The 70,635-nt window shown below is 39.4% G+C and overlaps 1 protein-coding gene across 3 annotated transcripts; it reads right to left on the bottom strand.

Moving 5' to 3' along the window:
• Positions 1–10,118: 10,118 nt before the first annotated feature.
• LOC133641961 (DNA-binding protein RFX7) lies at positions 10,119–48,122 on the bottom strand. 3 transcript variants are annotated; one of them, XM_062036127.1, is made up of 10 exons: positions 47,719–48,122; positions 36,796–36,829; positions 28,644–28,728; positions 28,228–28,315; positions 28,009–28,131; positions 19,884–20,000; positions 18,332–18,416; positions 18,035–18,245; positions 15,892–16,187; positions 10,119–15,806 (listed from the first exon to the last, which is right to left on the bottom strand). In XM_062036127.1, exons 1-10 carry the CDS (start codon positions 47,847–47,849, stop codon positions 12,525–12,527), a joined length of 4,452 nt encoding a protein of 1,483 aa, XP_061892111.1. In that variant the 5' UTR covers positions 47,850–48,122; the 3' UTR covers positions 10,119–12,524. The 3 variants fall into 3 exon arrangements, with proteins under 3 accessions (XP_061892111.1, XP_061892112.1, XP_061892113.1); XM_062036128.1 differs by having other exon boundaries at positions 28,228–28,267; XM_062036129.1 differs by lacking the exon at positions 28,228–28,315 and having other exon boundaries at positions 28,643–28,728.
• Between the last annotated feature and the right edge of the window lie 22,513 nt (positions 48,123–70,635).

Genomic DNA, 70,635 nt, shown 5'->3' with positions numbered 1-70,635 from the left:
TCAATCTATCAAGATAAAAAAATCATATCAAAATCTAATTACAAGATGTACTGATGTACTAACATCATGTGGTTTATTTTTTTATATATATAGCATCATCTACATAGATAGAAAGAATTGCTATAGCGACATCTACTGGAAAAATTTACAACAGCAGTTTCTTTCATTCAAAAAATTCGGCTCAGTTTTATACTTAGCAAAATCATCCCGCGGGCCTTACGTTTGACACATCTGATCTAAACCAAGATGTCAGATATTGATAGCTGTGTCTTATATTTTGGTTATACATTTTGGTAGCGCAATTGACTCATAGACGCATGTTTACTGTAATGCTACTTAAACCCAGACATATATTTGGTGAAAATGTTCATCTGAAACCGAATCATACTAAAACTTCACTAAAGTGAATGGAGATCTCTCCCTCTCCCCCAATCTCTTAGTTTCCTATTTTATCAACCGATTTAAACTGTTCCAACGTCAAAAACTCAAAAAGCGAACTATAAGCATGTTAGCATGTGATCACTGATATCAAATGGCATTGTGTATGAACATTAAAACGTGGCACTTTTGGTATTTCGTCCTATTTGTTTAACATAATAACTTTAGCAAATAACTGACAATATAACCTGGTCCCTACACACCGGAGCTCTTGTAAAAAGAGCTCAGCAGCGCATGCACTTTTTGCGTTGGATGAAAAGAGCACAGCTCCCTCCCCCCATTCTCACCACATTCTACAGAGGCACTATAGAGAGCCTACTGACCAACAGCATCTCTGTCTGGACTGGAGCCTGCAGTGCCTCAGACTGGAAGTCTCTCCAGAGAGTGGTGAGGACGGCGAAAAAGATCATCAGGACTCCTTTTCCTCCTATCCAGGAGATCGCAAAAAGCCGCTGCCTGACCAGGGCTCAGAAAATCCGCAAAGACTCCTCCCACCCCCACCAAGGACTGTTTTCACTGCTGGACTCTTGAAAGAGGTTCCGCAGCCTCCGAAGCAGAACCTCCAGGTTCTATAACAGCTTCTTCCCTCAGGCCGTAAGACTCTTGAACGCATCATAATTATCCTCCCCCCAAAATGGATTAACTCGCTGGAATAAAAAAAGACAATATAACATACATCCATAAACGTGATGCATATGAAAAAGTGCAATATATTTATCTGTACAGTAATCTATTTATTTATTTATATATGCACCTTATTGCTTTTTTATTCTGCACTACCATGAGCTGATGTAACGAAATTTCGTTCTTATCTGTACTGTAAAGTTCAAATTTGAATGACAATAAAAAGGAAGTCTAAGTCTAAGTCTAAAACATTTTGCTAACATTTTAGCATATTTTATTTGTATAAACCTACAAATCTTGAATTTTGCTACTCGACGCCATCTTACAAGTACGCCTTACAGTTTGAACAAATCCAGCTGCGAAGTAACGATGAGCTTCCAGTGATGTGTATGCCTTCATGGCCTGATGAGTGAAAACGCCTGTAATGATAAATATATCATTCAGTGAAAAAAAATAAACAGTAATTCAGCAAATAATAATATATTTACATGATAAATCATAATACTTAACTGAATTTGAATCGGCTTTCTATAGATATGAAATAATATACCTGGTGCGCTTGTGAGGTAGACATAGATTTCCAAATTCCATGTCCGGCCATTGTGTAGGATTATCAGTCCACGCATCTGCTGGAAGGCGGTAAGGGCAGTCGTTTAATCCAACTACAGAATATTTTAACTCGTATCTTAACCTAGCCTCACTGGAAAGACTATTTACATAATTATACGCCATTTAGAACAGTTTAAAATGCAGTGAAACCTCGTTAAATGCTTTTTCTGTCAATGCTGTGTTCGTTGTGAGCTGGTTTGTTTTCAACGAATTCAATATGGCGACCGGTTGCTAGGGGATTGGTAGGCGGAAGTGATGTAGGTCCGCCCTCACCTATACTAACAGTTTGTTCCCATGTTAGCATGGTAATATTAGCATGCTAATGTTTTATGCTAACTATTCACCTAATTGTATATATTTAACAGTGGCGGGCCGTTCGTTTCTCACCTAGGCCTTCAGTGATGTCCTACTTAGTCTGACTTCACCTCTCAAAATACTGTCATTTATGTCACCACATGGACATGGCTGGAGATACTATACAGAGACACAATTGCACACTACTGGGCATTGATCCCCTCAACAGTGTACAAAACTGACTATTTGTCGGCGCATTTAACATTCAATAAACCCGCTTCAGCAATTAAAACATATCTCCAAGGTACTGTCAAAATTCAAATAATTGTATAAAACAAATGAAACATAAAAAAATTAAGAAATAAAATATTTGAACTCACAATTTGTAGCACCCTTTCGGCGCTGTATAAGCCAGTGGTATCGTCGTAGTCGGTAGTCGGTCGATTCGTGTGAAAGTCACGGGCTAACATTTCCCCGCCGGGATAGCTTCCGGTGTTGGCCGACCTCGTCTCACAAGATGTCGTTTCTCTTATGTAGCCTTCTTGAAAATGGCCTTGCAAATATATATCTGCCACCTAATCAACATGTTACTCTCCTTCTTTGTGAGTACCGGTGAGTTTTCTGTGGTTTTCTATGGCTCGTATGGCTCCGATGCCACTTCCTGTTTTTGCAACTTGTGATTGGATACTCACTTGGGGGTCCCAAGTGAGTATCCAATCACAGCGTAAGGCCAGCTAAGAAGGCCTTACTGACAACAACTCGTGATCTGACTGGCTATCGCAACTGTCTATCAACTGTATGTCCCCGTTCACTTACAGTGCACGGACGCCAGCATTGTTGATTCTGAAGGCTTCGAGCAGAAGCTGAATTCTGATTGGATACAAACTCTAACCTAAAAACAACAGCACTCGAGAGAGCATAATATGACATGAAGAGAATATGAAGACTTTTAGATATTTAGGGAAAGTAAATAAAAAATTACTTTTATCTTTAATTATGATCATGATTTCTGGTTATGTTAGGCCAGCAGAGAAGGCCTTGCTGGCCCTGACGGCACACCACTGATATTTAAACCAATCAATCATGGATTTTGATACTTGGTGCCATCTTGCAAATACATTAACTGTCCTCTTGTTAGCATGCTGTTAAGGATGTTTTATGTTAGCATTTTAGCAAATGTAATGTTTAAACATCATGGATTTTGATATTTGGTGCAATCTTGGAAGTTCGTTAACTGTTCCCATGTTAGCAAGCTAACTTCAGCAAGCTAACTTTAGCATGCTAATGTTTTATGCTATTATTTTTAGTAAATGTTCTACTTTTAAACCTACAAATAATATAATTCATTACTTAGGGCCATTTTACAAGTATAATAATTGTTCGTAGCATGCCAGTGTTAGCCTGCTAACTTTTTTTTAGTCTACTATTTTAGCTAAATTATGTTTAAATTAAAAAATCATGGATTTTGATACTAAGCACCATATTGCAAGTATCCTACCAGTTCCCATGTTAGTATTATAATATCAGCATGCAAGCAATTACCTAATTGCATATATTTAAATTAAAAAATCATGGATTTTGATACTTGGCACCATTTTACAAGTATATTAACTGTTTTCATGTCAGCATGCTGTTTTATGCTAGCATTTTAGTTATTTTTAATGTGCAAACCTAAAAATAATGACTTTTGATACTTGGCACTATCTTGCTAGTATACTTACTATTCTTAGCAGACTAAATTCAGCATGATAATGTTTTATGCTATTATTTTAGCTAATTGTATCATTCCCAAATCTACTAATCATGAATTTTATATTGGCACCATCTTACAAGTATAGTAACTGCTCCTATCAAATGTTAGTCTGCTAACATTTTATGCTACCATTCGAGCTCATTCACATGAACCTAAAAATCGTGGATTTTTTTTCGAATATCAATATGCGAACATTTGAATGCTAATTTTTTTTGCAGTTAATTTTGCATTTGCATTTAAAACAACTGCCGAAAAGGCAGCAAGTCGTTGTCAGAGGTTCACAACACAAATAACATTTTTGTGACAACAATTTAATATTGAATAAATACCATTATTCAATACTAATATTAGACCATAACTAACATGTATATCAATTACTATACAAACTGTTTTTAGTCGGATTATTAGTATTTTAACACAACTGTAAAAAAACAGTTTAATATAGCTCTTAAACTGGATTTCATTATATTGTGCAGCATAACACTGTTCAAATGGCTAAATATAAAAATAGCACACTACATTAAAACAAGCTCTTCAGTATTGTTTATTTGGAGCTTATTTTATAGTTTTGGTTCTTTAGTAATCGTGCTTACAGTAAACAGAGCAGTATGTATTAGTGACCTGACTTTCCATGCTTTTAGGCTATTGAATATAGAGGAAAGGTGATGCTAATGTTCAGTTGAAATCTGCCGACTCATGCTACCAATTGTCGTGGTGTGGGGGTGGAGCGCCACATGATTAAGGTCGAGCTGCCCGGTCATCTGTGATCAATAAGGGTTAAGGTCATTAACATGTTATGAATATCACCAGAGCCTGGGAAAGCAGATGAGAGGAACATTGAACTGAGCTCTGATTGGTCGAATTTTGTTTTTTAGGCGGGGCCTGCAGCCAGTTGACCTTAGGACTGATGACCTTTCACCTTGTGCTCACAGGCAGATGGAGAGTTTTTGCTTTCGCAGAGGCTGGATTGTTAAATGTAGACTACGGTCTATCCAGACCCACACCTCCAGCCACCTGAACAGTTTTTTCCCCTCAGCCATCAGGCACATGAACAATAACAAGATCTGATAGCTCAGTTACAGTTCATGTTATTCTATTCTGTGTTATATGTGTTAACGATTACAGTAAAATTCCTAGTTTGTGAACCCGTTCTCAAACAATGGCAATAAAAACTCTTCTGATTCTGATTCTTCTGGTTCTGAAATATCAGATCCAATACAAGAACCTTTGCAAATATAATAGCTTAATAATGCAAGTTTTGTTCGGACAGCTCTTGATTGATTGATTGAGAAGTTTATTGACATCTTAAATAATTGAATCCATGTAATTCTTTAAAAAGGCAAATGGACGGCACAAAAAGCCAAAAGGCTTGTTTCCATTGTGGTCCATTAAATATTCATCACATTTGATACATTCAATAATAAAAGATATATAACCTGTAACATGTGTATACAAAATTACGTTAAAAAAACTGATAAATTATGTACATATATATACACAGTATACATGTCAGGTGATTTGAAAAAATATACTGTATATACAAAAAATAACACGTCAACATGTGCATGATTATGCACATGTTGACTCCAAGAGTGTGCAAAACAGAATGAGAAAATATATATACACTAAAACCACATATATACCTCTTTGATGCTTCGGAAAGTTGCTGGGGATCAATTTTGGTTCAGATCAGGTAGAGGTTGAGCTGAGCCATGATTTTATGGCAGTTTTAAAATTTAGTAGGGAAATTTGAATTTTAAGGTCTGATGGTAGTGCATTCCACTGTGTGGTGGCAAAATAGTAGAATGCATTTTTTCCCATGAGAGTCTTGAATTTGGGGGGGACGAGTTCCGAGGAACTCCCTCTCGTGTAGTACCTGTGAGCGTCACTTACTCTGGTGAAATAGTTTGACAGGTACTTGGGGACAGTTTCTCTGAGTATTTTGAATACCATGCACATTGCAATTTGGTGTACTCTTTCCTCAACTCTAAGCCATCCCAATTCGGTAAAGTGGGCTTGAGTTAGGTGAGTCCTGTATGGGTGGTTGAACAGGAGTCTCACCAGCTTGTTTTGGGAAGTTTGCAGTTTTGTTTTTAGTGGCTTGGGTATACTGGTGAACCATGAGGTGCAGGCGTAGTCAAAATGACACTGTGTGAGGGCACCGGCAAGGATCACTGTCCTCTCCCCTCAAGGTGAGCTGTGGTGTCCCACAGTGGAGCATTCTGGGACCATTAACGACATGAAATCAGCATGTAACAGCAATTTGTTCCTGTTCGCGGACAATTCTGCGATCCTGGCCTCAGACAGGGACAAATTGAAGATTGAAAGTGCACTCAGCACCAAACTAAGTAATCTCTGTCACTACACCTGGGTAAAACATAGTCCATCCTATTTGGGTCCAGGCACAACCTAGGTAAATCCCCGGGCTTTACGATTAAAGCAGGTGATACCATAATCACCAGCAAAGACAAGGTAATTTACCTATGTGCAAGCAGTTACATCATTTATAGAGCAGTGAAATTCATGCATTAATGTGGGTATTATGTAATCATTAAATGGCTGAAGCACTTTCATCTTAAAGTACATGAATGTGGATGAATGATTGTTTCAAGGGTCGGCAACCCAAAATGTTGAAAGAGCCATATTGGACCAAAAATTTAAAAAATTAAAAAATCTGTCTGGAGCCGCAAAAAAGTAAAAGCCTTATATATGTCTTAAAATGAAGGCAACACTTGATGGAAGTGTTTATATTAGCTATATTAGTCTGCAAGCTCTTATATGTGAGGCGAGTGTGGTATTTGGATTTGATGTTGTTCATGTTTGAGAACACTAGATGTTTTTTGTTTTTAGGGACCGATGTCCCTTTGGGACAGAGTACCCTATTGTGTTTCTAGCGTTTTATTATTATACCGCCGCCTATTTGAGCTGTAATTTGACCCCCTTAACATGCTTCAAAACTCACCAAATTGGACACACACATCAGGACTGGCGAAAATTGCGATCTAATCAAAAAACCAAACCCCAAAACTCAAAATTGCGCTCTAGCGCCCCCTAGGAAGAAAACACAGACAAAACTGCCTCTAACTCCCAGTAGGAGTGTGTAGAGACATGAAACAAAAACCTCTATGTAGGTTTCACTTAGACCTATATTTCATACACTGACAACCCCCAGCAAAAATCAACAGGAAGTTTGCAATTCCCCCTTCAAAACAAAAGTTGAGTAAAAACAGTCACCTTTTTCAAAACATTATCTCCTCTGAGCGCGTTTGTCGTGTCGGCTTCAAATTAGCACAGGAGAGAGATTGAACCCTTCTGATTAAAAGTTGATGAAATACTGCTCCGGTTTGGATTTTATGAGCCCTCAAAGTCGGTCCCGTACATCGCTGCTTGCAGCTTAAATTTTTGTGTTGTTTTTTTTGTTCACATGTTAAAGGTATTTAATAAAAATACAAACATGTTTAACACATTAACACATATAGATTCCCTTCTTTCATGAAGACAAGAATATAAGTTGGTGTATTACCTGATTCTGATGACTTGTATTGCTTGGAATCAGACAGGATTCACAGTAGTTGCTTACTGTATAAGCTCCACAACTTCGAATTTACTTTGTGGAGGGGGAAACAGTCCTCTCTTTCCAATACCACATGAAAGTGGTTGTTTTTGGCTTTTTACCATCCATACTTGTTTTTATACCCTTTACAAGAAATACATTGGAGTTAACTCAGTTGCTTGCTAGCTTGTGCGCGCTAGCCTTCTGAGACTCTTATTTTGTTAGCGCAGGCAGGATAGAGCCGCACTTTTACTGTGAAGACAGGAACTGGGCGGGCGGTCTTTATACTTTTGACAGCCGGTACAGGGAGAGAGTTTGTTGGAATAAAAAGTGCTTCTCACATTTCTGACGGTCATTATTTTTGTCTTTGCACTAAGGTCGCAGCAGCCAGCGCCATTGCACAAGATCCTCGAGTGCCGTGAATGTCAACCAAGTGAGGAACGTGACGTCGTAGTGAAGACTGATGATCAGTAATTTTAGGTCTACTTTTGTTAATGCCTCGCGATCGACTGACACACCCTCCCTAATCGACCTAATGGGCACTTCTGATGTAAAGAAAAGTTTGCGTCACAGTCCACACAAGTATGGTGCGTTCAAGGATGCCGAAATTAGTAGGACAAAACGGCGCTCGCCAAATACTCTCATCAGTGAAGCATAAACACAAACATATTAAACAGTGGGCTTTCTAACAATTGGGAATATTTGTGTCATGTTTATCCTCCTACAGAAACCATATTAAAACAAAAAATAAATTTTTTAGAGCCGCGGGTTGCCGATCCCCCATTTAAGTCAACATATGACCCCGGTGACGTGCGGTGTGGTTCAAAGCAGGTGAAGCACTTCAGAGTTGTTGTTTTTCCAATTTAATTGAATACGCTGTCATCAATCTTAATACAGGCTGCTCATTAGGAAGATAACAAGAAAAATAAGAGAATAATTCACAAAAAAAAAATGTTATCAAAGATTTACTTTTATAAAAAAATAAAAAAAGTGTGGTCTTATTTATAGGTAAAGTACATGCATTTAACCTCTATATATAAGCTATCATGCATGTACAGTATTTTTTATTTATTTATAAAAGACACCTTCCGTTTGGTCTAAAGTCCAGCTTTTTTAGCTTGTATATATAATCCTCCATCTTGGTAGTCACATTCATTCATTCAGCAGAAAAATGAATGATGTTTCTTGTACAAAACCCAAAACCATTGAAGTTGGCACGTTGTGTAAATCGTAAATAAAAACAGAATACAATGATTTGCAAACCCTTTTCAACTTATATTCAATTGAATAGACTGCAAAGACAAGATATTTAATGTTCGAACTGAGAAACTTGTTTTTTTTTTTGCAAATAATCATTACCTTAGAATTTAATGGCAGCAACACATTGCAAAAAAGTTGGCACAGGGGCATTTTTACCACTGTGTTACATGGCCTTTTCCTTTTAACAGCACTCAGTAAACGTTTGGGAACTGAGGAGACCAAATTTTGAAGCTTTTCAGGTGGAATTCTTTCCCATTCTTGCTTGATGTACGGGGTCTCCATTGTGGTATTTTATGCTTCATATTGTGCCACACATTTTCAATGGGAGACATGTCTGGACTACAGGCAGGCCAGTCTAGTACCCGCACTCTTTTACTATGAAGCCATGCTGTTGTAACACGCATTGTCTTGCTGAAATAAGCAGTGGCGTCCATGATAAGATTGCTTGGATGGCAACATATGTTGCTCCAAAACCTGTATGGACCTTTCACCATTAATGGTGCCTTCACAGATGTGTAAGTTACCCATGTCTTGGGCACTAATACACCCCCATACCATCACAGATGCTGGCTTTTCAACTTCGCGCCTACAACAATCCGGATGGTTCTCTTACTCTTTGGTCCGGAGGACACAATGTCGTTTCCCAAAAAAATTTGAAATGTGGACTCGTCAGACCACAGAACACTTTTCCACTTTGTATCAGTCCACCCTTCCATCAATGGCTTTCGCTTTGCATAGTAGAGTTTTAACTTGCATTTACAGATGTAGCGACAAACTGTAGTTACTGACAGTGGTTTTCTGAAGTGTTCCTGAGCCCATGTGGTGATATCCTTTACACACAAATGTCGGTTTTTAATGCAGTACCGCCTGAGGGATCGAAGGTCACGGGCATTCAATGTTGGTTTTCAGCCTTGCTGCTTACGTGCAGTGATTTCTCCAGATTCTCTGAACCTTTTGATGATATTACGGACCATAGATGGTGAAGTCCCAAATTTACTTGCAATAGCTGGTTGAGAAATGTTGTTCTTAAACAATTTGCTCACACATTTGTTCACAAAGTGGTGACTCCTTACCCCATCCTTGTTTGTGAATGACTGAGCATTTCATGGAAGCTGCTTTTATACCCAATCATGGCACCCACCTGTTCCCAATTAGCCTGTTTACCTGTGGGATGTTCCAAATAAGGGTTTGATGAGCATCCCTTAGTCTTTTTTGCCACTTTTGACAGATTTTTGAAACATGTTGCAGGCATCAAATTCCAAATGAGCTAATATTTGCAAAAAATAAAGTTTTCCAGTTCGAACGTTAAGTATCTTGTCTTTGCAGACTATTCAATTGAATATAGGTTGAAAAGGATTTGCAAATCATTGTATTCTGTTTTTATTTACGATTTACACAACGTGCCAACTTCACTGGTTTTGGGTTTTGTACATTTAGTAATAAAAAATTAAGTACTTTATTAACGCATATTATTTCCAGGCTTTCACAGGCTACGTAAAATTATGTGGCAGGCCAGATCTCGCCCCTGGGCCCTGACTTTCACACCATGACTTAACCCAATAACAAAGACCAATTAAAACAAATCAGTGCATTCTTTAAAAAAAGTTTATTGGCTTTTAAAACCACTTTAAAAATCTCACCAGTGAGTACTTTCCATTGAAAAAAAAAAGAAAAAAGAAACGACGCGTTTGCAATATTAACAAGCTACTGTACATTAAGCAGTACACTAGACAACATCACAGAGGAGGGTATTTTTTTCTCTTCCACTGGTAGAAATGAATAAAATAGTCAAACAGAGTTGGTTCTGGGTCAGTCAAAGGGGAAATTACTGCTTGATGGAGCTCAAAAGAGGTGCGTTTCCTTCATTAGAATTCAAACATCAGTGCCTTTATATGTAAAAAAAACACACAAGAAAATGTCTTTCAGGAAGTAAAATCAACATAAAACGAGAGAACAAAGTTAACTTAGTAAACAGCAAACAACAGAAGTAGCTGACAAAACTGGCACTGCCCGTCTGGTTAACAGAACCTGCCCACATCACAGCAGACAGTGGTCACCGAGAATATATATAAAGTACAACAGAAGACATCACACATGCGTGCGTACAATCATTTATAACACAAGGAGCATGTAGGTTTTTAAAGGTTACTCTTGAACTTTTTTACCTACTATACCCAACGCTTCATATTCTCATGTATGAGAACGTGTAAGAAATGTGTATCTCACTGAGATTAATGCACATTTTGCTACAAGACAATTAGTCATTTTCTGACACTTTATTTTCCTTACTCCCCTTGTCATAAAAAATATTTTTTTTTTATGTTGCGGGCGTCCATCATTACATTTGTCCATTAAGACGTGGCAAAAGGCGTGTCGTAAAAATTTAGTGCAATAATGTTGAACCTCCAAAGTTTGTTGTTTTTAAATCCAGTGTCTGCTGAAAGGCTTTGTCACAAAAACAAAAGAGTTGGCAACAAGCTATCAGTATTGTGTTTTTTTTTTGTCCTGCTCAAAGCACCCTCTGTTTCTCCTCGAAAAAGTCAAATAAAATCAGCAAGCGAAGACCAGACAGCATTACTTTTACGACACGCTAAGCCAGAAATGTAACACACAACATACAGTATCTTGCTGACTACGACTGTTAAGCTTTTTTTTTTTAATGTCTCTTTTAAATGACACATACTTAGCTATAATAATGGCCATAATATACTGTAGTGTCCGGATACATCAAATCTCTATGTAGCTATCCTATTTACAAATGGAGCATGAACATGACTTGTACAACATTGACAATTGCCAAAAATGCAAGTAAGCCTCCTACTGTGTCACATGATAGTTTCAACATGCTTTTTGCAGGTCCGTGGTTACCTAATGGACTGTGACCACTTCCCTAATATACATACTGTACATAGAATTGATGTAGCTTAATCATTTTACTTATTGGGAGTGACAATGTGTAATAATAACAAAATCATTTTTCTAAGTCTTTGGCATGGAAATAAGGCTGGATCGCACATTTCATTCAAGTTGACGTCAATGAACGCTGATTAAGTAGCTAAGCCTTCTCCACACCATTTTTTTTCCCCAACGTGCCAAAATAAAATAACAAAAAAAAAAGCTCTCGTGACGTAAAGCGTGCCTGCCATGGGTTCTGTCGTGAAACAACCGTATAGCAAATTGCTCTAAGCCTGTACAAAATAGATGCATCTCTACTGCAGCCGAACCAGATGACAGAACAGCTGCCATGATAAGACGCTTTTATTTGAACATTTCGCTATATACAGTCTCTCCAGAGATGGTGTAAGGCCTTGGACTGAAGGAATAAGGCAGCCAGTTGTTGATTCCTTTCAATGTTTAGTTCGACAAGTGGCCTGAAATAAATCCTATTCCAAGATATTCAACAGTACAAGTTTAAGAAAGAAATGCTCAGGCGTCAATCAGTTCTCCACTGATTTTGTGATAAAGTAGAAAGAAAACGTCATAAATTCAGCACCTGGCAGCCCCGTTTGCTACCCTTTTTAATAATTTGATATGGCAGGCCAACGTCCAGCAACCTACACTTCCGCCTTGTGGTTATCTACATTTGGTTAAGTGCACGCACTGAAAGTATTTGTTTTCCTGTTGTGCACAACCTTGACGTGTTTGTTCAATATTGCATTATTGACTGCTTCTAACATGGAAGATTCGTGTTTCTCCTAATGGCTCACACATCTTGGTAACTGCATGCTGACACAGCAAATTCTCCCCGCTATCATGTCTTGATTGTACACAAGGAGGGAGTCATGACGGAGGGGGGAAAAAGGAGAGAAGGTTAACATCAGCGGGAGGGGGGAGAGATTTTCTGGTAAGCCTGGCACTTTTAAAAACAGAACAAACGGCAAAGTCCAGACAAATCCCGACAAACTGTCGTTGTCAAAACGGATATACTAGTTAAGTTACGCACCAAACCAACAAACGACAAAGAGCAGAAGTGGTAGAGAATACATGTTCAGATCAGCCGAGCATCTCTACTGTGGTGGGCTGGTCTTTGCTCTCCAGCCAGTCAAAGCCGGAGTTCACAGTATCACTGCATATCTGCTGAAAAAGAGGGTCGTTCTTCAGTTCTTCCAGTGTTGAGTCTTCATATTGTTCCTGCTGCTGGTTGGGGTCAAACAGCAGATTGTGGTCCAACGTGTTAAAGTCAGTGATGCTACTGGACAGATCTGTGGTCAGTCGGATGTCGTTTGAAAAGTCGGACGCCACGGCGTTGAGTTCTGAGGCCACCTGGCCCACCAATTGAGAGCTGGGGTTGAGGGTGTCGTCCCCCAGCAAGTCCTTGACAGTGTTGTTGAAGTCCAGCTGCTGCTGCTCGTCCTCCGCTTCCTGCTGCTGTGTGCTCTGGAGGAGGAGCGGCGTCTGCGTCTGCACAGGGAGCTCCTGGAGCTGCTGCTGCTGTTGCTGGTCTGGCTCACCGGCGCCCTCTTGTGCTTGGCTGTCCGCAGTGGAGAAGCTCACGTGGTCCCCACTGGCGGTGGTGAGGTAGCCGTGCTGCTGTAGCTGGAAGGCGGCTGGGCTGGAGCTGACCGGCAGCGGCGTCTGGTGCTGGGTTCCCACGGTGAAGGCCGGGGTTGTCTCCAGAATCTGTGTGAGGTTCATGCGTGCCGTGTAGTTAGAGGGAAGGTTGTTTATCCCCAGGCCTCGGACAGAATCGTCCCCGTCCGCCTCCATCTTGCTGAGAAGGACGTTGCTGATTTTGGCGGTGTTAGTCTGACCCTGCACAGGCAGCATCTCGCTCTGCATCATGATGTTCAGAGGCACAGACTGGCTGCGTTGGACCATGCTGTGAACAGTGCTGACCGTCTGGCTGCTGGACAGGATGCTGAGCACTTCGGAGGTGATGGGCGAGTTAAAAGGTGAGGCGACCGTCTGTGTGGTGGTGGAGGTATCAGTGGTGGTCGCCTGAGGCCCGGTGTTTCCGCTGAAATGCCTCTGGCGCACGGCGGGGCTGACACTGCGGCAACGGAAAGTACTGGATGCCGATGACGTTGACGCCTTGTTGTCTAACGGTGCGGGCACAGCAAAGCTCTCCTGTTTAGTAGGTGTGGTCACGCCAGTTACTTGCTGCTGCACAGGGGAGATAGGCGTCAAACGACCAAAATGTGCTGAGTCTGACCTCGACTGGGGTTGAAAGGACTGGCCAGGAATTGCAAATGCATGCGGTTTACGAAACTGGTCATCAACCAGATCTTGGTAGCTGGGCAGGATACCGATGCTGTGGTTGGACAACGGACCTCCTGAATTGCTGTTGTAACGGTTGTTGATCCACTCCAGTTTGGCCTTGTCAGGGTGAGTCGCCATTGGCCTTTGCATTGGCTTGACGGGGCTGCTGGAGACAATACTGGCGTCATGGTAACCGGTGATGCTGGAGTTGATGGGCGTGAACGCAAAAGGGTTTCTGCACTCCACCGGGCTCGGGGGGACGCTGCTGCTGCAGTTGGACAGAGGAGTGCTGATGGGCGTGTGGCGTCCCAACGCTCCGTCCACAGGAGTGATGGGAGCCATGCGGGAGCAGGGGCTCTCTCTCGTCAGGCTGTGGCCAAGGGTCATCTCAGAAGTAGGGGTCGGCGTCGGGGTTGGCGTGGGAGTCGGGGTGGGAGTTTGGACTGGCGTGGTGCTGCTGTGGGCAGAGTGGTAAAAAGAAGAGCCTGCTTGCTGAGCATTGAGCACGGATGTTTGGTTGCCGGCCGGCTGGCTTTGAAGAGAAGCGTCCACGCAGCTGCCAAACAAAACTTTCAGCTTCATCTGCTCCTCCATCTGAACGAGCTCCTCCACGATGCTGTCCTGTGTCATGTCGTCGTCGTTGAACGGGAAGTAGTCCATGCTCGGCTGAGACCCGGAAAAGTCGACCATCTCCTGTGCGAGAGCAAGTTGTCCCGGGGTTTCAGAGGGTTGGGCAATGATCGAAATCTGGTCTGTTGTGGCTTGCTTGTGTTCTGCTGGTATCTGCTGAGCGAACGCCTGCTTGCGAAGCTCATCAAGCTGACCTTCCTCCCATATTGTGCTCTTCAGTTCACTCATCACAGAGGCAACTTGTGGTCCTGAGTTGGCTCGTGTGTCCACCGTGATCTGCTGCATCAAGACCTGGTCGGACGTTCTGGCGACTGCGCTGCTAGTGTCGGCACTGAGCGAACGTGCTTCCCGTTTCACCAACAAGGCCTGCGGTTTGACAAGAGTCAGGGCGCCCTCGGTGTGCGTGATGGGTGAATCGGAGAGCGCCAGGATCTGCGTGGGGCCGACAGAAGTGTGTTTCACAGTCACTTTGCAGGGTGCGCTCTCAGGTCTGGCTGGAGTTCCTGGTCGTGGGATCCTCTTTACTGCTGTACTCATTCCAGGTGGGGGATTGTCAGATGCAGCCATTGACTGCTGAGATATAAAAACTCTCTTCACAGGAATTATATGGGACTCAGCGCTAGGGCCTGTGCGCTTCCTGGGACTTTTGACATCTGAACAAGGGTCCTTTGAAGCAGAAATACTGATAGATGACATGTTGCCATGCGATTTGTGATTATCAACAGTCAAGTAAAAGGTGCTGTCATGGCAATTACTGTTATTGCTGTCCTGGATTCCAGCTGCAGTTACAGAGGAGGGCGGGGATGTGGAGTCGCTCTTTAACCTTGAGATCTTGTTGTTCAGTCCTGGCGAACACTTAACAGAGAAGCTGGGCTCACTAATTGCCCGTAACTTTGTCAATCGGTCCTCAGCGGCCCCAGCGCCAGTTTTCTCCACACCGTTGTCGTTATGATCACCCACACCCTTGGTGGCCTCATTGGATGATGTCAAACTGAAGGCGCCGGCTCTGACTGCAGTAGTCATCGTCACACTGAGTGACTGCTGGGACTCATCTAAGGCGGATAGCGTGCCCATCCCGGCAGAGGTGGGGCGCATGGCGGTGCTGCTGCTGTTACTGCTGCTGCTGGGGGCCAAGGCAATGGCCATCTTGACCACATTGACCGAGCTGACGTGGGGAGTGGGCATCACAGTTTTTATGGGGCTGTTGGTGATGAGCAGAGTGGGAGGGGAACGAAGTGTGATGGCACTCGTGGCGGAGGGCTTGGGCAGGATTTGAGCGTACCGGGTGCCGTGCCGTACTGCCACAGGACTAGCTGGGATATTCTGTGGGGTTTTGGGGGACTGCTTGAGTGATTGTGTGACCACTTGGAAGTTGACAGGCAACACTTTCCCCTCAGTTGTCCCGACAGGGCTCGGCGAGGTCATTAGCTGCCTGCTTCTCTGAACCTGGGTGAACAGCAAACAGAAACACAGTCAGTCACATTCGTGTGCACAGGTAGAATATGTAAGCTTTCTTCTTAATGGTACATACCGTGACAGGGCTGGGAACAGCTGCTACTACAATGCCTATAGTGGGCTGGGGGGACAACAGAGCTGGGCTGCCGCAGGGGATGGTTGGGCCAGGGGTGCTGACCTCCGTTCGCTTGACTTGGGCATCGCTGGGTAAAGGAGAGTGGAGCTTCTGCTCTTGCTGCTTCTTCTGGATCTTCCGCTGCAGTTGCTGCTTTGCATCGACAGAGGGGGAGGGGAGGGTCTTTACCTGGGGATGGAAGGAGTTGGCTTCGGCTGTGGGCACAAATGCTGAGGAAGGAGTTGGTGTCTTCATGCCTGGGAAAGAGAGACAATATTGAAAAATTAATGGCTAACAAAGCAGGTTTTCATGTCTGAATTGGGACAAAGTACAGTTAAAATTACTCAACCCTTTATACATATTACATTTATTTCAAAATCTGCGACATTTTGATATTTTGTCAATTGAAAGGGGAACTGCACATTTTGGAATTCTGCCATTCACAATCCTTATGTGAGACAAGCACACATATGTCTCTCTTTAGTTTGTGCATTAATACTAGTAAATAAACACTAGCAAAAGTCAGCCAGCCATAGAGGTAATGGGATTTGCTCTATCCCACCTATAAAGCCCTCTAAAAAACATCCCAATACATTTTATATACACACTGTAAGTATGTATGTAACGCAGTAACACGCACATTCATAATAATGTGTAATATTTACACAATTTACTCATTTTAAGCATACGGCAGCGCACTAATTTCACAGACGCATAACAACGTTCACTATTTCCTTCAACAACAACAACTACTAATCATGGCAGACTTCATGAGAGCCAACAACGACTACTTTGGGACAAATGATGATGCAGAATTTGAGCCTGAATATATATGGGGGATGAGCTACAAGTTTTGGAAAGTGGATGCTAGGCAGATGCAGAAAGTAACACTATTACTAAGTGCAAAACAATAAATAACAAACATAATAAAACAATCACTTACTGTACAATGTCTGCTCTCCCTGGGATGCCTACTGAATGGATGTTTAAACCTTTCCATTTAGATGAAGAACTAATCCTAATCCTCATGCAGGTAAAAAAAAAAAAAAAAAGTGGGCGCAAACAAGTGTCTTTTCGCGCCTTTCTCGCAATCTCCGGGTCTAAGTTAAATGTCAAAGTTGACCAACTTTTTGGTATATGGCCACTACGTTCTAACATACAAGTGAGAGGCATGCTTTATAATCTAGAAATAACTTTTACCAACTCAGAGGCTTTGCAGCAGCTCACGAGCTCAGTCTCTCAATAGCTGCATGAGCTCAGTGTTAGTGCTCATAACGATATCACTAATACTTGGTTCAGGTCATGACATGTATGTAAATGGAGTATTTTTGGTGATTTTTGGATGTTTTTTAGAGGCCTTTATACGGTGTGTGGAATAGATTATTTCCATTAGCTGCATTGTGAGCCACCTCTTATTTGCCAAATTATACAAATTAGAATGCATAAAAAAAGACATATGTGTTCTTGTCTTGCATAAAAATTGTGAATGATAGGCAAAATTCCCCAAAAGAGCAGCTCCCCTTTTAAAGATAAAAAGTGATTGTTGATGTTGATGTATTGGACTATTTAAATGTTTTTATTCCTTTTTTCTGGTTTCTTATAAACTATTGAAGGTTTATAAACTGTATGTAAGGACGCCCCTCCTAATAGTTTAGCGTGAACAAACGCATGTAAAATATTAATGAATGAATGACAGGGTGCTTCATATGGAATTTTACTGCACACATATGCCTAGCCCATTCCTGCTCTGTCAATTACATTTCTCTAAAGAATTTTGTTGTCTCCCGTGGCAAACAGTGTTAGTGCTGGTAAGTTGACATAAAGGGTTCAAATCCAAGTCGGGGCTGTGCCAGGAACGTGTGTAACTTTGTTTTCATTATGCCAAATGTGTTATTTTGCACTAAAAACATACATTGTTGAATAATTTCCTTCCCATTAATTTGTTCTAGTGCACAACATTGAATATGTTGATTAAAATTACATTTATAATCTATTAAAAAAGAATTAAAAATGTTTGACAAATAAAAAAAGAGCATTTTAGGGTCCCTGAAATGTAGTTATGCTTAGGGCCCCCATTCTCACCAGCAGGTGCCATCATCTTTACCTGTCGTAGGTGTTCCCGTCATAACCGTGAGCGCAGCCACGGACTTGGTGCCGATGTAGTGGCTGTTCAGCAGGAAGCGTGCAAGATCCTCCACGTTGTCAAACTGACGACTCAGGACCTTTTGAGCCCACTCACACACCAGACCGCAGGCTGCGGACCTCATTTCATCCTCTGCGTTCGGGGACTGGCCAGCCGGCTCCATCAGTTCACACTGAGATGGGCAAAGAGCAAATTAGTGAGAAGGTACAGTATGCATTATCTGTGTTGAGTTTTACGCTTCATACAGCAAAAACGTACCCCATCACCTGACTTCTGCAGATCCAGGTTAGGTAATGATGGCATGTGAACAAAAGCTTTCTTTCTTAACCCGCTATAACAATATGTAGGAAGGAGTTAAGGCTAGTACAACATTTTGTGTGTTCAAACTTCAAACAGTGTCAGGCTTTGAATCGTGTTACATCCTTTTGTGAAATAGTCTCTACTCCATTCTTTGTCTCCTTACTGCAAGCATGCTGTGACGTACAAAAAAACGGACCCTGAGATACACCAGGTAAAATAGAAAGCGCTCTATTCTTGCAATAAAACTAAACAATAGATATATATTTTAACTTTTGGCTTTATTTCAGCTCCAGTAGAGCATTAATATTGGTAAGTAGTCAGTGCCCTCTAGTGGTAAAACTAGGTAATAGTAATTGTTTGACTACACAACCACTCTTACTTATCGCTCCTAACCAAATATTAAGTTAAAGTTAAAGTACCAATGATTGTCACACACACACTAGGTGTGGCGAAACTATTCTCTGCACTTGACCCATTACCCTTGATCACCCCCTGGGAGGTGAGGGGAGCAGTGAGCAGCAGCGGTGGCCGTTATTTGTTAATCTGAAACATATTTGATTAATTGTGTGAATGATTCACAGATATGGTATTCTAATTATTTTTCCACCCTTTTTAGTGCACCTTCCACTTCCACATTTTTAGTCTGATTCAAACTATACTCCATCCATCAATCCATCCATTTTCTATACGCCACTTTCAAAATGTTCATGACGCATGCACTACCATTTTTTTTTTCATTTTCCAAACATTCCCACATTTCCAGGAATTCTACATTTTGTGGGTCATTTTTTTCCATTTAAAATGAAGGAAAAAATGTTCAAACAAACAAAATCAAACCGTTATAAAGCTGCTAATGCTGAGTCCTAATACTTCTTGCCAATGTTAGCATGCATGCTAGCTTTTTTTATAGCTATTTTGGCAGGTATAAACCTCAGTCATAGATTCTGATAATTGACACACGCCGTAGCAAGCTATTTTTTAAACTTTTTTTATAGCTATTTTGGCAGGTATAAACCTCAGTCATATATTTTGATACTTGACGCATGCTAACAGACATTAAATAATAAATGATAAATGGGTTATACTTGTACAGCGCTTTTCTACCTTCAAGGTACTCAAAGCGCTTTGACAGTATTTCAATAACCATGCTATCTTTTTTTTTTTTAGCTATTTTTGCAGGTATTAATCTAAGAGTCATATATTTTGGTATTTGACACATGCTAACAGGTGAGTCATTTTTTCTAACGCTGTCTGGATATCATGCTAACTGTTAGCATTTCAGTTTCAGCTTTTCTGCATTCACACGCAATTTTGGTACAAATTGCATTCTCTAGTTTATGAAACGATTTTATCTTGCGCTCATTCAACAAAATTAATAGGAATCAGCACTCGAACACATATACATTCAATCAGGATGTCAATTTCGTTGATAGTTATTGATGCAATGTTAATCTAATAACTAGACAGAGCAAGTTAAAAAAATGTTGAAAAGTTTTGTTTTAAAGGATATTTGGATTTTCCTCGCATTCCAAGTCGACGTGCCTTCATGTTGGGAAATACATTCTTCATGATCTTCCCAAAGTCTGCTGCACTGAGTGGATTGTAGCAGAGATTGTCACAATAGCTCCTGCAAAACAGAAAAATAACCCATTAGACAATGGTGCTGAAGAAATACAATTCACCTGGCCTGACAACTTATCTTAAAAATCTCAAATTTAAAGGTGCCATATGTAGGAAAGTGGCCAGAAATGGAACTGCAATTACGGTCAAAATTCTGTAGTCCTCTCCCACTCTCCATGACTGAGGTTGCCAGATATGCAGCCGAATCCGAATCCTACTCCAAGGAACGTCAAAAGGCAATCGACAAGTCTTACGCTGTAGGTTTCTCTTGTTTATGCTTCTTGCAAGATGGTTTACTAAGTAATTATGCCACATTTTACTGATTTTGATGAGCCAAATGTATTTGTAAAGTTACGCAGCAATATTTTAATCGGGAGTCGAGACAGATTGTTGGCATTACTCTGCTAAAATGTTTAGATTGACCGCACGGACTACCATCGAAATATATTATATATAATAATATATAATATATTATATGTTGCATAGGCCTACTTTGTTGCATCCAACCTGACGTATGAGCCAACCCACGTTACGCAAAAATCATATAGCCTACTACCATGTCAATAATAATAATAATAATAATAATAATAGATGAGATTTTATATCGCACTTTTTCTATTGTTAGATACTCAAAGCGCTCACAGAGAAGTGGGAACCCATCATTCATTCACACCTGGTGGTGGTAAGCTACATTTGTAGCCACAGCTGCCCTGGGGTAGACTGACGGAAGCGAGGCTACCAGTTTGCGCCTACGGCCCCTCTGACCACCACCTACCATTCATTCATCATTCATTCACCAGTGTGAGCGGCACCGGGGGCAAGGGTGAAGTGTCCTGCCCAAGGACACAACGGCAGCGATTTTAGATGTCAATACACAAAGTAGAAAATCATTACATGTAATGCATTATATTGTGCCAAGCATATACCACCCCATATGTGCCTGATGCACATACAGTACCAGAAACCGCAATTAGCCGTGCTAATGTTGGAACGCATTTCCTCAGCGTATCAGCATATTGAGAACGAAATAGGCACTGACCCTACCCTTGTCCTCATAGGTTTTATTTGTCGAAAATATATTTTACCCTGTCAGTTGGATGACACATCGACATACAGGCTAACGGGCAGATATTTCCCCCATTAGCCTATATGTCGATGTGTCATTGACCGGGCTAGCATGCTAAGCATTCGTTGCTCGAACATACTAGCTTTGTTAGACAATATCATAGACTGTATTGGACAGTATAGTTTACATACAAATGTCCATTTCCATTTATTACAAGTAATAAGAAAACGTAATTGCCCGACTTACCTATCAAGGAGGAAATTAACAAGCGGAGAAAATGATAAAATCTTCAATCATCTCCATCTTTCAAAGGCATCCCCGATACAAATCCTCGTTTTGTTCCTGGCTTTGTCATGAATAAGTTGAGAATCGTAACAAGGCCTTTTAGATTTACTAAGGTCTGACATGTTTAGTAACTTTACCTGTGGCAGTAGCTCGACTAAGAGGGTGGTGCGTAACTGTCAACCTGGATGTGACAACAGGTTGACTTTCTAATTGGTCAAACGGTGGAGGGCGGGGCATCGAAATGAAAACAATAACAATATTTTGGGGCTGTAAATCAAATTTTGAAATGAACATATCCCGGCTGAACTACTGTTACCAGTTATAAAGGTATTCGAAAAGAACATGATTTATTAATGCCTTTTTACATATCAGGGCCATTTAATGATGACTTGACATGAAATTATTACATATGGCACCTTTAAATGTAGCATATATTAGTGTATATATTTTTTTAAATAATTCTTCCCCAGGTATTGGATGAATGTACCTCAATATCCAAATAGCTGATGTCATGTTATCTTTCTTTGAAGTGCAAACAGGGTAATACTGAAGCAACAGTGCCTCTGCTGGCGACAACCAAAAATTGCCTAAATTGCTTCCAAAAAATTATTAATCAACCAGAAAATTGACAAAATCGACTCATTCTTAACTATCGATTATTATTTTATTACGCAAAAAGTCTTGATTCCTTTTCACCTGTTGAATTATGTGCCATTAGCTAGCGAGCAGTTAAATACCCACTGAGGCAGTGGTCACTAGACAAAGCTTTGTATTATTATTATTTGCAGATTTTTTTTTTGTTAAATTTTGTATCTGCAATGTGCCTAGAGCCTATGACAAAAACTATCGCAAAACTATGATCAATAGCCGCAATTTGATAAACTCACGGACTTGTGATATTGCTAATTTTCCTGGAGAAAAAAGCTAACGTACTGATTGCTAGCTAGCACCACTAATCACTAGCTAATGCCATTAATCGCTAGGTAGCTTAAATGCTTACATGAATACAAGCCCATTTAACATTTTTCCCAATTACTTTTTGAGCACATTCTATCTATCTATCTATCTATCTATCTATCTATCTATCTATCTATCTATCTATCTATCTATCTATCTATCTATCTATCTATCTATCTATCTATCTATCTATCTATCTATCTATCTATCTATCTATCTATCTATCTATCTATCTATCTATCTATCTATCTATCTATCTATCTATCTATCTATCTATCTATCTATCTATCTATCTATCTATAATTCTTGTCAGAGTAATCGTGATATAACATGTTCATACTGTTACATCCCTAACGTATGAGGAGCGTAGTTCTGGACCTATTCCATATGTAAAGCGCTTTCTGTTGTGATCTGGCGCTATACACTGTAAACAAAATTAAATTGATAGCATGTTAATTATTTAAGTTTATTTCGAACATGCATACAATTACAATACGTAACATCACATGTTTCCTATTTCTCACTACAACATGTCCGAAAAGGAGTAGGAAGAAACAGAGTTGATTTAATACTACCCATTTTCCATTTCACGGCAATTACGAACACATTCACTTCCTGCTCTCAATTTGTACACAATTTAAATCCATAAAATAATATATAATAAAACTTCTCAGTAAATAGTTAAATAAGTTGTAAATCACATGATGAGATGAATAAGATTATCTAATTTTTCAATAAAGTTTAAAATCTTTTTTCAGGATTCTTCTTCTATGTTTTTTGAAAACACTCTGAGTTTGAACAGTTTCTTAAACTGGATCATATAGTACTTTGTTTGACTTCTTTGCGTAATCCATTCCATAAATGAATTGCACATACTGATATACTAAAGGTTGTAAATGTTGTACGTGCATACAAATGTTTTACACTACATTTTTCTTTGAGGTTATATTTCTCCTATTTTGTTGAGAAGAATTTACAGTTTGCTTTGTACATAATTTTAGCAGTTTGCAAACACAACAAATCATTGCATTTTAATATTTTTGATTCAATAAATAAAAAAGAGTTTGAATGTTCTCTATATCTAACATTATGTATTATTCTAACTGATATTTTTGTAACACGGTTAGAGGATGCAGTGTACTTTTGTAGTTATTTCCCCATATTTCTACACGATAACTCAGAACGCTGGCAAGCAGCAGAAAATATGGAATGGATATTTTTGCTTTATTCAATATTGACATAGTTCTTGCCATCTCTTGTGTATATTTTTATATGAAATTTCCAGTTAGTTTTATTGCGTATTGTTACACCCAAAACTTGTGTTTCTTTTACTCAGTCAAGTCAACATCACACAACAACTGTATATTTTGTATTTGTGTTTGACTTTCTCTTGTACTGTTACCGAATAGCAATGTTTTAGTTTTCCTACTTAAGGTCGGCAATAAAGTTTAAAAAGAGCGTCAGATTTTGCGTGCCTCTGTCGGGATCCTACATTACTCACAAGCAGTGGCGGGCCATGCGTTTCTCACCTAGGCCTTTAGTGATGTCCGACTTCAATGATTACCTCTCAAAATACCATAATTGATGTCACCACATGACCATGGCTGGAGAAATACTATACAGGAACACATTTACGCACTACTGGGCATTGAAGGGCCTCAACAGTGTACAAAATGGGTTATTTTCTGGCACATTTAAAAATCAATAAACCCGTATCAGCAATTAAAACATATATTATGTGGTACTGTCAAAATTAAAATTGCAAAAAACATATTAAACGTGTTTAATAACTGTGAAACGTCACCTCGCTGGGGGGGGGGGGGGGGGAGAGCCTGATATAGTGCGCGAGGTGGAGAAGTTCCGGCTAGACATAGTCGGACTCACTTCGACGCACAGCAAGGGCTCTGGAACCAGTTCTCTCGAGAGGGGCTGGACTCTCTTCCACTCTGGCGTTGCCGGCAGTGAGAGGCGACGGGCTGGGGTGGCAATTCTTGTTGCCCCCCGGCTCAGAGCCTGCATGTTGGAGTTCAACCCGGTGGACGAGAGGGTAGCTTCCCTCCGCCTTCGGGTGGGGGAACGGGTCCTGACTGGGGTTTGCTCTTACGCGCCAAACCGCAGCTCAGAGTACCCAGCCTTTTTGGATTCACTCGAGGGAGTACTTGAGAGTGCTCCCCCGGGTGATTCCCTCGTTCTACTGGGGGACTTCAACGCTCATGTTGGCAGCGACAGTGAAACCTGGAGAGGTGTGATTGGGAAGAATGACTGCCCGGATCTGAACCCGAGCGGTGTTTTGTTATTGGACTTTTGTGCCCGTCACAGATTGTCCATAACGAACACCACGTTCAAACATAAGGGTGTCCATATGTGCACTTGGCACCAGGACACCCTAGGCCGCAGTTCCATGATCGACTTTGTAGTTGTGTCGTGGGATTTGCGGCCTCATGTTTTGGACACTCGGGTGAAGAGAGGGGCGGAGCTTTCTACCGATCACCACCTGGTGGTGAGTTGGCTGCGATGGTGGGGGAGGATGCCGGACAGACCTGGCAGGCCCAAACGCATTGTGAGGGTTTGCTGGGAACGTCTGGCAGAGTCTCCAGTCAGAGAGAGTTTCAATTCCCACATTCGGAAGAACTTTGAACATGTCACGAGGGAGGTGCTGGACATTGAGTCCGAATGGACCATGTTCCGCGCCTCTATTGTCGAGGCGGCTGATTGGAGCTGTGGCCGCAAGGTAGTTGGTGCCTGTCGTGGCGGTAATCCTAGAACCCGTTGGTGGACAACGGCGGTGAGGGATGCCGTCAAGCTGAAGAAGGAGTCATATCGGGTTCTTTTGGCTCATAGGACTCCTGAGGCAGCGGATAGGTACCGACAGGCCAAGCGGTGTGCGGCTTTGGCGGTCGCGGAAGCAAAAACTCAGACATGGGAGGAGTTCGGGGAAGCCATGGAAAATGACTTCCCGACGGCTTCGAAGCGATTCTGGACCACCATCCGCCGCCTCAGGAAGGGGAAGCAGTGCACTATCAACACCGTGTATGGTGAGGATGGTGTTCTGCTGACCTCGACTGCGGATGTTGTGGATCGGTGGAGGGAATACTTCGAAGACCTCCTCAATCCCACCAACACGTCTTCCTATGAGGAAGCAGTGCCTGGGGAATCTGTGCTGGGCTCTCCTATTTCTGGGGCTGAGGTTGCTGAGGTAGTTAAAAAGCTCCTCGGTGGCAAGGCCCCGGTGGATGAGATCCGCCCAGAGTTCCTTAAGGCTCTGGATGCTGTGGGGCTGTCTTGGTTGACAAGACTCTGCAGCATCGCGTGGACATCGGGGGAAGTACCTCTGGATTGGCAGACCGGGGTGGTGGTTCCTCTCTTTAAGAAGGGGAACCGGAGGGTGTGTTCTAACTATCGTGGGATCACACTCCTCAGCCTTCCCGGTAAGGTCTATTCAGGTGTGCTGGAGAGGAGGCTACGCCGGATAGTCGAACCTCGGATTCAGGAGGAACAGTGTGGTTTTCGTCCTGGTCGTGGAACTGTGGACCAGCTCTATACTCTCGGCAGGGTCCTTGAGGGTGCATGGGAGTTTGCCCAACCAGTCTACATGTGTTTTGTGGACTTGGAGAAGGCATTCGACCGTGTCCCTCGGGAAGTCCTGTGGGGAGTGCTCAGAGAGTATGGGGTATCTGACCGTCTGATTGTGGCGGTCCGCTCCCTGTATGATCAGTGCCAGAGTTTGGTTCGCATTTCCGGCAGTAAGTCGGACACGTTTCCAGTGAGGGTTGGACTCTGCCAAGGCTGCCCTTTGTCACCGATTCTGTTCATAACTTTTATGGACAGAATTTCTAGGCGCAGTCAAGGCTTTGAGGGGATCTGGTTTGATGGCTGCAGGATTAGGTCTCTGCTTTTTGCAGATGATGTGGTCCTGATGGCTTCATCTGGCCAGGATCTTCAGCTCTCACTGGATCGGTTTGCAGCTGAGTGTGAAGCGACTGGGATGAGAATCAGCACCTCCAAGTCCGAGTCCATGGTTCTCGCCCGGAAAAGGGTGGAGTGCCATCTCCGGGTTGCGGAGGAGACCCTGCCCCAAGTGGAGGAGTTCAAGTACCTCGGAGTCTTGTTCACGAGTGAGGGAAGAGTGGATCGTGAGATCGACAGGCGGATCGGTGCGGCGTCTTCAGTAATGCGGACGCTGTATCGATCCGTTGTGGTGAAGAAGGAGCTGAGCCGGAAGGCAAAGCTCTCAATTTACCGGTCGATCTACGTTCCCATCCTCACTTATGGTCATGAGCTTTGGGTTATGACCGAAAGGACAAGATTACGGGTACAAGCGGCCGAAATGAGTTTCCTCCGCCGGGTGGCGGGGCTCTCCCTTAGAGATAGGGTGAGAAGCTCTGGGAGCTCAAAGTAAAGCCGCTGCTCCTCCACATCGAGAGGAGCCAGATGAGGTGGTTCAGGCATCTGGTCAGGATGCCACCCGAACACCTCCCTAGGGAGGTGTTTAGGGCACGTCCGACCGGTAGGAGGCCACGGGGAAGACCCAGGACACGTTGGGAAGACTATGTCTCTCGGCTGGCCTGGGAACGCCTCGGGATCCCCCGGGAGGAGCTGGACGAAGTGGCTGGGGAGAGGGAAGTCTGGGTTTCCCTGCTTAGGCTGCTTCCCCCGCGACCCGACCTCGGATAAGCGGAAGAAGATGGATGGATGGATATTAAACGTGAAAAAATAAAGAAATAAAATATTTGAACTCAGAATTTGTAGCACCCATTCGACCCCGTATAACTCCTCGTAGTCGGTTGATTCGAGTGGAAATGGCGGGCATTTCCCCATTTCATCGCCGACATCGTCTCACAAGATGTAGTTTCTCTTCAAATATCCTTCTTGAAAATGGCCTTGCAAATATATATCTGCCACCTAATCAACGTTTTGTTCTCCTTCTTTGTGGGTCAACACTACCCGCTTCCTGCTAAATTGCAATTTGTGATTGGATACTCACTTTGGAATGACAAGTAAGTATCCAATCACAGTCTTGTTAACATCAGGCTACCTACATAGGATACTGTCAACAACTTGTAATCTGATTGGCTATCGCAACTGTTTATCAACTGTATGTGTTCTCAAATTCATCCGCTGACGGTACCGGTAAATATTCAATCACAGGACGCGTAAATGTCACGTTCAACGTGAGGCCATCTAGAAGGCCTTACTGACAACTCGTGATCTGATTGGCTATCCCAATTGTCTATCAACTGTATGTGTCCGTTCACTTACAGTGCATAGACGCCTGCATTGTTGATTCTGAAGGCCCCCGGCAGATTTCGTACAGCATGGCAACATAAGCTAGCTGATATCTGATTTGGTAACAACTCTAAACTAAAAACAACAGCACTGGAAGGAGCATAATTGTCCATGAAGAGAATATGAATACTTTTAGATATTCAGGGAAAGTAAATTAAAAATGATTTTTCTCTTTAATTATGATCATGATTTCTGCTTATGTTAGGCCAGCAGAGAAGGCCTTGCTGGCCCTGACGGCACACCACTGCTCACAAGATATTACTTGCTCAATATAACCATCCAGCACTTGTTGCAGGTGGCTGAGTCTGTGTTCATTCAGCACGGAAATGAGGCACAGATAGCAACTTTTTTCTGATCTGGTTACTAACCGTTTACTAGTGCCTTCATGAAACCGTGTTTCAGTGCCAACCCAAATACTCACTTGTATTCATCGTAAACCTCCTGCTTTGGGAGGGACGTCTCCGGGTGCTCTTCTAGGTGATTCCGTATCCAATTGAACGCATACATTTGTTGAGTGCGACTCGATGACATGGAACTCTGATCGCTGTCGTGGTGCGAGAGGAGAAAGCAAAGTGTGAGGCATTGTCCTCTATGGGGAGTGGGTACGCATCATTTCTTGTGAAGACAGAAACTTGAATACCATAATCCAGGAGTGGAGGACCCCCTCTCATTCTCAGTCCAATTGGGCACAATTTGGGGGTTGGGATGATGAATAGATATGGGGAAACAAATGAAACACAGACAGCTAGGTATAGCAAAAATCTACATATAATCAATGTTTTGCGTCATAATGAGAGTCAGTAACAGCTGGCATGAACGAGTGATCACCAGCACACATCACAAAGCAGATCAGACAAAATACATTTCTCTTTGAGAACTTTACAGACCTAAAGAGTGTCTGTGATGTAGCAGTGGATCATTTTGTTGACAAGGAATGAGACAGCGATGCCAGAAATGTAATGAGCAAAGCAGTCATGTGCGAGACAAGGAGGCATCAGCAAGGAAAATGGAGGGCTTAACTAAAATTTGTGTGTGAAACAGAAATTGTCGTGTACCTTTTATCATTGCCACTGCTGGGACCAGAAGGCAACTTAAGGTAGAGGTAGAGCTTTTCGATGTCTGTAAACTTCTCAACATCTTGCTGCAAAAAACAAAGAAGACATGATGGTCAGAACCGTCAGAATATTTACTTCCAAATACATCAACAGATTTATGCTTCATGACATTATTTACTGAATGCCCGTGAAGGTATATAAAGGAAAATTAGCCTCTGAAGTTGCACAAAAAACTATGGTGTTCCATGATGTCATGCAAGACCTCATATCAGTGCAGTGTTTCCTCTACATTCGTTTACGTAAAAAATATATATATATATTTTCTTATGTTGTTATGATAATTATTTTTTATTCACAAATATTTTGTGATACAAATAGATTGGTAATCTCTCGTAAACGCTGCAGTGACGATCTAAACGAGCCCTCGTCAAAGTCCGAACTCCATATCCGTATATTCTTCTAGCTTTGTTACCTTGTTTTTGCCATTTTATATGTATATTTATTATCATACAACTGATTGTTTGGGTAAATTTTAAACACTAAGTGATTTAGTTGCCTTAATTTCCCTCCCATGATTAATGATCTGTAAATAATGTCAATAGATTACCACTACTAAGAATAATCAAAAAAGGATTCAACAAAAGTAAATCTATATTTTAGAACATCACTTGACAATGAGTGGCTATGAATGGACATACTACACACTCATCAAGTAAAATGGTCTGAATAGGTTACATTCAACAGTATATCTTGTTCACATGTACTGTATGTATCTGCTTACTGAAGAGGATATGGGTTCAAAAGACATCAGAAGTGAGACACAGCTGTCGTCCAATCAACTCCACCTTGATCGCGTTTCGATTGGTTTCTAAGAATGGATCCATCTTACCTCTTCCTTCACTATTAGCCTCATTGTTGCTAGGGGAAACAGACACTTAACTGAATGAGGTGGGAGATGTCAGCCAATGAGCGGTGAATGGAAAGACGGTTTACTACATTTTTATTGCTACAAGCATGGAGTGAATGCCGCGCCACTGAAGAGTCCAGTCCGCATGTGCGGATGATGTTGCATTGGCCCTTTACAATGCAGTGTCATTGGTTTGCAGATTTTTTTATTGAACTTGACATACCCTGATGATGTAATGAACTTGATACAGTACATTGAAGAGTAAGGTGGTCAATAAATACTGATTTACAGGGCATGAGCAAAGTATTCTAAATCGTTCTGTCATTATTTCAAAATGTAATACACTAATATTGCGATTGTATGATTGCATATGAGTTTACATATTATTGACATACTTTATGTAACTGTTGATTTCATGTATGAAATATGTGTGTGTACATATGCTGCTGCATGCACTTTTACTGTGGACATTACAAAAAACCAAAGCAATAAAAAAATAATCTATTACTATTATTTTCTAATCAGTGCCTTCTAAGGGATGGATGATTTGACTTTGAATGAATGACTTGAATCGGATATCATTAGATTGCATTTTTTTTTATTTTGGACATCCGGAATTGTTCTTAGTTTTTTTGGTATGTACAGTAGAAGCTTTCAATGTTTACTTTTAAAAGTATGTCTCAATGTGAGCATGAAGGATTGTGAAGGTGTTTTTTTGTCATTTAAACAGAAATAAACTCCCTCAAACAATTTGTGCTGTCTGTGTGCTTAATGAGGACTCATGCCGCCAACCTGAATCTGTCAAACACCAGACACACTTGCTGAGTTTCTCAAAAACGAAACACAAAAAACGTCTTAAGTAGCTTTGATATGTCAGTGTGTGTGTGTGTGTGTGCGTGCAAGAGTGTGTGAAATGTGACCTCAAACCGAAAAAACTGAACTAAGAAAATTTACACAAGGCAGGTTGTTCTTTTAAAGTGTCAGATCAAGTCTCCTGTAAACTGTATGTTACATTAATTACAGTATAACAGCTGACAGAACATCTTAACTTAAAAGCACTTTGGGTGGTATAATTCAGAATTGAACCAACTCAGCATGCTCAGAATTATCTTTTGATAACACTTTGTGGTCAAAATTTTTTTTTTAATATATACATCTGAAAATAATAGTAAATAATAGTTTTTACCACAGAAAATATATCTCATTAACCCAGAGTCTTTAATAATTGTAAAATTTGCAATCATAAGCATCAAATGTAGGTAGTGTACATACAGTACAGCGTACATGCACCGTGTAAGGACGTGATCTCACTGCAAGTTTGTTTGGCTACATTTAAGAATGGTTACCTTTAACATATGAATCGATACTATACTAAATCCCGGTACCTGGGAATCGATACCGGTACTCAACAGTAATAATTTTTCGTACGTTTATGTGTGTTCAAATGTGTTAATACCATTTTTTATCTAACTTTTTTCCTACATGTAAAACACTTCTTTGTGGTCTACGTAACATGTAATGGTGGTTCTTTGGTCCAAATTTGGCATAGATTTACCAGTAGTTTTACAGACCATTTCAAACTGCTTTATGACTGTCTCTTCAGAATGCGCCGTATTGTGGGTCGTCTTAACTTACGTGCCTACATGCCAAGCCCCATTCGACTGCGTTTCCACCCCGTCAGCCATGTTGTAGTTTTTTGCCCTTGGATATTGAATCTCTAAAAACATTTAACACTAAACTGTACTGTCTAGTTGTTATCTTGTATTCTTACATTCCTGTGTCTCGTTTGCAAGTACTGTACTGTACTAAACATTGGACTGTGCCTGCAGTTGCAATTCCAAGACGTTAGATGGCAGTAGTGTATAGATTACGGTGTGTTGATTTAGCCAGAAAGTTCCCTGTGTCTTTAGTTGAATGTGCCAATCTTTTCTGTTGTTGAGCCCTCAGGGTTCCCCCCAGATTTCTAACATACCTGTGGGGTGGGGTCAACATGACATCATCATATAATTTGTATAATCTGCGATAATGCATATATAGTACAGGCCAAAAGTTTGGACACACCTTCTCATTCAATGCGTTTTCTTTATTTTAATGACTATTTACATTGCAGATTGTCACTGAAGGCATCAAAACTATGAATGAACACATGTGGAGTTATGTACTTAACAAAAAAAGGTGAAATAACTGAAAACATGTTTTATATTCTAGTCTCTTGAAAATAGCCACCCTTTGCTTTGATTACTGTTTAGCACACTCTTGGCCTTCTCTCGATGAACTTCAAGAGGTAGTCACCTGAAAGGGTTTTCACTTCACAATCATGAAAATAAAGGAAACGCATTGAAATGAGAAGGTGTGTCCAAACTTTTGGCCTGTACTGTATTTTCTATAAAAAGGCAAAATGAAATGTTAATATACATTTAAAAACAAATCTGTGTTATTACTAAATAGTATGAACATATATTGTCTATTTTTCATTTGTTGCTGCTTATTGTACAATGTGCTTTGTTGAGAATTTTTCAAGTTTCCAGAGACTTCTTCAAACTTTTAAGTGACTCATTCTTTATTAACAGCGACTAAGAAAAAATCTAGCATCTTTTTCTAGTGTTATTGGAGACAGCACTCGTGTTTAGGAACTCTACTTCTGTCGCTCGATAGACAAACAGCGAAAACTGCAGCGAGCCTGAGATCACACTTGCTCCAACTGCATTTTCTCTCCTTAAAAGCCGCCACTGCTCTCTTAATATTTGCACATTGCAAATTTTGCAGATCACTGTCGTCTTGGATATATTCAAATATGTCCATATCGCAGAAATGCTATCTCCTGTGTATTGCTTACATCAGGGGTGCTCACACTTTTTCTGCAGGCGAGCTACTTTTCAATTGATCAAGTCGCGGGGATCTACCTCATTCATATATATAATTTACATTTACTTATTTATGAAATATATGTTTTTGTTAACAAGTTAAAGGTGTTTAATGATAATGCAAGCATGTTTAACACATATAGTTAATATTGTTAATAAATTAAAGGTGTTTAATGATAATACAAGCATGTTTAACACATATAGTTAATATTGTTAACAAGTTAAAGGTGTTTAAAGATAATGCAAGCATGTTTAACTCATATAGATTCCTTTCTTTCATGAAGACAAGAATATAAGTTGGTGTATTACCTGATTCTGATGACTTGCATTGATAGGAATCAGACAGTGGTCCTGATAACGTCCGCATTTTCAAATGGAGGACAAAAAAAGTCCTCCTTTCTGTCCAATACCACATGAAAGTGGTTGGTTTTTGGCATCTTATTTGTCCAGCTTCCGTACTCCTTTGTATACACTTTACAAGAAATACATTGGCGGCAAACTCCGTAGCTTGCTAGCTTGTGCACGCCAGCTTTCTGAGACTCTTATGTTGTTAGTGCAGGCAGGATGAAGCAGCGCTTTTATTGTGCAACTGTGCAGTCGGTCTTTGGAGTTTTGACGACAGGTACGGCGCCAGAGTCTGTTGAAATAAAAAGTGTTTCTCGCCTTCCTGTCGGTAATTTTTTCTTAATAATGAGCTGGCAGCAGCCAGCGTCATCTCAGAAGACCCTCGGGTGCCGTGAATGTCAATCAAGTGACGTCATAGTGAAGATTTATGATCGCTCATTTTTAGGACTATTTTTTTAATGCCTGGCTGGCAATCGACTGACACACCCGCTGTGATCGACCGGTAGCTCGCGATCGACGTAATGGGCACCCCTGGCTTACATCAACATCCGGTTTCGTGAACAAAGTATTTTGGGGCAAAAGTGCGCAAATAATAGGCTATATGTAATATATGAAAATATATATATACTTTGATTCCTAAGAAATAGCAATTGGTAAAGGACAGGAAATTACGTGTACGCTGTGGCGCAGTTGTATACATGTTACATACAGTACATTGCGTAAGTTGTTTTTATGTAAGTGAGTTGCAAAATAAAGCTAACGTAGATCCACGCTGATGTCTGTCTCCTCTACTTAACAGCCATAAAAATATAACAACCCCCCAAATATATTGCACTATATATATCCATTCATACTTATAGTACCTTAATTTGTTTTCACATATAAAAAAAACCAAATTTTTACGGTGTGGTGGCTTTGATTTTGCCAAGGCTGGCCGCCACTATCAATTACATGTAGGAGAAACCCTGGTCCTACGAAGTGTTTAAACTAGAGATGTTTCTATCTCGATCATGGGATCTGTTCGGGGCCGATATTTGCGTTTTTTAACTGATCGGTGATTGATGATGAGCTGCCGAGCCCATACGATTTTTACCACAGCTATGTTCCAGTTAGGACTGCAATAATTTATCGAGTACATTTATCAAATAAATTACAAAAAAAGCATCCATTTGTATTTTATTGCTTTGATGATTTGTTAATGAGTGAAACAAGCGCAAGACTGCTCCATTTGCAGTCCACCTACTGGTGATATAGCTTCTTGCGCTGACGGTGAAAAGAATAACAACGAGAAAGTGGACGAGAGAGAAGAGGAGAAAAGCTGTCAAAGGTTTTGCAATCATTTATTTTTCTTGTTCTTTATTTTACAAAACAAATTTTTGAGTTGCTGTTTTAATTATTTTTTTCAGGGAGTAAGTCTCTGGGTGCAGGAAGGCTTTGAGGGCAAACCACAAATGATTTAAATAGGAGCCAATAATACAAACCCCGTTTCCATATGAGTTGGGAAATTGTGTTAGATGTAAATATAAACGGAATACAATGATTTGCAAATCATTTTCAACCCATATTCAGTTGAATATGCTACAAAGACAACATATTTGATGTTAAAACTGATAAACATAGTTTTTTTTGCAAATAATCATTAACTTTAGAATTTAAAGCCAGCAACACGTGACAAAGAAGTTGGGAAAGGTGGCAATAAATACTGATAAAGTTGAGGAATGCTCATCAAACACTTATTTGGAACATCCCACAGGTGAACAGGCAAATTGGGAACAGGTGGGTGCCATGATTGGGTATAAAAGTAGATTCCATGAAATGCTCAGTCATTCACAAACAGGGATGGGGCGAGGGTCACCACTTTGTCAACAAATGCGTGAGAAAATTGTTGAACAGTTTAAGAAAAACCTTTCTCAACCAAATATTGCAAGGAGTTTAGGGATTTCACAATCTACGGTCCGTAATATCATCAAAGGGTTCAGAGAATCTGGAGAAATCACTGCATGTAAGCAGCTAAGCCTGTGACCTTCGATCCCTCAGGCTGTACTGCATCAACAAGCGACATCAGTGCGTAAAGGATATCACCACATGGGCTCAGGAACACTTCAGAAACCCACTGTCAGTAACTACAGTTGGTCGCTACATCTGTAAGTGCAAGTTAAAACTCTCCTATGCAAGGCGAAAACCGTTTATCAACAATACCCAGAAACACAGTGGGCTTCGCTGGGCCTGAGCTCATCTAAGATGGACTGATACAAAGTGGAAAAGTGTTCTGTGGTCTGACGAGTCCACATTTCAAATTGTTTTTGGAAACAGTGGACGTCGTGTCCTCCGGACCAAAGAGGAAAAGAACCATCCGGATTGTTATAGGCGCAAAGTTGAAAAGCCAGCATCTGTGATGGTATGGGGGTGTATTAGTGCCCAAGACATGGGTAACTTACACATCTGTGAAGGCCCCATTAATGCTGAAAGGCACATACAGGTTTTGGAGCAACATATGTTGCCATCCAAGCAACGTTACCATGCTTATTTCAGCAAGACAATGCCAAGCCACGTGTTACATCAACGTGGCTTCATAGTAAAAGAGTGCGGGTACTAGAATGGCCTACCTGTAGTCCAGACCTGTCTCCCATTGAAAATGTGTGGCGCATTATGAAGCCTAAAATACCACAACGGAGACCCCCGGACTGTTGAACAACTTAAGCTGTACATCAAGCAAGAATGGGAAAGAATTCCACCTGAGAAGCTTAAAAAAATGTGTCTCCTCAGTTCCCAAACGTTTACTGAGTGTTGTTAAAAGGAAAGGCCATGTAACACAGTGGTGAACATGCCCTCTCCCAACTACTTTGGCACGTGTTGCAGCCATGAAATTCTAAGTTAATTATTATTTGCAAAAAAAAAAAAAGTTTATGAGTTTGAACATCAAATATCTTGTCTTTGTAGTGCATTCAATTGAATATGGGTTGAAAAGGATTTGCAAATCATTGTATTCCGTTTATATTTACATCTAACACAATTTCCCAACCCATATGGAAACGGGGTTTGTAGTTTTTGCTTTTCTTTAGTTATTGTACACTAGCCACTTTATTTTGTAAAACAAATGTATGTAGCATTCAATCATCAAATGTAATAATCTGATTAACAATAAAACAAGCAAATTCTAAATGTATTAAGATATGTTTTATAAAAATGTGTTATCGTGTTTAGTTACTCGCTATAAAACATTTTCATTTCTATGATCTATTGTCAAAGGATCAGATCGGGATTTGAAATCGGATTGCAACTGATGTCAAAAATCGGATCGGAGGTCAAAAATGTTAATCGGGAAATCTCTAGTTTAAACTGTAAGTATTGTACTTACTACACACCAGCTGTTTGATTGCAACGAGCATTTTAGTTGTATTTTTCTTTACCAAATTTGGAGGTGTTGAAATCACTATTTAAAATTGCTAATGCTTATTGATAGCATATCTATGGCAAATCGAATGTAATTTAGCATTACAATTTGTAATATAACTTTGAGGCAGTCCAACTGAGTCCGCTCTGAGTGATGTCACAAGTAACAAAGGTATTGAAATATGGCACCATTAGATTTTACGTGAATCGGTACTTGGTTGTACCAATAGACTTTGTTTGGTGCCTATAAAGGTACCAAATTGGCTACCCATCCTTAACTATAGTAGCTCCTACCGTCAATCAGACCTTAAAATGTGTAGCGAGGTGAACACAGTTAATATATGATCGTAAATCGTTACTAGAATTACAACATGCAAGCAGTGTGGATTATATAGACGGAGCTTGGAGAAGCATTTTAAGTATTTAGCTTCGCAAGTAAACAATGGCAATTAAAAACAAACAGTGAGTCGGAGAACGTCAACATCAAACTTGCAGGAAATTTGGAGGTGGGCAGCATAAAAAAAAAACATGATGGCTGTCTCAATTATATTTGGGGATGGTCTCAGAATGAATTCAGCATTTGGGGATGGTCTCAGAATTAATTCAGCATTACACAAAGAAACAAGCATGCATGTAATACTCACCAATATGCTGTCCACTTTTGATTGTACAGATTTGCTGCAGCCAGAAAGAAAACAAAATGTACATTAATAATGAATATGGGATTGCAGCAAATATACATTCAGACAGTTTTTCATTTGGAAGTCTGCTCTATTTGGTTTTGTTCATCCATCCATTCATCTTCTCTCTGGTTGCGGAGACAGCAGCCTAAGAAAAGAAGCCCAGACTTCCCTCTCCCCAGCCACTTTGTCCAGCTCCTCCCGGGGGATCACGAGGCGTTGTCAGGCCAGCGGGGAGACATAGTCTCCCCAACGTGTCCTGGGTCTTCCCTGTAGCCTCGTACCGGTCCTAAGTGCCCTAAACACCTCCCCAGGGAGGCGTTCAGGGGGCATCCTGACCAGATGCCTGAACCACCTCAACTGGCTCCTCTCGATATGGAGAGCTTCGCACTCTATCTCTAAGGGAGAGTCCCGCCACCCGACGGAGGAATCTCATTTCGGCCACTTGCACCCGTGATCTTGTCCTTTTGGTCATGACCCTAAGCTCATGACCATAGGTGAGGATAGGAACGCCGATCAACCGATAAATTGAGAGCTTTGTCTTCCGGCTCAGCTCCTTCTTCATCATGACCGATCTAAACAGGGTCCGCATTACTGCAGAACCCGCACCGTCCGCCTGTCGATCTCACGACCCATTCTTCCCTCACTCGTGAACAACACTCCGAGGTACTTGAACTACTCCACTTAGGGCAAGATCTCTTCCCCAACCCAAAGATGGCACTCCACCCTTTTCCGGGCAAGAAATTGGAGGTGTTGATTCTCATCCCAGTCGCTTCACACTCTGCATCGAACCGAGCCAGTGAAAGCTAAATATCCTGGCCAGATGAAGCCATCAGGACCACATCATCTGCACAAAGCAGAGACCTAATCCTGCAGCTACTAAACCGGATCCCCTCAATGCCCTGAATGTGCCTAGAAATTCTGTCCATAAAAGTTATGAACAGAATCAACGGGTCCGACTTACTGCCGGCAATGCGGACCAAGCTCTGACACCAATCATACAGGGAGCAGACCGCCACAATCAGACGGTCCAATACCCCATACTCTCTGTTCATACACAACCTATTTAACATTTATGTCACATTCAGAAATTGTTATACTGTAACAACTAATGGTGGGAACATGTCAATTTTCCAACAGCCAACTACTCCCAAGAATGAAAAGTGACTTAAAAAAACACTAAGAAAGAATAAAATCTTCACGCTCATTGGAAAAGACCCTAAATATACATAGTACACAATTGTTTTGACCTCAATATCAACCGCATTAAGTTAACCAAAAATTGGTTAAATGTAGATTTAAAGAAGCAGTTTGATAAAGGGATTGGCGATATGGCCTATAATCTATATAGCGATATATATTGCAGCCTTTTGAGATGATAATATGTAAATCACAATATATTATTTGGCATATAAATAATAATCGCACCATTTCAAAGCGAGTTACAAAGGCTCCTAATCTGGCTGCTGACATATGCAGTAACATATTGCTTCATTTTCGGTTGTATAATTTGCTCAAAACTATTATTAATCTACTTGTTGATTCACTGTTAGTAGCTGGTTGTTTCCTGTTGTACCATGGTTCTATCTACACTTCTGGTAAAATGCAATAAGCACATATTCTTCTGTTGTTTGGATACTTTACATTAGTTTTGGGTGATACTACAAATTTGGGTATTGATCCAATACCAAGTATTGGTGATACCAACATTGATACTTATAATTCAAATTTTCAAGATCACTGAATGATTCAATACAGGATTGTGGTGTTTCAATATCAGTTAAATATTAAAATTATTTCCTTGTTCCCTTGTATTACGTACAAAATATATAATAATGCCAGTGCAAAATAACTAAAAAAAAAGCAAAAACAACAAACTATGCTGTGATAATAAAAAATATCAATCTAACCACTGTTTTAACTATTAACTGATACTACACTTGGTATGATTACTGTCAAAATGTGTATCAATCTGCCCACCTTTGTTTACATTCAAAAGTTCAAGCTTAGCGGTTTGCTAAGTGTTTTTGTATCCTCCTTCGGGGTGTAGTGCAGCATGTTTAGCTATTCCTCGTAATCCCGTTCTCCAATGATGATAATACTTGTGAGAAACTTACTTTATTTGCCAACAGGAAGGCTAGGATTAGCAGTTTAGAAGCTGCACTGTGGAGCGTCATTAACCGTATGCGAGGACGCTATATTGCGTTGAGGATGCATCCGTTCGTTTGTCACCGTCAAATTTGCAGTGCATAGCTAGAATGTGTCATCAACATGTATTATCACGATATGTCGATAGTATTAAAAGCTCTATATATTTATTTAGTATATCGTATAGATTGTGCAACCCTAGTTTGAAGATACAGTGCTAAACCATGCACCACGTGTTGCTGCATATTATAATATATACATATATTATATATTTATAATATATATATATATTTATAATATATATATACATTTATATGTACATAAAATTTATATATATATACATACATACATATATACAGTGTATATATAGACATATATAAACTTATAAGCTGCATTCGGGCTGAGATAGAAACACAGAAAGATCCCGAGCCCGGGATTGAACTCAGGACTACTCAGGACCTTTGTATTGTGAGGCAGATGCACTAACCCCTCCACCACCGTGCTGCCCGAGTTTTTTTTGTTTTTTTTTGCCCCATACATGTAGTGCCCCCCCCCCCTACATTTAAACACAGTGATATCGTGCAAAATGTCTGTAATGCTACAGTGACCAAAATTATTAAATATACTTGTTAAATAAAACCTCTACCTTGTTTTTAATTAATATCACGCTACTGTATTTCAATGTTGGTCATTATGGTGAAAAATGTTTTGAGAACCACTGATGTAGGTGATATCGTACAACATAAAGTCAATCAGTGGCAACTCACACCATGCAAGCATATTCAATTATTGTGTACTCAAATTAGAAATAACCAATGTTCCTCTAACTTCTGTTTATCAACAAAAAAGTCAATTGTTTTAGTGTATGGGCGTAAAAAAAGAAAAGACTCCCTGAGGGTGTTAACGGCAGATAGCTCTATCCCAAATAACGCTCTGTGGTAGATAAAAAAAAAGGAGCGTTACTCAATAGCTTTCATGTGCAAACAGTTCTTGCGTGCACAGACTAACAAGTGCATACAAAACAATATCAGCCAATGTATTACATGTAGTATTGATGGAACAAACAACAAAATGAGGGCTGAACTGAAAACACACTTTGTCCCGTTCCATAAGCGACAACACTAATGACATTTCACCTCCATGCACAGAATGCATTTAACAGGATGTTTATTAATGTGCCTGCATGGAACTACTTCATAAGGCAACAATAATGTTAAAAAGAGCTCACAGTATGGAGCAGTGCAATTCTTTAAATAGGTCATATTATGATTTTTTTTTTTTTACATTCAAAACACTTCCTTGTGGTCTACTCAGTGGCTCTCAAACTTGTTTCACCAAGTACCACCTCAAAAAACACTGTCTCTCTAAGTACCACCATAATGACATACAATAAAGTACAGTAGCACAATAGGCCTAAGTTTTCATTAAAATAAGGCGGAGGTTTTATTTAGCAAGTATCTGTGTATTTAATATTGTGGCCACTGTAATATGACATAACGTTTGAAAAGTAACACTGTGTTTGAATATATGAAAATAAAACACTGTACTTTAAATCAACTGATTCTTTAATGTACCACTTGATGGAGCCCCCATACCACCCGTGGTACACGTATCCAAGTTTGACAATCACTGGTCCAGATAACATGTAATGGTGGTTCTTTGGTCTTACAGACAATCTTCAAGCCGTTTTCTAAATGTCTCTTTAGAATGCGCCGTTTTGTGGGCAGTCTTATTTACGTGCCAAAGCTCTCTTACAGGCCAAGCCCCCTTCGACGGCATCTCCACCCTGTCATCCATGTTGTAGTTTTAAGCGCTTATAGCCGTAGAAAAATGGATGGATGGATATGGAGTACTGACAGGTATAAGTTAGAACTATACGCTGCTTTTTATTAGAAATGGCAACAATGGAGGAGCACGCATGGGCATGTACGAGACAGTCTGCCCCACAACAAAAGAATAGAGAAAAATAACGAATTTAGCATCCTTGCCAACCCTCCCGTTTTTAGCGGGAGAATCCTGATATTCAGCGCCTCTCCCGACAACCTCCCGGCAGAGATTTTCTCCAGACAAACTCCCGGTATTCAGCCGGAGCTGGAGGCCACGCCCCCTCCAGCTCAATGCGGACCTGAGACTGACACTGAGTGGGGACAGCCTGTTCTCACGTCCGCTTTCCCACAAAATAAACAGCTTGCCTGCCCAAAGACGTCATAACATCTAGGGCTTTTATAGAGTGCACAACTGCGCACACAACAAGGAGACGAGGCAGAAGAACGAGGAAATTACAGACATGGCGGCCGAAATGATATACTCATCATGAACGGAGAAGTTAAACAGGACAATACTGCCATCTAATGGATAGCCACTGGAACACTGAAATTCAAGTTGTTTTTTTTTTCTATGTAAATAAAATTTAAAAAAAAAATATATATATATAGCTAGAATTCACTGAAAGTCAAGTATTTCATACATATATATATATATATATATATATATATATATATATATATATATATATATATATATATATATATATATATATATATATATATATATATATGAAATACTCGAGTTGGTGAATTCTAGCTGTAAATAACCACGCCCCCCGACCCCAAAAGCTCCCCCCCCAACCCCGACCAAGCCCCCCCCCCTCCCGATATTGGAGGTCTCAAGGTTGGCAAGTATGGAATTTAGTGATTACAGCGTTGGACTACAACTGAACAAAAATGGCGGACTCGCGCAAAGTTTTTCAGATAAATCTCTACTAGGGTTGTACGGTATACCAGTATTAGTTTAGTACCGTGATACTAATGAATCATATTCAGTACTATACCGCCTCTGAAAAGTACCAGTCCCTGCAGGACAAGGAATAGCTAAACATGCTTCACTACACACCGTACCTCACCAGCGTCAACATGTAAACAAATGCCATTGGTGGATCTACACCTAACATCCACTGTAATGATACCAAGTACAGTAGCGTATCTAGTCGATACTACTATGATTACGTCGATATTTTTTGGCATCACAACATCTTCTTTCGTTTTTTTATTATGTATATTATCTTTATAAACTCAGGTCCCTGGACACAAGAGGACTTTGAATATGACCAATGTATGATCCTGTAACGACTTGGTATCGGATTGATACCTAAATTTGTGGTATCATCCAAAACTAATGTAAAGTGTCAAACAACAGAAGAATAAGTGATTATTACATTTTAACAGAAGTGTAGATAGAACATGTTAAAAGAGAAAGTAATCAGATATTAACAGTCAATGAACAAGTAGATTAAAAATTCATTTTCTAACACTTGTCCTTAATAATGTTGACAAAATAATAGAATGGAAAATGGGACAATATGTGACCTGTGCTGGCAAAATGAGTCACAATGAGGAAATTTTAAAAACGGAGTTATTGTTATTTACACATTCTCCATCTAAAGACCTTCAAAATGATATATGGTTTGTTGGAATCGGACAGAAAATGACCGAGTTACATCCGATTGAAGTCGACCAAGTTTGAGGGTCCGTTTTGAGAAAAACCAGCTTAAAGTTTACTGTTCCAGAACAGAATGTTCCAAAACAAAACTCCATAGCAACCATACCTTAAAAGTCCTTGTAGCAACACCAAAATTGGTACAATTAAAGTCAAATCCTATGTCTAAAGGAAAAATATATATTCAACTCTATTGAAAACGGTTATGTACAAAAATTTCAACACTGTTATGTCACAGTTTTTTTGTTAACTGGTCAGTTTGTCAGCTGTCCGTAATATTCCTGACCGGCAGCACTAAGAAGATTCGCCGACTGCAGTGAATTTAGCGCACTTGCAACCGCCTGTGTACCCTCTCCACCTTCTAAATCCATTACGGAATGTAAAACAGTCTAACTTATCCACAAAAATAATAATTAAATGTTCGAAAATCACCTTTTTTCACCAAATATTCTGCTCGAATTACTGTGTTGTTTTTCATCAGGGCGCTGCCATGATACCACAATGCACCGCGCGGGGTGATTCAACTAATGAGGGTACGCCTCACAGCGACCGGTTAGCAACAAGCCGGATTTGTTTACGTCGGGACAGGTTTAAAAACTCGAATTATATTGGTTCAGAATGGCGTCATCGGGAATTCCATGCTCATTTTTAGAAAGTACGTAAACTTGGCGTCACAATGATACCAAATATGGCTAGGGGGATTCCCCCTTATTGCCGCGAGTGAGCGTTGAAAACACTTGATTTTCTCAAGGAATTTTAACACAAAGGACTAAATTTTGAAGACATACCTTGTACAAATAAAGGTGATTTAAGATGTTTTCTTGCTATTTCAATGATTGGGATCGCTAGATTGTGGCTTTATGGACTCATTTTTGTGAAAATCTCAATTTCAACCAAGATACATTTTTTTCACTTATTTGCCTGTAGGTCAAAATTAGCCTGTGCGTATTCCGACTCATTTTGCCAGCACGGGTCACATGTTACTGCATACGTCAGCAGACTAATTATGAGCCTTTGTTTGCTTACTTACTAATAAAATTGTCTCGTATGTTCACTATTTTTTTTAAGGACAAACTTGCAATAATAAACATATGTTGAATGTACCGTAAGATTTTTTGTTAAAATAAAGCCAATAACGCAATTTTTTGTGGTCCCCTTTATTTAAAAAAGTACCAAAAAGTATCAAAATAATTTTGGTACCAGTACCAAAATCATGGTATCGGGACAACACTAATCTCTACCATATATGGCGCTATCCGCTACTGTAATTAAGGCAAAATACGTCACTAGTCTCAAATTCCAAACAGCTTGTTTGGAGCAAGTTTGGAAGAAGGCACGATTGTTTAATGAACATCTCTGCCATGCCGCCATCGTTTGATTTAAAATATGCTGGATTTATGAGGATTCCAAATAGACAAAAACAGTACCAACAGTTAAGAAAAGTTGGTTTTGCATTATAGGACACCTTTAACACTGCAAACATCAATCACATTAATAACAGGGCAAGCCCCCTTCGACTACGTCTCCACCCCGTCATCCATGTTGTGGTTTTAAGCGCTTTTAGCGGTAGAAAATGGATGGATGGATGTGGAGTGTACTGACGGGTAAAAGTTAGAACTATACGCCGCTTGTTATTAGAAATGGCAACAGTGGAGGATCACGCATGTGCATGTAGGAGCCAGTCTGCCCCACAACAAAAGAATAGAGAAAAATAAGGAATTACAACTGAAAAAAATTGGCGGACTCGCGCAAAGCTGTTCAGATAAATCTCTACCATATATGGGTTATACTTGTATAGCGCTTTTCTAACTTCAAGGTACTCAAAGCACTTTGACACTATTTCCACATTCACACACACATTCACACACTGATGGCGGGAGCTGCCATGCAAGGCCCTAACCACGACCCATCAGGAGCAAGGGTAATATATGGAGCTATCCGCTGTTGTAATTAAGGCAAAATACATCATTATTATTTGGAAGAAGGCACAACTGTTTTATGAACCGCCACGGTTTGATTTCAAATTTGTGGGATTTTTGAGGATCCCGAATAGACAAAAACAGTACCGACAGCTAAGAAAAGTTGGTGTTACACTATAGGACACCTTTAACACTGCAAACGTCAATCACATTAATAACCATGTTGTCACATAAATACATCCATCAAAACTGCATATTATCATCTTAAACTGCTCAGTGGTCTTGTGGTTAGAGTGTCCGCCCTGAGATCGGTAGGTCGTGAGTTCAAACCTCGGCCGAGTCATACCAAAGACTATAAAAATGGGAGCCATTACCTCCCTGCTTGGCACTCAGCATCAAGGGTTGAAATTGGGGGTTAAATCACCAAAAATGATTGCCGGGCACGGCCACCGTTGCTGCTCACTGCTCCCCTCACCTCCCAGGGGGTGAGCAAGGGGATGGGTCAAATGCAGAGGTTAAATTCACCACACCTAGTGTGTGTGTGTGACAATCATTGGTACTTTAACTTTAACCATGTTGTTACATAAATACATCCATCAAAACTGCATATTATCATTTTAATTACAGATGTACTGATCGTGCAGGTGTACCTAATGTGGTCGGTCACTGGTATGTTGGGATGCACATTAAAATTGTGCAGGGCAAAAAGGAAATACAGTATTTGTGGTGCAAATTTGCTTTATAAAAATGCATTTGCATTGTGTTACAAGCAGGGCTGTACACAAACAACAAAAAACAAGTACTACTATGTACTACACTAGTAGACTGCATGGTACTGACAGGTATAAGTTAGAACTATACGCTGCTTGTTTTTAGAAATGGCAACAGTGGAGGAGCACGCATGTGCATGTACGAGCCAGTCTGCCCCACAACAAAAGAATAGAGAAAAATAAGGAACTTAGTGATTACAGATTTGGACATACATGCATCCATCAAAACTGCATCTTATCATCTTAATTACAGATGTATTGATGGTGCAAGTGTACCTAATGTGGTCGGTCAATTGTATGTTAGGATGCACTACTATGTACTACACTAGTAGACTGCATGGTACTGACAGGTATACATTAGACCTATACGCTGCTTGTTATTAAAGTTAAAGTACCAATGATTGTCACACACACACTAGGTGTGGCGAAATTATTCTCTGCATTTGACCCATCACCCTTGATCACCTCCTGGGAGGTGAGGGGAGCAGTGGGCAGCACAATCATTTTTGGTGATTTAACCCCCAATTCCAACCCTTGATGCTGAGTGCCAAGCAGGGAGGTAAAGGGTCCCATTTTTATAGTCTTTGATATGACTCGGCCGGGGTTTGAACTCACAACCTACCAATCTCAGGGCAGACACTCTAACCACTAGGAGAAATGGCAACAGTGGAGGAGCATGCACGTGAATGTACGAGCCAGTCTGCCTCACAAGAAAAGAAAACAAAAAAACAAGGAACTTAGTGATTACAGCTTTGGACATACATACATACATCAAAACTACATATTGCTATCTTAATTACAGATGTATTGATCGTGCAGGTGTGCCTAATGTTGTGGTCGGTCACTTGTATGTTAGGATGCACATCAAAATTGTGCAGGGCAAAAAGGAACATACAGTACACTGTAAAAAAAAAAAGTTGAGAAAACGCAAATTTTCAAGGCAACATGATGCAACTAGATTTTTGCGTTTTCTCAACTTTTGATTACTATTGTTGACCTAACTAAGATTTACAAGTTGAGATAAGAGTTATGTCAACTCGGATCTTCTTGTCAGTAATATCACATATGATCACAAGTTAATATTCCATATGATTTGTGGCTTTATTCTTTTGTAAAACGGACCAAACTCGCCACAAAATTAAATACATTTTTCAAAAAAGATTTGAAAGATCCGAGTTGACATAACTCTTATCTCAACTTGTAAATCTTAGTTAAGTCAACAATAGTAGTCAAAAGTTGAGAAAACGCAAAAATCTTGTTGCATCATGTTGCCTTGAAAATTTGCGTTTTCTCAACTTTTTTTTTTTTTTTTTTACAGTGTTGTGGTGCAAATTTGCTTTATAAAAATGCATTTGCATTGTGTTACAAGCAGGGCTGTACCACTACGACAAAAACCAGTACTACTATGTACTACACTAGTAGACTGCATGGTACTGACAGGTATAAGTTAGACCTATACGCTGCTTGTTATTAGAAATGGCAACAGTGGAGGAGCACGCATGTGCATGTAGGAGCTAGTCTGCCCCACAACAAAAGAATAGAGAAAAATAAGGAACTTAGTGATTACTGCTTTGGACATACAAACATCCATCAAAACTGCATATTATTATCTTAATTACAGATGTACTGATCGTGCAGGTGTACCTAATGTTGTGGTCGGTCACTGGTAGGTTAGGATGCACATTAAAATTGTGCGTGGCAAAAAGGAACATACAGTATTTGTGGTGCAAATTTGCTTTATAAAAAATGCATTTGCATTGTGTTACAAGCAGGGCTGTGCGGCTATAAATCAACAAAAACAAGTACTACTATGTACTACACTATAGTATGCACTAGTAGTATGCTCGTACATGCACGCATGTACATGTACGAGACAATCTGCCCCACAACAAAGGAATAGAGAAAAATTAGGAACTTAGTGATTACAGCTTTGGACATACATGCATCCATCAAAACTGCATGTTACTATCTTAATTACAGATGTATTGATCGTGGAGGTGTACCTAATGTTGTGGTCGGTCACTGGTAGGTTAGGATGCACATCAAAATTGTGCAGGGCAAAAAGGAACATACAGTATTTGTGGTGCAAATTTGCTTTATAAAAATGCATTTGCATTGTGTTACAAGCATGGCTGTGAAGCTATAACACAACACAAACAAATACTACTATGTACTACACTAGTAGTATGCACTAGTAGTAATGCAGCATAGGTAATAAATGATGTGTGGATGCAGATGTTACTATGACACCTGTCATCAGCCCCACGGGTGGACTGTCATCGCTAACATGGCCTCCCGTGGCTCCATGCTAATGATTCAAGTTACAACTCCTACCAAGAAGGCGATGCTAATGTAGTATTTACATGCGAATATCCACCAGGCAGTGACGCTTCTCTCGCGTTTGTGTGTGTACACGAAATTTATTCGCAGCCGCTTTGTGCTGCTCGTCCACGGCTAAGTAGATGCGCTAATGACGGAGCTAGCAAAAAAAAAAAAAAAAAAAACACGGGGGGGGAAGAAGACTGCAGCTTCGCGGGCTTCGTTTCCATTCTTACCAAATTGAATTTTTGATTTTTAACTGCAAGGCGTTGGCTTCCGGCCCCTGGAGTCCCGGCACCAGCGCTGGAAGAGAGCCGAGTCCCGAGGCAGGCTTGTGGTCAGCTTGTTGTTGATCATCAGCCATCATTGGAGGGGTGGTGGTGGGGGAGCTTTAACAAGCAGGCCGCATCCCCGGCACAGCGCAGCGCCGCGACCGCTGCTGGGGCGGCTCGGGCAGCTAGGACGGCCCGCCGCGGAACATGGCGACTACAAACACGGGGGCTGTGAGTCGGGGATGAGGAAGGCAAAAGAAGAAGAAAAGAAGAAGGGCGGCCATGCACCAGGCATTTCGCAGAGCTCCCTCCGCCACCTATTGCACGCCTGCAGCAGCCAGCGGCAGCCGAGGACGAGCTCCCGCGTCACGTTACACACAGAAGGCGAGAGAAGCACCGGAAACAACTTTCAAAATAAAACGATTTTAAAGGCAACGTGTATGTAGCTAGCATGCAAAGTAATTGTTTGCTAACCATCTTAAAATGTGGTCTCCTCTAGTCCAGTGTATATTTTAGCGACCCAGAAGAGTTAGTGCTGCCAGGGGTTCTGGGTATTTGTTCTGTTGTGTTACGGTGCGGATGTTCTCCCAAAATGTGTTTGTCATTCTTGTTTGGTGTGGGTTCAAAGTGTGGCACATATTTGTAACAGTGTTAAAGTTATGTTAAAGAGGTTCATTTAGCCTACTAATGTGTATTTATAAATGGTTGATTTATATAGGCTAGTAAGGTAAAGTTTTGTACCTGACAAGTTTCGGCTATCTTGCTTCTGCAGCCTTCCTCAGAGACATCACGTGACACCTCTGAGGAAGCCTGCAGAAGCAAGATAGCCGAAACTTGTCAGGTACAAAACTTTACCTTACTAGCCTATATAAATCAACCATTTATAAAGTGTTAAAGTTGTTTATATGACCACCCTCAGTGTGACCTGTATGGCTGTTGACCAAGTATGCCTTGCATTCACTTGTGTGTGTGTGAAAAGCCGTAGATATTATGTGACTGGACCGGCACGCAAAGACAGTGCCTTTAAGGTTTATTGGCGCTCTGTACTTCTCCCTACGTCCTTGTACACGGCGGCGTTTTAAAAAGTCATACATTATACTTTTTGAAACCGATACCGATAATTTTGAAACCGATACCGATAATTTCCGATATTACATTTTAAAGCATTTATCGGTCGATAATATCGGCAGTCAGATATTATCGACAAAAAACCTTACTTACAAGTTTTGGATATGAATTCAAACCATAATCAAGCATGCATCCCTCTAGCTCTTGTCTCCAAGTACTGTCACGACCTGTCACATCACGCCGTGACTTATTTGGAGTTTTTTGGTGTCTTCCTCTGTGCAGTGTTTTAGTTCTTGTCTTGCGCTCCTATTTTGGTGACTTTTCCTCTTTTGTTGGTATTTTCCTGTAGCAGTTTCATGTCTTCCTTAAGCGCTGTTCCCCGCACCCGCTTTGTTTTAGCAATCAAGACTATTTAAGTTGTCGCTGTCCTTCTTTGTGGGGACATTGTTGAATGTCATGTCATGTTCGGATGTACTTTGTGGACGCCGTCTGCTCCACACGCTGCAAGTCTTTGCTGTCGTCCAGCATTCTGTTTTTGTTTACTTTGCAGCCAGTTCAGTTTTAGTTTCCTTTTGCATAGCCTTCCCTAAGCTTCAATGCCTTTTCTTAGCGACACTCACCTTTTGTCGAGTATTACATGGTTACTCTGCCGAGCTCGAGACAGCACCGACACTCAACAATGGCACATTTGCGGATTATAATTACTAGTTTGCAAAGAATATTTTAAACCCAAATAGGTGAAATTACATCATCAGATACACCAGACTGTATTTCACGGCACACTAGTGTGTCGCGGCACAGTGGTTGAAAAACACTGCACTAGTCAACGTCCATCATGTTCATGTATAACCTCAACTATTGTGTGTAAAATCATTTGCTTTTAGAAATTACTTTTTTGAGTTTTTTCCAAATATGGAGAGAAATTTGTCCATGCAAGCAAAAAAAAAAAAAATTGCAAACAAAAATAGAGACTTGCAAACAAAAAACTGGATTTAAAATGATAAAACTATATATTTTCAAACAAAAATGTTTTTGATTAGAAATGCTTTTTGGGGTCCAAATCTAATGTTTTTGCAAATCATTTGTTAGTTGAAAAAAAATGTTTGGGGTTACAGATATTTTTATTGTTTTCATATAGTGCACCTTTACAGTCCCTTTACCCAACATCCATCCATCCATCCATTTTCTACCGCTTGTCCCTTTTGGGGTCGCGGGGGGTGCTGGAGCCTATCTCAGTTGCACATGGGCGGAAGGCGGGGTACACCCTGGACAAGTCGCCACCTCATCGCAGCCTTTACCCAACCTGCTTGGCACTCGGCTTCAAGGGTTGGAATTGAGGGTTAAATCACCAAAATGATTCCCGAGCGCGGCCACCACTGCTGCTCACTGCTCCCTTCATCTCCCAGGGGCTGGAACAAGGGGATGGGTCAAATGCAGAGGTTAATTTCACCACACCTAGTGTGAGTGTGACTGTCAGTGGTAACCTTAACATAGTAGACATAACACTACATAATAATAGAACATTATAAATATTGTATACTGTACTGTATTACCTATAAGACTTTCTGTACAGTAATATAGATTCACACACACTCTTAAATGCAAACACACACACACACACACACACACACACACACACACACACGCACTCACACACGCACGCACACACACACACACACACACACACACACACACAATTTGAAAAATACTGCATCTAGTTCAGTAAGGGTAATCTGCTGAGCAATACTGTATTGTACTTTGGATATGTTATTTTAAGTCCATTTAGCCGTTTTGATGCTGGAAAATGCTTCATTTAGGCCAAGTCTATTTTTTGCCTAAATATGCATATATTTGAATAAGAATAGGCTGTAGTCAAACGCAAAACAGCGAGGAACCATCATATTAAAACCATCATAGCCACGTTTCCGTCTACTCTAGGGCATCGTGTATGAATAATGGGTGTTATTGTAAAGCACTTTGGGTGTCTAGAAATAAATTATATAATAATCTAACCTGTTTTAATATTTATTATATGTTTTTAAAAATAAATATATTTTGAAAAAACACGATAGAGTGAAGCAGGAAAATTTGAAGCGCGTAGTGGCAAGGGACGAATGGTGTGCCCTAATCAGTAATAATCATTGGATATATAGCAACACACTTAAGTTGTCAAACACAAGTCAAGGTAGCAACATTTAGTTTTAGGTGTTGATGGTTCGAAACATACTAATATCCATCCATCCATCCATTTTCTACCGCTTATTCTAACATACAAACTGGCAAACGTTCTACATGAGCTCTTATTTTGAAACTGTTGACCGGAAATGGCCTATTTCGTTTTCTTCCACCTGACATTGTTTGTTGAGTGTAATTCCGCTGTCAGGTGATGGGGGCGCTGTTGTAAGGAAAGCTTTTGATCAGATAGTAACACAAACTGGTAAACAGGCAGGATGAAATCTGTTCTGTTTATGTTTATGTCGAACATGTAACTCACTCACAACCTAAGAACATACTTTTATTCTGGAAAAATAAATGTGCACATTTAACTGGTAAAGCTGAAATAACTGGAGAATACACACACACAAATGCACTTGTACACACACAATTGTCTTTGCACATTTGCACAATTCCATTTTGATTTAGTGCAATCGCAAGTCTAGTCACTGTTGAAAGGGCCTCATAAAAATATTACCCACAATGATGTCACCAGGTCAGCCCTAAATGCATTCTTTCATCATGACTTATTTTATAGTGCCATCTGTTGATGGAAGAGAGTAATGTTACTTCACTGCTCCCTGCATGGAACATAATGCATGACAGCACTCTGTTGCAAGTTCAGAATGAACAATATATAACACATGCATGAACGTTCTACCTCTTGCTGTCTTTTGCACATTCACCCTAGTGTGTTTTTAGTGTGTGTGCAGGATCTCAGGGCCTAAAGAGGCCGAGGTCAGACATTTGTTTTGATGATCGCTCATGGATGAATGAACTGCATGATGGCAAAACGAGGCAACATGATGGCACTGCAGCGGGTTACATAGGAAGGTTTTTGGGTTCATGTCTGCTTGACTCTCACGCTCCTATAGCAGCATGCATCTACAATGATGCAGTATTGTGTTTAACAATTAGCTACACTAGTGCAGTCCAGCATAAACATACAAATACTGTAAGTACTCATTCAACAGCACATTTATTATTTTTGGTGTAACATTTATGCTCACCTACACGAGAGGGCAAAATATTAAAGTAAAGGTCCCTATAATACTAAACGAGTAAAGTAATGTTTCGGTATTGTCTTTGCAAAGGCCAAATGTGTGCTACAGATCTTCTATTGGATTCTGATTGAACAAGTGTAATTAAATGAGTGATTTACATTTGAGTGATTATTGTATATAATAAGATTTTCTCAGTGTAAAGAATGTTTTTTTCTAAACACTGCATAAACCAATGGTCTATATATATATATATATATATATATATATATATATATATATATATATATATATATATATATATATATATATATATATATATATACATTTTTTAAATATATACAGTGTTTCCCATAAACTGCCAAGATACCTGTGGCGGTGGGGGCGTGACTATGGGCGTGACTATGGGCGTGGTCACCATGACATCATCGAGTAATTTGCATAATTTACTACGATGATATGATTTTCTCTAAAAAGGCTAAAAAAATGTATACTTACCAATTAATAATAACAGTTTTGTTTTAAATGTCCATCCATCCATCCATCCATCCATCCATTTTACAATATAATTACAACACTTTATGTACATATTTATATACAGATTCGAACAATAAGTTATTCACTGAAATATATTTATTAATTGTGGTTCTTACAAAAAATATATCTTATAAAATATAAAAGCTAAAATGTCTCTTAAAGCTCTGCCCCTTTAATTAATGCATACTAAATATTAAAACATACACATACACATACAGTACATATACATTCACTGTACAAACATACATATACACGTACTGTACATATACATTCACTGTACAAACACATATACACATTCTGTACATATACAAGTACATATGCATACATACACTCATGCACATAATCACGTTTCATCAAACATATATTAACGTTGTTGCCCTAGGGTAAACTGGGTAACACATGGCACACTGACAAAGCTTAACCTATTGTTACTATAACAATCTACAAGGTTAATGTAGGTTGCTTCTCTTTCTTCCCCTCCATTTTTCTGCATTCTTTCGTATCTCAAGTTATCATTACGTATATGTATTGTTGCATTTGAACAAGTGTATTGTTGATAATAAAGGTAAAGTATTGGTATTGTTCATTATCAATAGCGCTATTTCTATTGGTATTTGTATTGCTCCATTTGTAGTGTAATAATGCTCATTGTCATTTCTGTATTGTTTTTTATTTTCACTAACTGCTTATTTGCTATTACTTTTACCATCATATTTGTACATGGCGTATTTGCTGATGTTGCTCTATTGTTGTTGTTGTTGTTGTTGTGTTTGCTGTTGTTGTTTTTGTCTCTCTGTCTAATCCCCCTCTTGTCCCCACAATTTCCCCCTCTGTCTTCTTTTTTATCTCTTTCTATCCCCTCCTGCTCCGGCCCGGCTGCACCAAATGATAATATAAATACATTTAATAAAGTCAAATACAAATAAGGCAACAAGGGAAGTATCCTACACTTCTCTTTTGTAAAGTAAATCTGAACAGCCGATATGGGCATCTACATCAACTATTTTTTTTAAATTTGTGGCGGACGTAATTCTTTCGTGGCGGGCCGCCACAAATAAATGAATGTGTGGGAAACACTGATATATATATATATATATATATATATATATATATATATATATATATATATATATATATATATATATATATATATATATATATATATATATATATATATATATATATATATATATATATATATACACATTAGGTCAGGAAAAAACACAGAGGGTACACCCTGGACAAGTCGCCACCTCATCGCAGGGCTAACACAGATAGACAGACAACATTCACACTCACATTCACACACTAGGGACCAGGGGCGTCACTAGCTTTTAAGGACAGGGGGGGCTTAGCCCCCAGGAGATGCAGGATGCGAGCGAACGTAGCGCACGAGCACAAAACTTCACAAACGGCTAACAAAGACTTAGAAATTAATCATTGTTATTATTATTATTTCAGTGGGTTTATTTTCAATCTGTGTTCAGTACAACAACAAACATGGGTTTGCACAGTGACATTTTGTTTACATCATCAACAAGAAACAATTACTTGCATGATCCTTCAAGATACACTGAAACACAATGAAAGTCATGGCATTAGCCTCTATGTTATTCTTTCACAACATAGAGGCTAATACCACCACTTTCGCTCACAATACAATAATTGTTTGTTCCCAAATATTTTGAAGTTGCGCATATTACATTTTGGGCACATATGGGACTAAAATGGTTGTAAATTCAAGCCCTGGAAATATTACTTAATTACTTGAATTAAAGTAATATCTGGATCGGGATCATTTGGCTTGTATATAATATATTTATATATATATATATATATATATTATGGCAAGCCATTAAGGAAATTAAATATATATGGAAGTCTGAATAGAAATGAGAAACTTTTATATATACTGAAAAATAAGAAAGACTTAGAGTCTGTCTGCTGATCTGAAAAAGAGCCAAAGCTGTCAAAAAGCTGAGGGACCATATTCAAATTGCAATGCTGAAACAAATAATGCAAACAATAAAATGTAACTTCCAGGGCTTGAGATTAACGTAGTTCCGTCGTCCCGGGGACGGTAAAAAAAATGCACGGGACGAAATGAAATGGGACGATGGCTTTTAACCATTTTTTTTTCTTTTTATTTATTTATTCATTTTACATTTTATATTAAATGTCTTGGTTTTTCCACCCTTTGAAAATCCTATGAAATGTTTAACAAGCCATCCTATAATAATACAACAGCTATTAATGTAACAATACAATAAAACAAATATATTTAATTATGTTTTTTTCATTATTTTAACAATAGGCTAATGTATATTACTTTATATAAATTCTACAAGAAACACAAAACTTAAAAACGATATTATTTACAATTGCAGACACAAGGTTCTTGTTCTGCAGTGCTGTGTGCTAATGTGCTTCGTACACCTGCAGGACCGCAAGCAAGAGTCGCAGAGAAAATGCGGACTGGATTTTGAGTGATGTGGGCATTTTCTATATGAACAAGTCCAAGGACCGCAAGCAAGGTCACAGAGAAAATGCGGAGTGGATTTTGAGTGATGTGGGCATTTTCTATATGAACACGTGGAATGGATTGGATACCGACGCACTAAAGGGGCTCTCTACCTTACGCTATGAAGTGAGGGGAAACTGAGTGAATAATGACAGGTTATATGATTATTTATTTAAACTCATATTCGGGCCACTTTATAATGAATATGTCGGCATGTATTTGTAAAAAAAAAAAAAAAAAAAAAAAAAAAAGATTTTTTATTTATTTATTTTTTTAACACCAAATTATTTAGGGGGGCTTAAGAACATTTTAGGGGGGCTTGAGCCCCCCTAAAATAGGCCTAACAACGCCAATGCTAGGGACCATTTAGTGTTGCCAATAAACCTATCCCCAGGTGCATATCTTTGGAAGTGGGAGGAAGCCGGAGTACCCGGAGGGAACCCACGCAATCACGGGGAGAACATGCAAACTCCACACAGAAAGATCCCAAGCACACCTTCGTATTGTGAGGCAGACGCACTAACCCCTCTGCCACCGTATATATATATATATATACTGTATATATATATATTAGGGATGTGGGAAAAAATCGATTCGAATTCGAATCGCGATTCTCCCGTTGTGCGATTCAGAATCGATTCTCATTTTTAAAAAATCGATAAAAAAAAAAAAAAAAGTTTATTAATTTTTATTTTTTATTTTTTATTAATCAATCCAACAAAACAATACACAGCAATACCATAACAATGCAATCCAATTCCAAAACCAAACCAGACCCAGCAACACTCAGAACTGCAATAAACAGAGCAATTGAGAGGAGACACAAACACGACACAGAACAAACCAAAAGTAGTGAAACAAAAATTAATATTATCAACAACAGTATCAATAATAGTTACAATTTCAACATAGCAGTGATTAAAAATCCCTCATCGACATTATCATTAGACATTTATTAAAATAAATAAAAAAACAACAATAGTTCCAGAGTGGCTTACACTTGCATCGCATCTCATAAACTTGACAACACACTGTGTCCAATATTTTCACAAAGATAAAATAAGTCATATTTTTGGTTCATTTAATAGTTAAAACAAATGTACATTATTGCAGTCAGTTGATAAAACATTGTCCTTTACAATTATAAAAGCTTTTTACAAAAATCTACTACTCTGCTTGCATGTCAGCAGACTGGGGTAGATCCTGCTGAAATCCTATGTATTGAATGAATAGAGAATCCTTTTGAATCTTGGCAAAAATCTTACCCACACGATTATCAAATGTAATAGGAAAATTAATTCATACTGACCAAACTGGCTTCATGGAAGGTCGACAATCTTCAGACAATACAAGGAAATTGTTTCATGTTATTTACTATGCTAGAAGTCTCCCTTATCCCACAGCAGTATGTACTGTTGATGCGGAGAAGACATTCGACCGCATAAACTGGTCATTTATGTTTTGCACATTACGTAAATTTGGATTTGGAGATAATTTTATACAATGGATTAAGATGCTTTATACAAGGCCCATGGCATCAGTCAAAACCAATAATCATATTTCAGAACCTTTTTTGTTAAAAAGAGGAGTAAAACAGGGATGTCCTGCATCTGGATTATTATTTAATTTGGTTATTGAACCCTTAGCTGCAAAAATAAGAAGTGAAAATAATATTCATGGTATAAAAATTGGCTCTCAGTACAATAAGCTATCGATGTATTGTGACGACATAATTTTTTTTACCTGTCACATGTTAACTCCTCTCTTCTTTATATCAATAATGTCATTACTGAATATGGCTGTTTATCAGGGTATAAAGTTAATTGGGACAAATGTGACATATTACCACTTAATAAACACTGCAAGAAATTACAAGTTCAGAACTCCAAAATTAAATTGTATTGCATTATTATGGTATTGTTGTGTATTGTTTTCATTAAAAAAAAATATAAATAAATAAAAAAATAAAAAAATCGTTTTTTAATCGAGAATCGTGTTGAATTGAAAAAAAAATAAAAAATCGATTTTGAATCGAATCGTGACCCCCCTAGAATCGATTTTGAATTGAATCGTGGGACACCCAAAGATTCACAGCCCTAATATATATATATATATATATATATATATATATATATATATATATATATATATATATATATATATATATATATATATATATATATATATGTATGTATATATATATATATATATATATATATATATATATATATATATATATATATATATATATATATATATATATATATATATATATATATATATATATATATATATATATATATATATATATATATATATATATATATATATATATATATATATATATATATATATATATATATATATACTGGATACTTTCTAACACGCTTTTGCCTTGGATACTTTGTATCTGTTGGTAACATGCAATAATTATTTGATACTTGTTTATATTTACAAATGTCATGTTTTAGATGGCAATTTTAAGGACATTTACATTACGCATGTCCAGCTTGTGTACTAATGTGTGCTTAGCTGTTGTGTAACTGCGAGCTCCTATAACCTACCATGTTTACCTTTTGTAAGTGTCTTCACTGAAATACAATAAAATGCAACTTTGCGTGCTTATTTGAAGACATTTGGACATTAACTGGCGGTGTTTTCAGAACTGCTTGTATCGTAGTTTATATAGGAGATTTTTCATGCAAGCTGATATTATCCAAAATTTGACAATATTGGACCGATATCTGATATCAGCATCGGCTCGGGACACCCCTAACGTCTATTCACAAGTAAATAAACTACAAACTACCAATATTTGCTGAGACATGGTGATGGGGGTAGCAATAAATAAACTGTGCTTCTCTCTACTCCTTTTTAGACTATGTGATGTTCCTTAATGTAATTTGTTCAGCAAATTGGGTCAGCAACCCAAAATGTTGAAATGACAAATAATTTTTTAAATTTTTGGTCCAATATGGATGGCCATATTGGACCAAAAATTTTAAAAAATTATTTGTCAGGAGCCGCAAAAAATGTAAAGCCTTATATAAGCGTTAAAATGAAGGCAACACATATGTAAGTGTCTATATTAGCGATATTAGACTACTATCAACATGACTATGTGTCGCAGGCTGAAGCAAATCTTTGTTGACAGAAATGTTGAAATGTAATATTTATTCTACACATTTTTACAACATTGGAAAACATTACTAAAATGGAGGCTTTTCAGAGGGTGTGATAACTCCTGGTAATTACTGTCTTAGAATGGCCAAAGGTATAGATGTGTGTGTCCAAGTTGAAGGAAACGGAAACTACAAATTAAATGAGCTACAAGTGAGGCATAATGATGCATTGTGTACATACAGCTAGCATAAATAGCATGTTAGCATCGATATAGCTTGCATTCATGCAGTGACCAAATATGTCTGATTAGCACTCCACACAAGTCAATAACATCAACAAAGCTCACCTTTGTGGATTCACGTACAGCATAAAACGTTTGATGGACAAATAGAGACAAAAGAGTGGCATAAAACACGTCTTTCTGTGGCAGCATCAAGGAACGTTGTACATGTAAACAAACTACGGTGCGTTCAAGGACTTCCGAAATCAAGACAAAACGGCGCGCGTCAAATACTCTCATCAGTGAAGCATGTTTAATGTAAACAGTGGGATTTCTAACAATTAGGAATGTTTGTATCATGTTTGTCGTCCTACAGAAACCATATTAAAAAAAAATATATATATATATTTTTCCTCATCTTTTCCATTTACATTCATTTTTTAAAAAGCTCCAGGGAGCCACTAGGGCGGCACTAAAGAGCCGCTTGTGGCCTCGACCCCCGACTTAAAACATTACCATACTGTATAATTCTATACAATTCTTATCATTTGATTGATAATATTAACATATCAGTTAGTATAATTTCTCATCCATTGTATTTTTTGGTCGTATTTCCATTGTTAACATAACCTCTCTTCGCCCATTTGGATTTAAATAAGCAAATATGGTTTCCCATATAAAAAAGCTACATTCCAGTAGGACTCCTACTAAAATATGTATTTTCTTATGAGGCTATTTGTGGAATATTTGACATCATAAAAGAAAACGTCTTCTCATGCATCCCCGACATTCCTGTGATCTCTGGCCCTCTGCAAAAGCGACTATGAGAGTACGTAGAGCAGCACGTGTGTTCCTTTGTGGCCCTTAGGTGCATTGTAAAGGAATCAGCAAGTGATTTAGTGACAGATTCTTGGTGAGCATGAACAAAAAAAAGAGTTCAAACCTCACACTTAAATGGACATGTGGAAGAGGTGTGGTAGACATCCAGAACTTTGGCATATGGCGACCATAGGGCCAAATATTGGTGATAGTGTGTTGTAAGTGAGGCAACGCGTCCTTTGGGTTCTAACACTGGAGGTGTAAAACCATGACACTTCTTTTGAATCTCAGGAAAACATGCTTCTCACCCCCTATTCTTCGTGCGGTCATTGTTTTCTCACTCTATTTTGATCGCAGGCTATTCTGGACTGATTTATTTCACTGTCAATCTCCTGTCACTTCCCATTTAGGTTGCAAGGTCGAATCTCAGCGGTCCTTGCCCTTGTTCTTTCCTCCAAATGTGAGGATTTACACAAAACCTCATCCACCGTGGCCGCTATACGTTTGTGATGGAGACATGGCTACGCCAGATCACCGTATCTCCTGATTGTAGTCGGCCTGCAGTCTCCAACTTTTTTTTGGTATGAGAGTTACTTTGACAAAAAGATAGGACGAAGTGAGCTATTTTTGTTTCATTTATCTGTACTTTAACAACATTTCAATTGCACTTTATGTACAAAGCAGATCTCGACTCATACAGTGCGCTCATTGTCTTGATGCTATTTTGTGGTAAGCATTTGCGGCCTGCAGAACTTTTTTTTTATTGACCCGCGACACATTCTACAAATAAAATACAGACGTCCCGGATTTGAACATTAAACACAAAAAGAAAAAGTTTGGCTGACCTCTTGTGCGTCTTTCTATATCAAACCTGGTTCGTTAAGCTTTTCAATCTGGCCCGCCGGACATCCCCAAATTTTTTTTTACATCTTTAAGATGGAAACTGTAGCTGCCATTATGATGTGCAGTGATGTTTTCAAATGACCGTAAGTCTTGAACTCTACAAAGTATTTCAATGGTTGGAATCTGCGCTTTTGCATGATATACTAGTTACTATGGTAATCTAATTAGTTACTATGGTAATCTACGTCACAGCAACTCAGACGAGGCACCAAGCAGTGTGGGTGGGGAGCGTTTCCACAGAGTGTTTCCAGAGCGGCCAGCCTGAAATGCGGGTGTCAGGGACAGATGTGGAAGGATATTTTTACTAGAAAGTTCTAAAGCTTAATGATATATCAGATATATCAGATTGTAGGTGGGTTTTTGTCTTACTCTTCGCATTCATATTTCGCTGTGTTTGTTGCATTTTTTTTGTTTTGTGATTGTAAAATATGTCGATCGAGAGGGTGTGTGATGTTCATATGTTGTCAATATTCAGTGTTTTATCGTTAATAGTTAATATTGTAAATCCCACATTCTTTATTTTCATGTACATTCTGGGTGTCTCATTCAGTGAAAAAACGTAAAATTCCATTCCGTTTTTTAAGGCGGTCTGTCATAAAGTTTTTAGCTTTCAATCAGACATTATTGTGAGGTTTTGTATTAGTGTTCCTAAAAATCGGACCCAAGCACACATACTCTACAGCAGATTTTCACAGCTTACATATGTGTGTGTGTGTGTGTGTGTGTGTGTGTGTGTGTGTGTATACATATACAAACCCCGTTTCCATATGAGTTGGGAAATTGTGTTAGATGTAAATATAAACGGAATACAATGATTTTGCTCCGTTGTGGTATTTTAGGCTTCATAATGCGCCACACATTTTCAATGGGAGACAAGTCTGGACTACAGCCAGGCCAGTCTAGTACCCGCACTCTTTTACTATGAAGCCACGTTGATGTAACACGTGGCTTGGCATTGTCTTGCTGAAATAAGCAGGGGCGTCCATGGTAACATTGCTTGGATGGCAACATATGTTGCTCCAAAACCTGTATGTACCTTTCAGCATTAATGATGCCTTCACAGATGTATAAGTTACCCATGCCTTGGGCACTAATACACCCCCATACCATCACAGATGCTGGCTTTTCAACTTTGCGCCTATAACAATCCGGATGGTTCATCTCCTCTTTGGTCCGTAGGACACGACGTCCAGTTTCCAAAAACAATTTGAAATGTGGACTCGTCAGACCACAGAACACTTTTCCACTATGTATCAGTCCATCTTAGATGAGCTCAGGCCGGGCGAAGCCGACAGCGTTTCTGGGTGTTGTTGATAAATGGTTTTCGCCTTGCATAGGAGAGTTTAACTTGCACTTACAGATGTAGCGACCAACTGAATTACTGACAGTGGGTTTCTGAAGTGTTCCTGAGCCCATGTGGTAATATCCTTTACACACTGATGTCGCTTGTTGATGCAGTACAGCCTGAGGGATCGAAGGTCACAGGCTTAGCTGCTTACGTACAGTGATTTCTCCAGATTCTCTGAACCCTTTGATGATATTCCGGACCGTAGATGGTGAAATCCCTAAATTCCTTGCAATAGCTGGTTGAGAAAGGTTTTTCTTAAACTGTTCAACAATTTGCTCACGCATTTGTTGACAAAGTGGTGACCCTCGCCCCATCCTTGTTTGTGAATGACTGAGCATTTCATGGAATCTACTTTTATACCCAATCATGGCACCCACCTGTTCCCAATTTGCCTGTTCACCTGTGGGATGAGTGTTTGATGAGCATTCCTCAACTTTATCAGTATTTATTGCCACCTTTCCCAACTTCTTTGTCACGTGTTGCTGGCATCAAATTCTAAAGTTAATGATTATTTGCAAAAAAACATTTTTTTATCAGTTTGAACATCAAATATGTTGTCTTTGTAGCATATTCAACTGAACAATTTCCCAACTCATATGGAAACGGGGTTTGTATGTTCTCTATATCCAACATTATGTAATATTCTATACTGATCTTTTTTGCAACAGTGTTAGTGAATGATGGGCCCGCTTGTAAAAAATAATGACCATAAATGTTGTCTAGTTGGTTCAATGTAAAACTAATGGAAGTGTGTACACTTATAATAATTTACAATGGGGTTTGAATAATGATATCTAAAAATATATATATATTATGTTTAACATTCCAGTGAGGCACACTCTCTTCTTGTCAGCAGACATCAACTCTTTTGTTTGTTCAACTCTACACACAGCTTTCAGCATCACTTTCTCTTCCAATGTTTTCAAGCTTTACAGATGCCATGTGCTGTGCAGGTGGTGACATCTGCTTCTACTTATGGGGGAATCCATCACGGTGACGTTTTTAGTCACTTTGAAGTCTTGAAGGGTAGAAAGTGTGTTTATTTGAGGTGAGATTGTCCACTGCTGCATGTTCAGGTTACAACACACCCAGCTAATAATGGGCGGATTTGGAGGCACTCTTTGGGAATAGGGTCAGTGTATTTCAAGAGACAATAATAGTCCGTGAGTCTTCCTGGTAAGCTCTTTGGACTTATTGCGGGTCACACGATAGACTGGTAGAGACCTAAAACCAGCCCGTCCTTTTGTAATAGGTGCGCCGCTGAATGTGGGCCAGTGAGGTCACGGCAGTGCATAGGTGGAGGAGTCTGGCTCGCACATGCACTCCATGCCTGCTCCAATCCTCTTATAACCCCCACTTCTTAAAGCACTCAGGCCAGACTGAGAAATCAGCTCATTGCGTCCACATCTTATCCCAAAGACAGGGTAGATCCTGGACACAGAGTCACGCCTGCAGGTATCAAGTGGGGCGCAGCACTAAATTCTGGGCCCCCATAAACAAGACCCCTAAAGAGCCACCCGTTCCACCATGTCGCAGCCCCACACACACACTTGGTATTTTTACAGGCACTAAAATACTAATTATTGCGTGGATTTGGTTGGAACCAGCTTTTTACAGTTTTTTTCCAATTGCTTACACACTACATTTCAAATGTTCACACAGTTAACAAAGTCTACACACAGTAAACAAAACCACTGTGCAGATTTGCCTAATATTAGGCATAGACTCTGCTTCACAGTTTTTGCGAAATATTACACACAATGCTTTACACGCACCTTCACATCTTGCACACATATAAAGATTGTGATACACACATCTTCACATCTTGCACACATATAAAGATTGTGATACACACATCTTCACATCTTGCACACATATAAAGATTGTGATACACACATCTTCACATCTTGCACACATATAAAGATTGTGATACACACATCTTCACATCTTGCACACATATAAAGATTGTGATACACACATCTTCACATCTTGCACACATATAAAGATTGTGATACACACATCTTCACATTTGCACACATATAAAGATTGTGATACACACATCTTCACATCTTGCACACATATAAAGATTGTGATACACACATCTTCACATCTTGCACACATATAAAGATTGTGATACACACATCTTCACATCTTGCACACATATAAAGATTGTGATACACACATCTTCACATCTTGCACACATATAAAGATTGTGATACACACATCTTCACATTTGCACACATATAAAGATTGTGATACACACATCTTCACATCTTGCACACATATAAAGATTGTGATACACACATCTTCACATCTTGCACACATATAAAGATTGTGATACACACATCTTCACATCTTGCACACATATAAAGATTGTGATACACACATCTTCACATTTGCACACATATAAAGATTGTGATACACACATCTTCACATCTTGCACACATATAAAGATTGTGATACACACATCTTCACATCTTGCACACATATAAAGATTGTGATACACACATCTTCACATCTTGCACACATATAAAGATTGTGATACACACATCTTCACATCTTGCACACATATAAAGATTGTGATACACACATCTTCACATTTGCACACATATAAAGATTGTGATACACACATCTTCACATCTTGCACACATATAAAGATTGTGATACACACATCTTCACATCTTGCACACATATAAAGATTGTGATACACACATCTTCACATCTTGCACACATATAAAGATTGTGATACACACATCTTCACATCTTGCACACAGATGACAATTGTGATACACCCATTTTCACACTTTAAACACACACTAGGATTGTGATACACACATGTTTATCTCCAGATATTTTTTCAAACCTTGCTGTTGCCTAAGTCTGCACATGTAGCCTGTACTCTATGCTGTCATTTTTATTTATCTCCAGATTTTTTTTGTAACCTTTTTATTTGTCTCAGATTTTAATTTGTACTGCATGTCATTGTTGACTATTGTGATATGTTTACTTTACTTGACTATGGTAAAAATAAATATTTGCAGTTTGCAGCATCATTGTTGAGCAGTTCTTCAAAAGATTACAGTATATTTTTGCTTTCTCTTTAGGGCCTTACTAGAGATGTCCGATAATGGCTTTTTTGCCGATATCCGATATTGTCCAACTCTTAATTACCGATTCCAATATCAACCGATACCGATATATACAGTCGTGGAATTAACACATTATTATGTCTCATTTTGTTGTGATGCCCCGCTGGATGCATTAAACAAGGTTTTCCAAAATAAATCATCTCAAGTTATGGAAAAACATGGCACTGCCATATTTATTATTGAAGTCACAAAGTGCATTGTTTTTTTTAACATGCCTCAAAACAGCAGCTTGGAATTTGGGACATGCTCTCCCTGAGAGAGCATGAGGAGGTTGAGGTGGGCGGGGTTGGGGGGGTGGGGTTGAGGTGGGGGGGTAGGGGTTAGGTGGGGGGTGTATATTGTAGCGTCCCGGAAGAGTTAGTGCTGCAAGGGGTTGTGGGTATTTGTTCTGTTGTGTTTATGTTGTGTTACGGTGCGGATGTTCTCCCAAAATGTGTTTGTCATTCTTGTTTGGTGTGGGTTCACAGTGTGGCGCATATTTGTAACAGTGTTAAAGTTGTTTATACGGTCACCCTCAGTGTGACCTGTATGGCTGTTGACCAAGTATGCTTGGCATTCACTTGCGTGTGTGAAAAGCCGTAGATATTACGTGATTGGGCCGGCACGCAAAGGCAGTGCCTTTAAGGTTTAATGGCGCTCTGTACTTCTCCCTACATCCGTGTACACAGCAGCGTTTTAAAAAGTCATAAATTTTACTTTTTGAAACCGATACCGATAATTTCCGATATTACATTTTAAAGCATTTATCGGCCGATAATATCGGCAGCCCGATATTATCGGGCATCCCTACTTTTTATTTGTGTCAGATTTTAATTTGTACTGCATGTCATTGTTCACTATTGTGATATGCTACTTTACTTGACTATGGTAAAAATACATATTTGCAGTTTGCAGCATCATTGTTGAGCAGTTCTTGAAAAGATTACAGGATATTTTTACTTTCTCTTTGGGGCCTTACATATAGGCCAACTTCAAAGTAAACAATGACAATTGCTGTGGATTTGCCAATATATTTTGTCAAGTTACAGTAATCATTCATCACACATGCTAAAAATGTCGGACAAAATGCCCCAAACATGTGATTTCTTATAGTAAAATAGTTTTTTTTTACAAATGTGTTTTGTATTTATCATTGTTCTGAGTAACTCACTCCAATAGAGTCTTATCATTTGAAGTCTGTGTGAGTGAGATGGCAACAAAACTGCATTTTTACAAACGCTTGCTTTATTTGGATGAATGGGTATATGTTTTGACCGAAGTGTGTCATTTTGCAAATAATCTAGGAATTAAGAAAATTTAATGTGGTGTTTGGAAAAGTGTGTAAATCCTTTTGAAAAAAGACACACAGTTAGTAAAAAACTGTAAAATATGTATTAATTAGGTTTTAATTGGGTTTTTTAGTTAAACGAATGGGTTTAACATATATATATATATATATATATATATATATATATATATATATATATATATATATATATATATATATATATATATATATATATATATATATATATATATATATATATATATACACCTCGAAGGGAATAAGCGGTAGAAAATGGATGGATGGATGGATGGATGGATATCTAGATAAATCCCTCAAATTATTTTGGTTTTGTTAGTTTTTTTCTTTTTCACAAAAAAGTGCCAACAAATTCAATATAAAGTTGCCAGAATATGAATTTAAATTATACAAGTTTCCCTTTACTTCGGAGTGTAAATATTAGCTGTTTCATGTGTAATTGTCATCAGTGTGCAATATGAATCATAATGATACAGCATTGTTATTAGTATATTATTATCATTAGTGCATCTCCTGGGGGTGAAGCCTTGCCCATCTTTGAACACTACTAAAGCCTCTGTTTCTAACTATAACTGGGAGTCCTGAACGCATCACAGTTTTGTTGCATTGTAATGCAAAAGTGAAATTCAAACAGAACTTTGTCTGGAGCCGTAAAATATTAAAAGCCTTATATAAGTGTCATAATGAAGGCAACACATGATGTAAGTGTCTATATTAGCTATATTAGCCTACTATCAAAGGCTGGCGCAAATCTTCGTTGACCGACACGCTGTATTTTAATTTTTATTCTACACATTTTTGCAACTTTGGAAATCATTAGTAAAATGAAGGCATCTCACAGGATAAGATAACTTCTGGAAATGACTGGCTTAGAATGGCCAAAGGTATAAATGTGTGTGTCCAAGTTTAAGGAAATAGCAGGCTGTCTTCTTCTAATGGATTTATTACAATCTTTGCAAGCTGGGTAACATTTGCTGTGGTCTGGAACAACATGGCACACAAACAACTATGAGAAATGCAGGCAATATTACATACAGATAATGTGTCATGAGACATGCAAATATAAACTATATACACAGAGAACATAATAAAGGAAATTAAATTAGCTTAAATATACCTACAAATGAGGCATAATGATGCAATGTGTACATACAGCTAGCCTAAATAGCATGTTAGCATCGATTAGCTTGCAGTCATAAATTGACCAAATATGCCTGATAAGCACTCCAGCAAATCAATAAAATCAACAAAGCTCACCTTTGTGCATTCACGCACAGCATACGTTTGGTGGACAAAATGAGACAAAGAAGGAGTGGTATAAAACACGTCTCTCTGTGGCAGTATCGAAGAAAGTTGTACATGTAAACAAACTACGGTGAGTTCAAGGACAATCTGCGATCAATCTGATCATTCATTTATGTTGTTTTTGGCAAGCACCTGTAGAATCGGTGCTTGCCAAATACTCTCATCAGTCAAGCATGTTTAACATGAACAGTGGGATTTCTAACAATTAGGAAGGTATGTGTCATGTTTCCTAAAGAAAAAATATTAAAACAAATGTAAAATCCATTTCCTGATGGCTGCTGGTTAGCGCCTTGCATGGCAGCTCCCGCCATCAGTGTGTGAATGTGTGTGTGAATGGGTGAATGTGGAAATACTGTCAAAGCGCTTTGAGTACCTTGAAGGTAGAAAAGCGCTATACAAGTATAACCCATTTATCATTTATTTCACACATCTCTGAAAGAGGCCCAAGGAGCTACTAGGGCAGTGCTAAAGAGCCGCATGCGGCTCTAGAGCTGCGGGTTGCTGACCCCAGGCTTAAAGGCAAGTTTTGATGACGTTCTGATGTCTGTGTTGAGTGAAGTGTTGCCTTAGCCATGAGGTGGAATGAACCATTTTGCATTTTTGATAGAGAATGTAGATAGTTAGACGTTTTTAATTTGATTAATGCAATCTTATTATTGAACTTTCCCGGCTGTATTTATTTAATCTTAACATTTATGTTGTGTTTTTGTTATAACTTACATAATTAAATGACTATGACTCTATTTCTCTGTATTTGTTTCATCTTGTGTTTTAACCTTTTTGAGGCGTAAAACATCCCTAATCAGATCTGTATTATTGTGGGGATCATAGTGAGGATTATAGTGCGAACAGTATTTGCAGAGTTTGTTTCTCTGTTTTCAGTGCATCCGGAAAGAACCCGACGGTCACTCTGTCAGAGCTACAGCCTCTCTCTGTGGCGAGAGGAGTACCGTCCAGAAGGACAACCATTTCGGCAACTAACCACCAAACAGGCGGGTATGGTGACCAGACGGAAGCCAGTTCTCAGTAAACGGTTTGCCAAAATGCACCCAAAATACTCAAAGACCATGAGAAACAAAATTCTCTGGTCTGATGAAACAGAATTGAACTCTTTGGCGTGAATGCCAGGCATCATATTTGGAGGAAACCAGGCACCGCTCATCATCAGGCCAATACCATCCCTACAGTGAAGCATGGTGGTGGCAGCATCATGCTGTGGGGATGGTTTTCAGTAGCGGGATCTGGGAGACTAGTCAAGATAGAGGGAAAGATGAATGCAGCATTTTAGGGAGACATCCTTGATAAAAACCAACACTTCTCACTAGAGATGTCCAATAATATCGGACTGCCGATATTATCGGCAGTCCAATAATATCGGACTGCCGATATTATCGGCCGATAAATGCTTTACAATGTAATATCGGAAATTATCGGTATCGGTTGCGAAAAGTAAAATGTATGACTTTTTAAAACGCCGCTGTACGTAGTGGTACACGGACGTAGGGATAAGTTCAGAGCGCCAATAAACCTTAAAGGCACTGCCTTTGCGTGCTGGCCCAATCACATCATATCTACGGCTTTTCACACACACAAGTGAATGCAATTCATACTTGGTCAACAGCCATACAGGTCACACTGAGGGTGGCCGTATAAATTTTAACATTGTTACAAATATACGCCACACTGTGAACCCACACCAAACAAAAATGACAAACACATTTCGGGAGAACATCCGCACCGTAACACAACATAAACACAACAAAACAAATACCCAGAACCCCTTGCAGCACTAACTCTTCCCGGACGCTACAATATACACCCCCCGCTACCACCAAACCCTGCCCCCCAACCCCGCCCACCTCAACCTCCTCATGCTCTCTCAGAGAGAGCATGTCCCAAATTCCAAGCTGCTGTTTTGAGGCATGTTAAAAAAAAAAAGCACTTTGTGACTTCAATAATAAATATGGCAGTGCCATGTTGGCACTTTTTTCCAACACTTGAGTTGATTTATTTTGGAAAACCTTGTTACATTGTTTAATGCATCCAGCGGGGCATCACAACAAAATTAGGCATAATAATGTGTTAATTCCACGACTGTATATATCGGTATCGGTTGATATATCGGAATCGGTAATTAAGAAGAGCCGCGAAGAGGAATGGGTAAAGGGGTATGGGCGAAACGGCCCAAAGATAGGTGTGCCAAGCTTGTGGCATTGTATTCAAAAAGACTTGAGGCTGTAATTTCTGCCAAAGGTGCATAAACAAAGTTGTTGTTTTTTTGCAAAAAAAACCCCTAATGTTTCACACTGTCATTATGGGATATAGTCTGTAGAATTATGAGGACAAAAATCAGTACATTACATTTTGGAATAAGGCTGTAACATAACAAAATGGGTAACGGTAACCTGAATAGAAAGTGGTTTGATGGCGCTATCTGCTGCAGCAACAGTATGAATCCTAAAGTGGATGCTGTCTCACAAGTCAACTTTTTTTTTTTAGCATCAAGATGCTTTGACAAGGTGTGATGTTATGTAACTGCACATTTTGTAAGTACTGTACAACACTGTGAACTGCATGAATGTTTTTGTGAGAGTTTCAAAAATAGGCATTCATTTGAACAGTACGTACAGTATCACTGTGTGTAAGCTGACTCTTTTACTCCTGAACTGTGCACAGAAAAGGGTAAACATTAGAACTTGCATACAGCATACATGCTGTGTTGCCTGTGCTATTTTTTTCTTCTGACATGAAGATGGTGTCATGGTGGTTTATTTTCCGAAAAAAAATACAGACATATACAATCATATATTTATACAGAACAATTTGTAATTCATTGTACAATAACTGACAACAAATCTCAAAAAATGTATATAATAAACTTCAGATATACCCAGTAAAAAGAAGATACGATTATATTGTAAGATAGCAGAGGTGGGACCAAGTCATTGCTTTGCAAGTCACAAGTAAGTCTCAAGTCTTTGCCCTCAAGTCTCGAGTCAAGTCCCGAGTCAAGACAGGCAAGTCCCGAGTCAAGTCCAAAGTCAAGACTGGAAAGTCTCAAGTCGAGTCCCAAGTCCTGCATTTTGAGTTTCGAGTCCTTTCAAGTCCTTTTAACCACAGACTAATATTTTTACACAGATTGTGTATGCTTTTAAAACGCTGTATTTATTTATTAAAACAAGTGCATTTGAAATTGCAAGAAAAAAAATAGTGCTGACATTGCAATTCATAATAGCACTATTAACAGTAATTTTAATAGTTTACACAATTTTAAACATTTAACTCATTCCTTTACAGAAACACATTTGCAAAAACAAACATTAACATACTATTGGTTGTATTTTATGAAAATAATATTACCACAGAGTTG

This window comes from Entelurus aequoreus, linkage group LG24, assembly GCF_033978785.1.
Source record: "Entelurus aequoreus isolate RoL-2023_Sb linkage group LG24, RoL_Eaeq_v1.1, whole genome shotgun sequence".
In the NCBI taxonomy this organism is placed as follows: Eukaryota; Metazoa; Chordata; class Actinopteri; order Syngnathiformes; family Syngnathidae; genus Entelurus; species Entelurus aequoreus.
The sequence above is the reverse complement of the archived record's forward strand: the minus strand, read 5'-3'. Positions and strand labels throughout refer to the sequence as shown.

What these genes read in the sequence shown, in the direction of transcription:
- LOC133641961 (XM_062036127.1), bottom strand. Translation starts at nt 47,849, where the DNA reads ATGATGGCTGATGATCAACAACAAGCTGACCACAAGCCTGCCTCGGGA. An exon ending in CAAAAGTGGACAGCATATTG is followed by an intron (nt 28,729 to 36,795) that starts GTGAGTATTACA and finishes TGTTTTTTGCAG; the next exon opens with CAAGATGTTGAGAAGTTTAC. An exon ending in GACGGGAACACCTACGACAG is followed by an intron (nt 16,188 to 18,034) that starts GTAAAGATGATG and finishes TCTCTTTCCCAG; the next exon opens with GCATGAAGACACCAACTCCT.